The sequence below is a fragment of the Chanodichthys erythropterus genome, chromosome 14, assembly GCF_024489055.1.
Source record: "Chanodichthys erythropterus isolate Z2021 chromosome 14, ASM2448905v1, whole genome shotgun sequence".
In the NCBI taxonomy this organism is placed as follows: domain Eukaryota; kingdom Metazoa; phylum Chordata; class Actinopteri; order Cypriniformes; family Xenocyprididae; genus Chanodichthys; species Chanodichthys erythropterus.
In genome coordinates, this window is record NC_090234.1 from 8150128 (window position 1) to 8222216 (window position 72089).

The following is a 72089-nucleotide window of genomic DNA, read 5'->3' on the forward strand; positions in this document are numbered from 1 at the left end:
CTGCTAGCATCTCTAGACAGTTGATGTGCAGAAGGCTTTCCTCTTGGCTCCATGAGCCGAAGGCCGGTCTGCCGTCGCACACAGCGCCCCAACCCGAGTTGGAGGCGTCTGTTGCTAGCACCGTCCTTCGTGAGACCGCCTGTAAGGGCACTCCGCGCTTGAACCATACAGGGTTCGTCCAAGGTTTCAGGGCTAGAGGACAGGCCTGATTGACCTTGAGGCGAAGGCGGCCGTGCCGCCAAGCGCTGGGAGGAACCCGGAACTTCAACCAGTACTGAAGAGGCCGCATCCGAATAAGGCCGAGCTGTAGTACCGGAGAGGCGGAAGCCATTAGCCCTAGCAGCCTCTGAAAAAACTTCAGAGGGAGGCAGGCTCTGTTCTTGGCTGAGGCTGTGAGCTGCTGAATCGTCAGAGCGCGCTCTGGCGAGACTACTGCCGTCATATGGACTGAGTCGAAAACTGCTCCCAGAAACGATATTCGTTGAGTGGGGCACAGCAAGCTCTTGGTTGCGTTGACCCTGAGACCCAGGCATTGTAAATGGCTGAGGAGCACGGATCTGTGGTGTTCCAGCTCGACTCGCGAACGGGCTAGAATGAGCCAGTCGTCGAGATAATTCAGGACTCGGATTCCCGCCTGTCTGAGAGGGGAAAGTGCCGCGTCCATGCACTTGGTGAAAGTGCGAGGAGCCAGAGACAGCCCGAAGGGCAGGACCGTATATTGGTATGCCACTCCCTCGTATGCGAATCTCAAGAATCGTCTGTGACGAGGGGCTATCTGGATGTGAAAATACGCATCCTTCAGGTCCAGCGAGCAGAACCAGTCCTCGGGGCAGATGTGCGCGAGGATCTGTTTCAGTGTCAGCATTTTGAACTTCCGTCTCATGAGGGAATGATTCAAAAGTCTGAGATCCAGGATGGGTCTGAGACCACCATCTTTCTTGGGGACCAGAAAATAGCGGCTATAGAAGCCTGACTCGCTTTCCGCGGGGGGAACTATTTCCACAGCTCCTTTTCTTAGCAACGTCATGACTTCGGCTCGGAGGACATGGGCGTCGTCTGGATTGACCAAAGTTTGAAGCACCCCGCCGAAGCGAGGGGGCCGGCGTGCAAACTGGAGCGAGTAACCCTGAGTTACGATCCCCATGACCCAATCTGACACATCGGGGATGGCCTGCCAAGCCTCGGCCCGAGTGGCAAGGGGTTGAATGATATCGTGTGACAGACCGCCGCTGAGGGGGTTGTACACCGAGAGTAGCGGAAGAGGAAATTTGCTCTCTTTTAGATGATATAAAAATTTGTTCGCCGTGAAAACGGCGTTTGGAGTGGGCGCAACAGTTGTGGGCCCAGTTGTCACTTGAAACATGTTTCCCACGCCCGGATTTAAACGAGGCGGAGGGGAAAATGTTCGTGGGAGCTTTTGGGGTGGTCCGGTCGCGACGGGACGATTCCCCATCCTCTTCCTTCCTGGCAGATCAGGATGACTTCGGAGGCACCGGGTCCAGCACAATCTTGGGCCGGGGTCCCTGGCGTCTCGGGAAGGGATGGCGCTTGGCAGAGCGCGAGCACTGGCGTTGCTCCTTAGGTGGCGCTGACTGCGGTGCTGCAGGTGGAGCGGGCTTGTGCTGCTGAGCCGACGCAGTCCTGGGGCGGCTGGAAGCAGGGCTGGAGCGCTTGGGCAGGAAATGTCTCATGGCCTGAGACGATTTCTGTGCCGCTGTGAAGCGTTCAGTGAAGCCATCCACTGCAGGGCCGAAGAGACCAGAGGGAGAGACCGGGGCGTCTAAGAAGGCCGTCTTGTCATTGTCCTTGATCTCCGTCAAGTTAAGCCACAGGTGGCGCTCCAACACTACCAGGCTGGTCATGGAACGGCCGATGGCCTGAGCCGTAGCCTTCGTGGCTCGCAGGGCAAGGTCAGTAGCGCTGCGAAGGTCCTTGAAAGCCGGCGCGTCAATCCCAGACTCGTCCAGAGAGCGGAGGAGTTTGGCCTGGAAGACTTGGAATATGGCCATGGAGTGTAGCGCAGAAGCGGCCTGTCCTGCCGAAGTGTAAGCTCGACCAGCTAAGGTGGAAGTAGTCCGGCAGGGCTTGGAAGGGAGTGACCTCTTAGCTTTCCATCCCACAGCCGCGGGAGGGCAGAGGTGAGCAGCCACTGCTTCGTCAAGGGGTGGCAGGTGCTCGTATCCCTTTTCCTCGGCGCCGTCGACGGCAGTGAGGGCGGAGCGGTGCGTGGTATGAAGGCGGGCGGAGTACGGAGCGCACCACGACTTCGTCAGCTCCTCGTGGACCTCGGGAAAAAAGGGCGCTGCTCGCTGGCGAGGGGCTTGGCGGCGGCCAGGCAGGAACCACTCGTCAAGGCGACTGTGCGACGGCTCCTTAGGTGGGGCCCAGTCGAGGTCCAGCTCTTCTACGGCTCTGGATAGGATGCGAAAGTACTCGGCATCCATGCCCTGGCCATGTTCAATGGGCTCCAAGGGAGGCGGGGGGGCGGGATCGTCCGATTCGCCAGCCCACACTTCTGCTTCGGAAGCCGCAAGAGACATGGAGTCGTCCTGCTCGTCGTCTGTTCCACCGAATGAGACAAGGTCACTCGCTTCCGCAGAGGGACGCTGCTCAGGCCGAGAGAACAGGACGGGAGAGGGTTCCCTCGGAGGAGAGGGCGAGGCACGCGGGAGCTGGGCCGGCGTGAGCTCGCCTATCTCCTGGCGCTGGGTCGCTCTGCCCCGCTGTCTCTTCCTAGCCGGCTCGCGGGAGGAAGGAGACGGGAGGGCGCGAGCGGCGAGATCACCCTCTGTGAAGAAGGCGACCCGCGAGCGCAGGGAACTGAGACTCATGCACTCGCAGTGCGGGCATGAGTCCCCAGCGAGCGCGCCGTCTGCATGGGGCTTGCCCAGGCAAGCGACGCACTCGCTGTGACCATCACCGTCGTGCAGGGGGGCCCTGCACGTGCCACACGAGTGGCGGGGTATCTGAGAAGACGCCGTTGCCGTGAAAACGGCACTTGGGTGGCTCTTTTAGAGCGGCGAGGGCCGCGGAAGCTCTAGAAGCGGTGAAAACCGCTGAAATACGCTCTCTTAGAGCGGCGTTAAGCCGCGGTGAAGCTCTCAAGACGGCGCGCCGGATGGCGGCAGGGGACACACAGGAAGCGGCCGGAAGCGGGAGGCGGCGACTCGGCGACGGCGCTGACGCTGCAGTCGGAGAGGGCGCCGGCGCTGTCCTCAGTCCGGCGAGTCCAGGCGAGTCCGCTGCGGGAGCCTCTTCAGACGGCGGCGATACCAGTCAGGAAGGCGGCGAGCTTCTTGGCTTCAGGCGGAGATCAGCGAGGAGATGATGAGGTCGTCGCTGAAGGAGAAAACACTGAAATCCTATGGCGAAACGCCTGCTTATATAGCCCTTAACCCTGCCCATTTCGGCGGGAATATTTGCGCGCTTTGTCGCCATAGGCCGCGTAGCTATGCCGCGCCGTCATTGGTTCAACAACTTGTCTATGAGTGAACCAATGACGGTGCAGTTACACTGCGTTATTGAAAAAGGCTTCAGCAGCGGGGAAAAAGGGAGACCTTTCCCCATACGCAGTACAAGTGAAGTATCGAAAGGGAACAAGCAACAGCCGACATTTTTCCTCCTCCCCACTCGAGTGCCTCATCTTCTTAATCTCCTCACGTAAATGATTAGATTTCAATGACTTGTGTTTCTTCCCCACCGCAGAAACCACCATAATGTTCATCAATGCCATCTAAATTATTAATTTTCTGCTTTTGTTGATCACAAAGTACAAAGCAGATAAGGATAACTAGAATGTCGGGTGTATTCAAAGCGCCGCCATTACTGTTTACAGTGCATGGAAAGGTGTGCTGTGATTGGTTGAGAGTGGATATATTGCATTCTGTGGAGAAGCAAAACCGGCGTTTGTCGCGTTTTGGAAAGAAACGGAGAAAACATGACAGAATGTTATTGGCAACCCCTAAAAATTCTTATGAGTAAAATATCTCAGAAATATATTCCTATTCATATTTACATTTTTTTTAGCTCAGCGGGGTGATCATGAACATGAAATTGTCCAGCCATGACTTCCTGTTCCACAGGAGTACAAACATGAGTTTATAGGCCAAATTCCCTTAATCATTCATCACAATGAGTAAAACCAAAGAATATAGTTCTGATGTGCAGCAAAAGAGCTTCACAAAATAGAAAGTGGCTGTAAGAAAAAAGCTAAAGCATTGAAAATCCCAATTTCCACTAATTAAGAAGTTCCAATCAACTAAAGATGTTACAAATCTGCCTGGTAGAGGATGTGTGTCTAAATCGTCCTAATGAGGAGGAGAGTTTGAGTGGCCAAAGACTTTCCAAGTATCACAGCTGGAGAATTGCAGAGATTAGTTGAGTCTTGAGTCTCAGAAAGCCTAAAAAAATTATAAAACAGCACCTACATTCCCACAAGTTGTTCCGGAGGGTTTCAAGAAAAAATCCTCTGCTCTCATCCAGAAACATTCTCCAGCATATTCAGTTGTCAGACATGACTGTATCTTCAAACGGGACGAGCTTCTATGTTCAGATGAAACTGAAAAAAGAGCTTTTTGGCAGCAAACCCACCAGATGGATTTGGTGCACACATGGATAAAAAGTACCCCATGCCCACGGTTAAATATACTGCTGGATCTTTAATGTTGTGGGCCTATTTTTCTGCTGGAGGTCCTGGACATCTTGTTTAGATACATGGTATCATGGATTCTATCAAATACCAACAGATAAAAAATCAAAACCTGACCGCTTCTGCTAGAAATCCAATAATGGGCCATGGATCTTCCATCAGGACAATCCGAAACCAGCACAAAAATGTGTCACTGAGCACAAAATGAACTTCTGCCACGGCCATCCCAGTCCCCTGACCTGAACCCTAAAGAAAATGAGTGGAGTGAACTGAAGAGAAGAAGCACCAACATGGAGCTGGAATCTGAAGGATCTGGAGAGATTCAGCATGAAGGAATGATCTCTGATCTCTTGTCAGGTGTTCTCCAAACTCATCAGGCATTATAGAAGAAGACTCAGCTGTTATCTTGGCAAAAGGAGGTTGCAAAAAGTTTTGAATAAAAGGGTGCCAATAATTGTGCAGAAAAACTATGCAGATTTATTTTCACAGCCACCTTTGCTCATAATACTGTATATTAAAGGTGTTGCTGCCTCATTAAATTGATTACTTATTTTGTCTTTTGCTTTGTTGTAACTTCCCCACTGACAGAGAGCATATCCAGAGCTGTGAAATACAGCAATAAGTTAACAAAAAACAATAATTGTGTCATGTTTGCTGTTTTATATTATGGAGAATTTTAACATTACTCTTTCCTTTTTTACATCTTTGCGAAAAAAATTGCGTTTTTGACATTCGGTTATTTTGATCCTCCTCGGCACCCGTCAGACGCGCCTCCGCATCCGCGCACCCGGAAACTGAGCAGTGCAACAAAAGCAGCGCTTTCTGCAGGCAATAAACACTCTCAGGTCTGTTCATAACATGCTTTCAGATAAGACAAAACATTTCGGTAGTTTGTTTATAACACAAGTCAACTGTTTATCCTTCAGTGTGTCACTTTTAATGTGTTGGGTGTAGTCTAGCGGTAGGTTTATCTGGGGCTGCTACTGTGAATCAGTCAGATGGCAATGTATAGCATTCTTGCATACTTATATATATATATATATAAGTATGCAAGCGTGCTGTTAGACTGTATGGTTGTGCTTGTTGTCTGTGCTGTGAGAAGGCAGAAGTTAATCTCATTCAGATTAATGACAGTAGATTAATCCGTTTAAAATGGATTACAGTAAATGTTTATCTGCTCTCAGAGTCCGAGAAGTGTATACAAACTTGAAATCCATTATTCCTCTTTCATTTTGTTCTCTGTGTTTCCAGTCTGTGTAATTTGTAGTGCCTAAAAAACAACAACAACAAAATGCATATTATAATGCATATGATCCCATGAGTCGCTGAAAGATCGTTCTGTGTCTCTTCTTTCTTTTCTAAACTTGAGTGTCACTGAAAATGTTGGACTTAGGCAGTAAATCACGCTTGCAATGTATACATTTCATTATATACAAACGCATTCAAACATAGTGTGAATAAAAAGCACATTTTGCAAGCAAACTTTTCACAAAAAAGAAGTTACTTGGGTTTTAAATGACAAAAGATTAGATATAATGTCCAAAAAGTGTTGTGAGATTTTGTCAGATGTAAATGGAACATGTTCATAACTAATGTGATGAATGACACTGTGTGAACTTGAGGAGAAATGACTGAATATATGCACTTAAATTCACAAAAACATCTGTTGAAGTCATTGCGCAAGAATGAAGAAGAAAAAAATGATTCAAAAGTCAGTATTTGCTGCCACTTTAGATCACATAGGAAGTTGGTGAAAGGAGTGCTTCTCTTATGCTGAAAGTACAAAAATGATCTTGTGATGCTCTATTTTGAAAGTGTTCAGTTTAACAGTGGTTATATTGTGCTATGAACTCCTCCTAAGATCACGAGCTGTGGTGTGAATGATGTTGCTGTATCTGGACTCATGCAGATGGCAGTGCTGGAGTTAATAATGATAATCTGTTCTGTAATCTTCAGTGTAAATTGGCCAGGTTACTGGGCTAATCTAGTCTGTTTCCACTTAGTTTTTTCAAGTGCATGTTTTAATTTGCTCATTAAGAGCTGTAGAGAGTCTTTCTTCTGTAGTGTCGAGAAAGTCAGGTGCTGAGCGCGCACAAAAGACAGATTAGAGCAGTGTGCTGAGACACAAAACAAATGCGACTCTTGAACTGATCCTGTTAATCTGTCTGAAGAGCCTGAGACGGGTGAAGACTAGGGTTATGCTTCTCTAGATATGTTTTACTGTTTGCTGAGGATGTAAATAGAAAAAAGACACTCAAGGTTGTGTGTTACAGTAATTAAACAGTTAATTTTTTTAAAGCTTACTATATATCATGTTTGATACACACATTTATAATTACTCTAAATTATCATATATAGCTGATAATTTTAAAATAATTTTTTTTAATCAAGTAAAAGGCCTTTCAGTATGTGTGTGTATATATATATATATATATATATATATATATATATATATATATATATATATATATATATATATATATATATATAAAAACCATCCCCCTCCAGGTTGTGTCTTTGCTGTGAAATCTTAATTGATTTTAAGTAAACATAAGAATAACTTTGTATTGCTAGTAATATTTCAAAATGAACATTTACTGAACTGATGCGAGGTTTACTTGATTATTCATACATACATTTTTATTTTAGAAAAATAAATCATGTTAAAATGTGAGTATCACATATGGTACATCAGGCTTTTGTTCATCTCTCAATCATCATTGTATTGCTTTGCATTATATGCCCCCCCTCCCATAATAAATTTAATATTTAGAGCTTTGATAATAAAACTAAGCATTTAAATATCTTACTAAGACATATTATTGGTACTGATATTTATATGCTTTTTATGTAAGTAGTCTGTTACACTGTTATAAAGATCTCATTGATTTGCATTACAATCAGAATTTTACTTTTTGGCCATATAAATATCAGTAACTGCACCAAATTTCACATTTTTGCTCAGTTTGGGCCCCTGAATAAAATGTAAGTGTTTTTCCTCCTCAAGAATGAGCTTCATATTCTCACTATATTAAACTATATGAGCCATAAAAGCTCATGTATCAAATATGATACTCAACAAAAAACACACATGCAACTTTTTTAGAGTTTTTTTTTTCTTAAACTGTAAAAAGGTTAAAAAAAAAATATTTTTTTTTAATGTCAGGCTTTACATAGAGCTGTTTATTGAAGGGACTGGCTGTTTTTCCTGACCTTTTGACATTGTCTCTCTAAATAATTTGTATGCAAAAATATTGTAAAATAATGTATATTATACAGAAAAACACTGCATGACATTACACATATTCTGGCTTCCTGACACTAACTTTTCTGTGTGTTTGTGTTTTGTGAAGCATCATGTCGGATAAAAGTGAGCTGAAAGCTGAGCTTGAGCGAAAGAAACAGCGCTTGGCTCAGATTAGAGAAGAGAAGAAGAGAAAGGAAGAGGAACGCAAAAAAAAAGAGGTGCAGACTTTTTACTTGCATTAATGCACCAGCATGAGTTCCACTTTTTGCGCACTCATTCACATGCAAGAATGACACTCAATACTGCCAAACATGCCAGAGGTCTGCTGCTTTGAGATTTGTCTGTAAAATATACAGCTTGTCTTTAGTGTACATTAAAGGGGTATAGTTAAATAAGGAATATTTATTTATAATATATATATATATATATATTTTGGGATCTGTAAGATTTTTAATGTTTTTAAAAGAAGTTTTGTCTGCTCACCAAGGGTGCATTTACTTAATTAAAAATACAGTAAAAAACAGTAATATTGTGAAATATTATTACAATTTAAAATGACTGTTTTCTATTTGAAAATATTTTAAAATGTAATTTTATTCTTGTGTTGGCAGGGCTGAATTTTCAGCATCGTTAATCCAGTCTTCAGTGTCACATGATCCTTCAGATATCATTCTAATATGTCAATTTGCTGCTCAAGAAACATTTATTGTTTACAATTGTACAAAATATTTGTGTACAATATATTTTTTTCAGGATTCTTTGATGAATAGAAAGTTAAAAAGAACACTTTTGATTGATTTAATGCATCCTTGCTGAATAAAAGTATTCATTTCTTTAATTTCTTTTCCAAAAAAAAAAAAAAAAATCTTACTGACCCCAAATTTTTGACCCCAAACTATTCATCAAGGAATCCTGAAAAAAAGTACACAACTGTTTTCAACACTTGTTAATAATAACAAATATTTCTTGAGGAACTAATCATCATTTTAGAATGATTTCTGAAGGATCATGTGACATTGAAGACTGGAGTAATGATGCTGAAAATTCAGCTTTGATCACAGGAACAAATTACTTTGTAAAATATATTCAAACAGAAAACAGTTATTTTAAATTGTAATAATTTTTCACAATATTACTGTTTTTACTGTATTTTTAATTAAATAAATTAAGCCTTGGTGAGCAGACAAAACTTCTTTTAAAAACATTAAAAATCTTACCGATCCCAAACTTTTGAGCGGTAGTGTCTATATATATATATATATATATATATATATAAGAAGATATTTTGAAGAATATGTGTAACCAAACAGTTGATGGACCCTATTGACGTCCATAGTATGGGGGGGAGGAAATTACTAAGTCAATGGGGTCCATCAACTGTTTGGTTACACATATTCTTCAAAATATCTTCTTCTGTGTTCAGCAGAAGAAAGAAACTCATACAGGTTTGGAACAACTTGAGGGTGAATAAATGATGACACAATTTAAATTTTTGGGTGAACTATCCCTTTAAAAAATAAAGTCATTCTATATGCGTGATTTCAGTTGGAAAAATGCTAACTTTATTTGCAAATGTTTAGGGGTGGACAAATTTTAATTTATATCAAATTATTCACAATTAACACAATTAAATGAATTAAAAATAATACTTTTACATCACTTTTTTGAAAAAAAAAAAAAATATTTGGTTGGTAACATCATGTATCATAATATACTAATTTTTATGGAAACATAATTAAAAAGTACTGACGAAATAATGGTCTTTATGACAATAAGTAATTTAAAACCCATCAATTTATTTTATTTTGATTATAGATTTTTTTTTTAAATTAAAATAATGGAGTAAAACAGCTTTTAAATAAATAAATAAATACTATACTGTTTTATACAGAATACTATGCTGTTGTTATACTATAGTATACTGTGCATAACTGCGATACTCAAACATTTACACTGGTTATGTCATAGTAATATGAAGCAATGTTGTTTAAGCGATGAATCCACCAGAATCTCAGGCACATTACATGAGTAGAGTAAAAAATCAAGCAGATTTCTCAGTTTGAGACTGCTGAGAGTATTTGCAGTTATTGATAAATTTCTCGTAAATTAAAAATATATATATTATTTTATTAATTGAAGGTATATTAATATAATTTGATCATTTTTCTTACAAAAACTTTAACAGGGTTGAGTGGTTGAGCTTGACGAATGCAGGCAACACTACAATTTGTGTAAAAATTGAGTAAGTGCTGTAGGAGGGTTCCTGTGGAAGCAAACGGAGTCAGATTGCTGTTTTTGTTCTTTGGGAACAATAGAAAGTTAGTTTTTTATGAAGTGTTTGGTTCACTCTGTTTCGTTTGTGTCAGGCTGAGCTGAAGAAGGAGACCGTCCCACAGCAGGATGATTCAGACCTGGAGAAGAAGCGCAGAGAGGCCGATGCTCTGCTGCAGAGTATGGGCATCACATCAGACACACCTGCGGGTAGGTCGCCTACACACCTGAGTCACACACACGGTCGTGTCAGTCTCAGACAGCATGTCCTTGGATTGATCGGAGTTACCTGCCCTAAGATAACAAACTCTGATCGCTTTACGTATCTACCTGCCAATAATATATTCAATAATATTCTATGTAGGCCACAATTTATCCTAAACACGCAGTCACACTAGTGAAAATCCATTGTCAATAGTGTAGCAATGCATGAAGCACCACTTACTCATCCAAACTAGGCAGCTTTATATTGTTTATCATTAACAAACTTGAATCCAATGTGAAATCCATGTGAGGAAATGTTTCATCTCATGCATCCGTCATGTGATTCCTCCAAAGATGACTGCATTGCTCCCCCTGAATTTTTCTGTACAAAGGTAAATGTGACTGCATTTGTCTGTCTCTGCAAGACTATGTGCAAGTAATATGTTCTTGTGAGTGGTTCCAACAAATGAAGAAACCCAGTGTAGTTTACTTCTTTGATTGAACACAAGGGGGCAGAAGTGCACCACAGTAGATTTGATGTTACAATTTCAGCAAGCACTTAGCTTAGATATTTATTTACATTTTCTATATCTGAACTTTTTAATTAAGAATATTGTTAATAATCTGTCTGTCTATCTGTGTGACTAGATAGATAGATATCTATATGTATCATTATCTTTGTAAATTGTTATTTATTATTATTTTTGTATAGCATTACATACTTACATCTACTAAAAATCACCGAAACACCAGTTCATTAAAAGACATTGAGCAAAAATCTCTATGAAAAGTGACGTTAGAGAAGAGCTCTAGTAGTTCTAGTAGCATTTGAGTGCAGAAAACACTTGCATGTAGAGCAGAAACATTCAAACATTTGGATGTATGCAGATGAAAGTATGTTTATAGCTTTTTCTCGTTCTTTAGTTCCTGCACCCATGTCTCCCACGGCCAAATCTGTGGGTACTCCAAGTGAGGCAGGGAGCCAAGACTCAGGAGACTGTGCCACCGGACCAAGGTATTATATCTCTCTCTATCTCTCTCTATCATGCATGTGGCGCTGGAGAGGTTTGTGGCTTTAACATTGCATCAAGGACAAACACAGGGAAAGGGTTGTTGTATTTTGTGTCTGTGTGCAGGTCTGAGCAGGTAGGGAAAGGTTCTGCTGCTTAAATCTCTGTCATTAGCTGTTTTTCAGCTGTAACTTAAAAAAAAATTACCGCTGGAAAACCCCTGAGAAGAAAGAAGGAAAACATGAAAACATTAGCACTGTTCTGACACCTAGTGTGCTGCCCATCGTAGATGTGAGAAGAGCAAAGGCTCTTCCAGAATGATGATGATGGGGCCTTCTAAGCCACAATCTAATCGCATCTACAGAGAAGTCTATCCCAGAATGCACTGCAAAAAGCTCCAATCAATGATAATTGTATCCACCTTTTTCTGAACGCGGAAGTCTTGCCCAACTCGTACTGGAATGATGCTTTACGTTTGCGGTCTCCGGTGTTTCTAGTCAAATTAGCATATTTTCCGAGCTGATAATGTAATGATAAACCTATGAAAATTGCACTTTACACTTTACAGTGTAGCAAAGACTGTCTTTTGTCAACGCCGCAGTAATCAAAATTTAATGAGTGTGCAGATGACACGAAGCTGTCCGAAGTTACTGAAAACATATGAGCGCTCATATCCTACATGCAGCTTCCGATCCGGATGACGATTGTGGGATTATGTCCTCAAAATGATTAGAGTGCACACATTATATGGTATTTGGGGAATATTTTAACTTAAGTGCTGCAAGCCGTACTTGTTTTCTCTTTCAAGTCTAGCATAAAATGCGAGGCATACGGCGTTGTATACAGACATTCACTTCAGATTCGCTGACGCTCAAATTTTTTTGTTTATTGCTGTTATGTAGCAGCACAGATTAATCCTGCGCACAATTTAATTTTAAGTAATGTTCAAAAAGTTTCTGTTGTCAATGTGTTCCTATGGAGACCGGAACATGACAGCATCCGAAAGGAACTTGGAATTCCTTATGGCGGCGCTCATCTTTTAGTCAGGAAAAAGGTGGATAGAGAACTGCAATGATAATTTATTTTTGTAGGCCAATTTGAAATTTTGGCAAAAAGATTTTTTTGGCTTTTGGATTATTGTAGAAAATAAGTTCTGTTACCAAGAAAAGTTTTGTTCTTCATGTTTTGTTTATCATGATAATCTTCAGAATTGTACTTTTATGGATTTTGAAGCCTAAATAAAAAACAGCAGAAGTAAAAGGCTAAATGTTCACTAAAAACGAACTACACCACAATCACATGACTTCAACAGCGGCACCATTAAGCTTCAGACGACGATTTCAGTCTTTATTAAAAAAAAAAAAACATTTTCCCTGAAGGTTTGAGTTAGAATATTTTTCAAGAGCGTGATCATAAACACAATGAGGCTGTGAAAGCAACTAGTGAGTAGATGAGTTTATCTGTTCAGTGTGACGTTTAATGTCCCCGACAAACTCTCTGGAGTCCCATTTAGATACTTGTTAGCAACTGTCTTTTTCAAGACATGTAAAAGTTTTAAAAAATCACAAGGGAGTATTACTGATGTATTTTATGTCGTACAATAAAACTTGAAAATATCCTGAGCTTGTGTGAACCAAAGACCTTATTTAACCAGAAACCCATTTAAAAACAAACAAACATTGACTTAGAAATGCTAAAATACAACCCGTTTTATTAATTTTTTTTAACCATTTGCCTATAATGTTGCTCAGCTTTACATTATATCTGTTAGGTGACAGCTGTGAATTATCAGTATGAGATTCTAGTTTAGAGTTAAAAAATCTGATAGTAAAACAATCTTGCCACACTGTAAACCCGAATAAGTTGGCAAAACTAAAAAAAATTGAGGCAATCAGTTACATCAAAATTTTTAAATTAAGAAATCCAAAGTTTAAGTAAGCAGAACTGGCAGATTTTTATTTTGTACTCATTTGAATTGTTATTAAATTGAAATCTTGGAGTAAATTAGTTCATACATTTAACTTAAAATTACCACGTAATCTCAACAAACAGTGGAAACTTTAACAAGCTAATTCAGAAAATGATAACTTGTTAATTTGCTAGCATGTTAGCAATAGCATGATATAACACTTGCTGAATGAGTTCAGGAATATAAAACATTTTAAACACCTGTTCTCAAAGCAAGCCGTATGCTCCACTTGTCACCATGATGGTAACTCTCCAAAAACCCACATTAAGAGAAACCCTTTTGAATTAGCACAACAAATTATTAATTGCTACTAAATCTCCCTCTTAACATTAATCTTGCACAAAAAAACATTATATAATACATAATTTTAGCATTTACTCTCCCTTTCGAGTGCCATGAGCAAAGCATTCTGGGAAATAAAAATCCCAGCCCAGTTTCAGGTAAACTTAAAGGTGCAATATGTAATATTTTCTGTCCGCTAGAAGTTGCTAGAGTCCTATTCAAAACAAAGATGTAGCTTGATGACGGCAAGTTTGAGCACAGAATCTTGGGACATGTGGTCTTCACCTATCAGCCGGTGGAAAATAATCGGGAAAGCACTCGGGAAGAAATCATGTTCATGGATGCGATTATTAACGTTACTGTAGTATGAAGCAGAGCAGGAGCGAGTGTTGTGGGAGCTGAACGAGGAGCTGGAGCTTTTATTATGACACAGTCGCCGACGCCGCTTCCGCTTTTCCGGTCATGAGTATGAGGTAACACAGCTCTGTTTATCATATTAGATACATCTGAGTGTGTTGAAAATGATGTTATAACGTTACTCTGTGTGTTCGCTCGGCGGCTGCTGTGAGACACTGTTACACACTGCAGTAAGATAGATCGATTTTACAATATCATATGCTGGATGTCTTTGTGTTGATAAATGGCATGCAATTAATTTTAAAACGTATTGTATGATGGAGAAAATGCTGTATTACTGTCACTAAAAATAAAGCAAAATTGTGTTTTTCTCTGAGGCATGGTAAAGCATGGTACTCGCTAAAAATAAAAAAAATTAGATTTAAACAATTAGATTAACCGTGTTGAGCTATATAACAATAATTAGTTTTCTGTCTATAAATGTAACCAAACAGTTGTTCCCTTGTCTGATAAAACATGTAATATATTAAAGTGTCTTTGGTGTTTCCATGGTTTCTACAAAATAAAACTGGAAACCGAGGGTAACTCGGGTATACATATATGTTAAAACTGCAATTTTCTCACAATTTAAAAAAAAATTGGAAACATTTAGGATATTGTAAGTACTCAAGTGAACAAAATATATAACACTGGCCTAGTGGTTTTTGGATATTTCACTGCAAAATTCTTACATATTGCACCTTTAAGTTCATCTAAATTTAAAGAAATAAGTTCATAAAACTTAAAACAATGAAACAGTTTACATAAAATGTATCAGTTTTGTTAATTCTAAAGAAAAAGTTGAGCTAAACGCTCATAAAAGACTGAACGAATTTGTTTAAGTTTGTCCCACTCAAACCAGTTAATTATTTTGAGTGTTAGGGTTTACAGTGCACTCTATTATTGATAAAATTATTATTATTGTCAAAATAGAGGGGAAACTGGAAAATATTCTGGAGCGGGAAAATTGGATCTGTATTCCCTGGTTAGAATAGGCTAGAATCGAAATGTGGCATTTCCCACATGAGCCCAAAGGCTCAACTTTTCTGAGGCACATGAGCTAAGCACTAGCCATGGCTCCAGCTAGTATACAATATGAATATAGAAATGTTATGGATTTTTAGGCTAGAAAAAGACCTGTGGGTGCAGTGTAGAGCTGCTGTGGAGAGTGTTTAACCCCTGATTACAGCAGAAACGCTCACACACGCACAGATGCCCCTGGGGCTCCGTGTCCACTCATATCCCACACCGCTTCACCACTTCCTACACACATGCAGGTCATGTTACACACTGCGCACACATTCTCCCTCATCACTTAATGCACTCATGACCACACACAGCCTCAGTTTGTGCTTCCGCTGATGTGGGTCGGTTTAGTGTCATGATCTGTAAGGTTTTAATTGCCTTGTTAAAGTCAGAATGAAATAAAACTGAACCCTATCTATTTTCTAAATGCAAATGATAGATCTTATTGTGAACCATTGTGATGCATAGGTTTTTTTTATTTGATTTTATTTTTTTATGTTTTAACCTCATAATGTTTAATCAGAACCTTACAGTAAAAACAACAGACTTCTCTCTGGTGAATTATGCAGGATTTCTCCAATCATTTAGACCATTTCCACCTGGTATTAAAGGATTAGTCCACTTTCAAATACAATTTTCCTGGTAATTTACTCACCCTCGTGTCATCCAAGATGTTCATGTCTTTCTTTCTTCGGTTGAAAAGGAATGAAGGTTTTTGATGAAAACATTCCAGGATTATTCTCCATATAGTGGACTTCAGTGGCCTCCAGACGATTGAAGGTCAAAATGTTAGTTTCAGTGCAGCTTCAAAGGGCTTTAAACGATACCAGATGATGACTAAGAGTCTTATCTAGTGAAACGCTAAAAATACAACTGTATATGCTTTATATAAATAAATGATCGCCTTGCACGTGCTTCTGCTTTCCGTATTCTTCAAAAAGCTTACGCTGTATGTCCTACGCCTTGCCTATTCAACTTACGGAACGAACACGGCGCCAGTTCCGTTTTTTTCCGTAAGTAGAATACATATCAGGAAAATGTTATTTGAAAGTGGACTAATCCTTTAAGATGCATTTTGTTCAGTCGGATCACAAGTGAATGCTAAATACCGGTGAAAATGGGATCTAGAACATTTTGAGCCTGTCCCTTTTTGACCACTTCCAGAAGTAGTTGAAAATGCATTAGACCGGATTGCTTTTGCAGTGTAAATGCTCATGTGATCAAACATGTAAATTACATGAGCTTATTTTGTCCATTAGAAGATCAAAAGATCTTAAAAAAACATACATTTATCTACACATAGACCCTCCCCTCAAAGAAATCAGGACATAATTGGTTGAAAATGGACAAAAGAGATTAAAACACCAGGTTTAAACGAGTATGCGTCTCCCTCGTCTACTTGTGATCTGATCAACCAAAATGCATCTTAATATCAGGTGTTAGCAGGGCTTTAGTTTGGTTAAATTCGCCCCTGCATGCTCATGTTCATCTGCCTCCACTTTTGAGTGCAACGCCAACATTTCAACATCCAATCAACAACCAATTTGTAGAATCAAGTCCCCGCCCTTCATTTTTTCTTAGTCAATGATCACTTGGATGCACATTACAATACAGAAAACAGATGTCACTACTTACCAGTACTACTACCGGAAGTAATAATTTATTCAGATTGAAAATAACTGTTTACTTTCAGTTATTTTCAGTTCGAATACATGATTACTTCTGGTTTATATTAAAGTATATGCCTGAATTAAATGCATGAGTTAATTTTTTTTTTTGTAAATAAATATCAAACAGCACAGAATGGTTGTGATTGCATAGATTGCTTTCTTTCACTTCTCAGTACAATGCAAAACACATGTGTAGTTTCTGTTTACCAAAGTAGCATTTATTTGATTTTTTAAAATTGATTTTATAAGTCAAAAGTACAGTAATATTATACTATTACCATTTAAAATAATGGTATTCTATATTCATATTTAAAAATTCAATTTTTACCTGTAAAGACAATGCCCCATTTTCAGCAGTATTTTGTTCTTATCTATTCAGAAAACCACAGTGCTTTAAGGACCTTTCTTATTAGCACAGTTTAAAATGGTTAAATCAAGTCATTGTATTTATGTAGCGCTTTATACAATATTGTTTCAAAGCAACGTTTATAGTGATAAACAGGAAAATAATGATTCAGTGATGCAAACAGAGTTCATTTCGGCTGTAAAGCAGCTCTAAAAAGAAAATAGTGTCAAAGTTCAGTGTTGATTCAGTTTCATTGTAAAGATCATCAATTATGAAATGAGCTCATTCATCTGTAAAGCATTTCTGGAGAAAACAGTGATGTCAGTGCAGTCAAATCAATAATATTACAGAATATTAAGTGTTCCCATCTAAGCAAGCCAGAGGCGAAAGTGGCAAGGAGCCCAAACTCCATCGGTAACACACACACAAAAAAAAAAGAAAACCTTGGTAGAAACCAGGATTAGTCGGGGGACCAGTTCTACTCAATGAATTAATATGGTGTGGTTAAATTCCAGACTGCACTGCATCAAGTCTGATTGTGATGCTTAATAATATATTCATGGTGAAGTTTGCAGCAGTATACTGTTACTGATGCTGTACATGCTGCTTTTGGATGAATATGTAAATATGTGCTGTGCTCTTTGCTCTTAATAACAAAATAAACGCACAACAAAAATGACAGCAGTGAGTAAACAGTAGTTAAGAAAGCATCTGATCACAGCGATGTGGATTTGTTTGCACAAGCTCTGCAATTCGGCACTCCAGTATTAATTATTAAACAATAGATTGCTTTAATGCAAGCATCTTTACAGTATTAGACATTAAAGGTGCCCTAGAATTAAAAATTTAATTTATCGTGGCATAGTTAAATAACAAGAGTTCAGTATATGGAAATGACATACAGTGAGTCTCAAACACCATTGTTTCCTCCTCCTTATATAAATCTCATTTGTTTAAAAGAACTCAGAGGAATCTCAACATAACACCGACTGTTATGTTACAGTCGGGATCATTAATATGTACGCCCCCAATATTTGCATATGCCAGCTCATGTTCAAGGCATTACACAAGGGCAGCCAGTATTAACGTCTGGATCTGTGCACAGATGAATCATCAGACTCGGTAAGCAAGCAAGAACAATAGCGAAAAATGGCAGATGGAGCAATAATAACTGACATGATCCATGATAACATGATATTTTAGTGATAATTGTAAATTGTCTTTCTAAATATTTTGTTAGCATGTTGCTAATGTACTGTTAAATGTGGTTAAAGTTACCATTGTTTCTTACTGTATTCACGGAGACAAGACTGTCGTTATTTTCATTTATTAAACGCTTGCAGTCTGTATAATTCATAAACAACTTCATTCTTCATAAATCTCTCCGACAGTGTGTAATGTTAGCTTTAGCCACAGAGCACTATCAAACTCATTCAGAATCAAATGTAAACATCCAAATAAATACCTTACTTACGCGATTAGACGTTGCATGACGAACACTTTGTAAAGATCCATTTTGAGGATTATATTAGCCGTGTGAACTTTGTTTATGCTGTTTAAGGCAAGCGCGAGCTCCGTGGGCGGGGAGCACAAGCATTAAAAGGGGCCGCAGCCTGAATCGGCTCATATTTAATGATGCCCCAAAATAGGCAGTTAAAAAAATTAATTTAAAAAAATCTATGGGGTATTTTGAGCTGAAACTTCACAGACACATTCAGGGGACACCTTAGACTTGTATTACATCTTTTAAAATGACGTTCTACGGCACCTTTAAAAAGAGTGTTGGTGTCTTACAATTAGAATAACAACTTCAATTCCTGCTATACAGCATCTCTCCAGTGTGTTCATATTTTTACTCACGTTTAACCTTGACAGACTGAACAGAAGAAATGAACCGTAGAAGATTTTCATGGCAAAGAAGGTGGAGCCACAGAGCCACACCTACCTATCACGTAATTGTCATGGACCAATGGTAGTTTGAAGGTGTTTATCAAACATTTCTGTACAGTTTACTTTGGCAAGCTGTTTCAAACTTCAGAAACGAACTCCAAACTAAATTAGTTTTGGCCTGATTTTATTTGAAATGATGTCACACTAGTTTGTTTTCTGATTTCACTTGAAGTATATTGAGTGTAGAAATCACAATACAATGCTTTTTTCTATCAAAAATGGCCAAAAAGAAACTTTAGAAACACATCAATCTGTTGTTCTTTAAAGAGATGAAGGCTATTTCATGCACCACTGTCTTAATAGAAGAAAGCAAAGTGGACATCAGAATCTATAGTTTCAGAAACTGAACACATTATACACTAGCTTCATTTACAACACTGCGGAGAATTTTCATGAATAGCTATGGAATGTTTTTGAGGGTTTTTTTTTTTTTTTTTTTTTAATCTTTCATCATAATGTAAAAACTTCTTGTGCTGCTTTCCTTTTTGGCTGGTGTCACTCCCCCATTTTAACTGCAATATAGAGAGGATATCCTGTTTAATTCAGAGGGAAAATGGTGGCAGATTTCATTTCATGTTGACTTTAAAACAAACCATACTCAGAGCTCCTGAAATGGTATAAGTTTCTCTGTAGAGAGGTCTCAGACCCCTAAAACTAACCAATTGTGACAAAACCCTAAATCTGCACACGTTGTAACTTTAGCTCTGTGGCATTTTTTTTAAACTGCTGTGTAAACCTTACTTAAGACAATTATTTATGTGACAGACAGCTTTTTGGTTGAACATTTCAGCAATTTACTAGCCAAATAATATGCACTACTGTCTCTGGTTACATATAAAACATGCTTTTTTCATGGCATTTATAGTATTTACTTAAAGGGTTAGTTCACCCAAAAATATCCTAATTTGTGTTCCGAAAATTACTTACGGGTGTGGAACATGAGGGTGAGTCATTAATGACAGAAATTAAATTTTTTGGGTGAACTAACCCTTTAAAATTCTCAAATAATTGTGATCAGGTGATTATATAATAACTGACATGTCTGGCAATGGAGAAGTGTGGTTTGTTTTATCAGATCAGTTGATTTTCTTTAGAAACATAGCACTACATTGACATCTGCTTCTGTTTCTGTGTTTGTGTTGCGTTTGTGTTTGTGTTGTGTGTGTATAGAAGCTTTTCTAATTGTGTCTCTTAACTGCTCTGAAGTACTGTAACATTGTGTGTTTAACCACCTTTTATATAACAACCTCTCTCTTTCTGTCTGTAACCCTGTCTCATTGCTGTGACACTAACAGGACTCTGCACTGGGACTGTGACCCCTCTACACTTCTGCTTCACTCTGAGCTGGGGTACTGCACACTTTCTGCTCATTCTCTTTCACTCTGTCAAACCTCTAGAGGAGTCAGTCAGGAGTGGTTGTTGGTGGCATATGATCATGAGCGGAGATTCATACTGCAGCATCACAGACTCACTCCATTACAATACTGTAGATCATTGGAGGAGAGTGAGCCACATGGGTTCAGATGCCACACAGATGTGGATGTAAATGTAACCAGTTTGCAAGACTTGTAAAGTGAGCACAGTGATTTCCAGAGGATATTTAGGGACTGTTTACTCTTGGTATGAACATCTGAGATGGATCCTGTGGTGCATGTATACACTACCACTCAATAGTTTGGACACACTTATTCATTAGTGTTAATATTTTTTTAGAATAATAGTAAAGTCATCGAAATGATGAAATGACACAGTATGGGAATTATTTAATGACCAAAACTATCTGTATTCTAAAGCAAGCTTTTGAACAGTATTGAAGGAGTGCAATGTTGGCAATTTTTCCTTCACAATGCCGGTCAAACTCATACATTAAAATAAATAAATAAATTATAAAAATGTAATGTAGTTTTTGCTTTTGTTTGAAATTAATTTATAGACGGATTATATTTATGTACAAAGGTAATTTAAGGGATTGAACTAAAAGCCTTTTAAGATTAAAAGATTTTTAAGATCTTTTAAGAGTCAAGTTTGTCCATCTTTTTTTTTGTTTTTTTTTCATGTCAGAATGTTAAATGCATTTCTGATCAGCTATGAATGCGGTAGGGGTGATTGGATCACAATGCTTTCTAAAGCCCCTTTCACACAGAGCGCTGATCGCAGAAAATTGCCATAAAATTGCTAGAGTGCCTTCTATGTGAACGCAAACACGTCCCGGGACATTGCCGGGATCAGTCCCGGAATGCACCCTGTGTGAACAAAAGGCAGCATCGATGCTATAAGAGGTGTGTCGTAGTGACAACGCTGAAGCTAAGATCATTCCCCAGTTTAGTGGAACGGTACGTGATGTGCTAGTTCATGATCGAATCAGAAAAAATACACAAGCGAGGTTTCTCGAGAGAAATCGCAGATCATAAGCAAACTCAAGACGCTGTGGAGGCATTCCTCACATCCTGATGTCACGTGTCTTTACGGGATCTGTAAGGGGTGTGTGTGAAAGCACGCAGATTCCAGAAAGTCACTGGCAGTGTGAATGAACCTCAATTAAACGATACCGGGACACATTATCAGTGTATTTTCCAGAATCTCTGTGTGAAAGGGGCTTAAGACTCATTGGACCCCATTAACACTGGAACTGTGTTTAGTGCTGTTCACAGATCAGCTGAGAGGGCTAGTACTAGGTGTACATGAGGCTTTAAAGGATAAATTTGCTGAATTTCAACAATTTTTGTATTGTTACATTGTCGGTAGTTGTAAAAATACAACTGGAGTTTTTGTTAAAACTACAGATTGAACTTCCGCATTAATATACTCCTGTGCATGGACAATTGGATCAAAGGAGGGGCGGCGCCAAAATCAAAGTGCATTATGAGTATTTTTGGCAAAAGGGAACGCCGCAGGCCTTTTACAATGTTTTCTTTAAGTTTAAAAAAAAAAAAAAAAACATTTCTACTGCATAGACAGCCACATTTTATTAAAAGCAAACCCTTTAATTTGTCATCCACTTGTGAATTTAGATGTTTGAGCAGTGTGGTCACACTTTCTCCTTATTTGTGTGTTTGTGCGCTCTCCTAGACGTGGTACTCTGAAGTTGGCAATGGCGAAGACGACCCATGTGGATTTCCCACCCAAAGAGGTGGTGTCCTACACCAAGGAGACACAGACGCCCACCATGACAGAGCAGAAAGAGGGTAAGTTGTGATCATGCACATGTAGGAAACCTGACTAATACCATTCAAAACATTATTTTCATATTGTAGCCAGTAAACAAAGCAATTTCTGATATTGTTATATATTTAAAAACACTCTAACATCCTGCAGAGTGTTACATGCTGCAGAGTGAATTCAGGCATCATGATATATTTGTGATCGTATCAGTTATGGCCAATGTTAGTGTTTTATTTTTTTAATCATCTGCATCAGTCAGTGATCGCAAATGAGTTTCAAACTTTTACTGAAATAAAAAGAAAACTTATTTTACAAAATACAAAGTTGGATTTAAGGCGTATTCACATAAGAAGAAAGTTTTAATAATCACTATTTACACTAGAATTAGAATTAGAATGAAGTCCACACTACAACTATAGTATGGTTCGGTCCCTCTAAACCCGGTCTTTCTGAGAGCTTTCTCTGCTCTGATTGGTCAGATGGCCCAGTCTGTTGGGATTGGTTGATTGCTTACAGTGTCTGTCAGAAACGAAACACCCATTTCCATATCTGAATTTCAGCTCCGGGTCTTCCTTGGCGCTTGATACACAGTGATACGAACAGTAACAATGGTGTCGGGTTTTAACGTATTAATTTTAGAGCAAGTCCTCATCCTTTGGAAATTCATCAAAGTGGATTTGCTTTGGTAGCTCAGAAAACATTGTCTTCTCGACATGTTGACAACACGAACCAAACACTTCCAGGCCTCAGCTACAACTGCATGTTGTACACAGTCAGAGTTGGAGGGGCAAAGTAGATGTTGTTTGCCATCAGCCAATGAAGACCATAGGCTGGCATTATCCGAATTTGTTACAAACAAGAACATAAGAAGTAAGACTGGAATGACTGACGACATGTTTTGGGCAGTTCAGAATCGGTTCTTTCTTTTCGGAGACAAAGCACTTTGATCCTTACAAATCTTTTTACATTCACATACAGCTACATTGCAACAGCTGTATTCCTCTCTTTTACCCAGAATTATTTTTGGTTACTAATGAAACAAGTAGAAACTGATTATGCAGGATGCAGATCAGGGTAAAAACAAGCAACCCACAGCATCACACAGCATGACTGACACATGTCACTCATAGGAGGAGGCTGGTGAGTGGCACTGCATTTTCACCCACAGTTAGAGCACAAGCCTCTGATCTGAGAGCTATTCAGATGTGTGTGTGACTGTGTGTGTGTATGTGTGTGTGAGAGAGAGAGAGAAGGAGAGAAGTGTGTGACCCTTTTTGGAAATGATCTGACCATAGTGAACATGGAGATGAAAGCTGAAGGAAAATTGCAGAGACTCGAGAAACATAAGACATCAAGGCAAGATTAAACACACACAGACACACACACACGCGCACACACACACACATCCGTTTACAGAGGGGGCACAGGAAATGAGCAGTAGAGGAGATATGAGAGTGTGTGTCCAAAGGCAGGTCAGGATTTGTGTAATTGCAGTTGTGCCCTTTTATGTGGCAGTTCGTGCATGTCTGTGACCGCCCCACTCTCATGTCAAATACACAAGATCACTACTTTGCAGTGTGTGTGTGTGTGTGTGTCTTTGAGATGTTTATTCTGTTGATGTTTGTGCAGGAGATAATGAAAGAACATTTTAATGAAAGCCTTTTTAGGGCTCTATTTTTAGGGCTATCGTTACTATATCATTATTGGACAATTAAATTGCCATTGGTCTGATTAGGCTGATAATTGATGCAGATATTATCAGGGCCTTTTTTTTTTTTTTTTTTTTTTTTTACACAATTCTTACAGTAAACTTACTTTTTATTCCAGAACACTTTATAAGTTAAATAAGTTTAAGTTGATTCACTAAAAGTATTAACTTTAAATAAATAAAAATGAGTAAAGCAAACTCAAACTGAAATAAAAATAAATTAAACCTAAATAGCAATATTTAATCCATGTAATGAAATGACTAAAATGGAAATGGAAAATTTACATAAAAACTGAAAATATAAAAATAAAAGCTAATGCAATATATATGTGTATATATATATATATATATGTTTCTTTTTTTTTTTTCTTTTTTTTGTTTATTCAGCCAGGACACATTAATTTGATAATAGTTTTCACAAACATATGAAGCAGCACAACTGTTTTCAACATTGATAATAATCAGAAATGTTTCTTGAGCAGCAAATCATCATATTAGAATGATTTCTGAAGGATCATGTGACCCTGAAGACTGGAGTAATAATGCTGAATATTCAGCTTTATCATCACAGAAATAACATTTTTAAAAATATATTAAAATAGACAACAGTTATTTTAAATTGTAATAATATTTCATTAAATTAATGTGCATTTATTTGATCAAAAATAGTCTTAGAGAGCATAAGATACTTCTTTCAAAAAAAAAAAATCTTGCCAACCCTAAACTTTTGAACAGTATGTATAAATATTGCTGTTTATTACTTGTTATCGTTATGTATAAGTATTCCTCCTGTCTCTTTAGTGAGACCTTTTTTTATGTTTTTGCTGTATTTTACTTCTTTCATTAAACATTTTGAATGTACTTAAGTATATTTGGCTACAATGTCTATTTAGATGAAAGGATGCTTCCTCAAATTGGGAAAAATCATATATTTTTAAGCTATTTCATAGCAAATACATAAAGATCATATCACGATACATATCAAATATCACCAAAAGTCACCCTTTTTTTCACCCTTCTGTATCGCTCCACCTCATCCCACTGCGTTTTAAAAGTGTTAACTAAGACTTATCTGCAGACTGTACCAAAGCTCTCTCCTCAACACACACAGACACAGACACACACACACACACACACACACACACACACACACACACACACACACACACACACACACACACACATGTTTGTTTTTGTGAATTGTGGGGACTTTCCATAGACTTCAATGCATTTTACACTGAACAAACTGTACATTCTATCCCCCTACCCTGCCCCTACCCCTAAACCTAACCCTCACAGGAAACTGTGCAAACTTTTACTTTTTCACAAAAACTCATTCTATATGATTTATAAACCCATTTACATTGTGGGGACCGCTGGCTGGTCCCCACGATGTAGGTGAACTCAGGTTTATATTACATCATGGGGACATTTGGTCCCCACAATGTAATATAAACAAAAGCACACACACACACACACACACACACACACACACACACACACACACACACACACACACACACACACACACACACACACACACACACACACACACACACACACACACACACACACACACACACACACACACACACACACACACACACACACACACACACAAAACATCTCTCCTGGCATTCCTGCCACTGTATAATCATTTCATCAACTCTCACACTCTCTTCTGTCTCTCCTCCAGCACATAACAAATCACTCTGGGTGACATTGTGAGGTTTTCCCATCCCTCTCTCTCTCTCTTTCTCTGATGGAGTGGTTTGAGGTAAAGAGGCATGTGGGGTTGTTGAAGGCTCAGCTCTGTGTAGGTCAGGAGGTGTGTGGCCGTTACTGTTCCCAGCGGGACATAAGGGTGTCAGTGCTGTGTTAGAGTGCTGGATATGGTTACATTCACACACAGTCAGTGCATTCTGTGAATGATCTGACTTCTGAATGTCTTACATTTTCAAGACTCACACCTGCATTATGAGAGTGAGTTGCTAAATTAGTGGTGTGTGAATGGAACCACGCTGGGAAAAACCAGTTGTCTGTCACATCTTACAGTAAGATAGCTGTTGTGCGCTGCTTGCATTGTGTTGCATTTGTTTATGTTCTGACCTGATATGACTGATGTCTGAAGGTTTTAGATCTAGATGCTGTTTTCCAGTGGTGCTTCCTCCATCTGTTTTGTGGTCTTGGTATGCATTAAATAAGCTGTAAAAGCTGAAGACTGTAGATGTGTGGACAGAAATTACTTTCATTACTGCCTGATCCACAGCTCTGCTTGATACAGCACCAGGGGTTGTGAGAGTATGAAATTGAATTAAAAGTGATTGTTTTAATTGCCCTTGTGCTCATGGGAGGGTCAATATCCCGTGCTAATCACAAGGAGCCTCTCATATGGAGAGCATGTCTCTTAAAGTGAGGAACCCTCAGCCTAGCTCTCAACAGATCCCAGCATCTCCAAATGAATACTATTGTCCATCATCTCCAAAACACACTTAGTTCATAATTTATCAGCTATCAGTCAGTGACACATGAGTTGTGACATTGATTATAGGGATAATAAAGCCCCCACATTGCTCATTTTCTTTTTAGTTTGTGCTTTGCACAAACTTTTTGAGGCAGAACTAATTTGGTAATGAGCTTTCTGTTGGTCAACACTGAAAATCTGCATGACCAAATTTAACCCATTGCGAAATCTTACGACAGAATTTTTGGGCATTCGAGGTGTATTCATTTATAATGTCTTCAACCACCAAATTAATGAAATGCAAGTTGTGAAAATTTGGCCAAATTTTGTGGGCAAAAAAGTTTTTTGCTAGTTTCCAACACAGTTATCATTTTCACTTCCTATGCCACGTTGTTTAAATAGTAAATGCACTCGTGCCCATCTGTTCGCTCATGGGCATGCTGGTCTGAAAATGAGGTGTGTTCAGGCGCATTGCTGACGTGTTGCTATTTTGTGGCAATTGAAAACGACTGTGTCATTGACCAACAAAAACCTGGTCTAAAGTCAATGACCAATCAGAATCTCGTCTCCCATTCACTTTAAATGCCAGGTGCGCTTGCACCATGGCGGATTGCTATTTACATGGCTGAATATAGACACCCTCAACCTGATTTAGTCATTTTAAATATATGTGTGTATTGCCACGATTGGTCAAATAAATAGCCATGAAGAGTTTGAAGGGGGATTTCCGAGACATAATTTTGGGCCCCCTTCTTCCAGTTGAATGTTTATTTTTTTTTTTTAACGTTTAATAAGAAATTGAAATAATTTATGTTAACATTTATATTATTTCAAGTAACATCCCCCCCTCCACCCCCGAAACACTTTACAATTACACCGGTGTGATTAGAATGTTCAGCTCGTCACTGATAATTGAGCCAGAGATGGACGTGCTTAGTGGTTTTCATATATCACAACCATTCAGTTTTCAAACACAATGTTTATTTGAGGTTTCAGACTTTGGGCCCTATAATACACCCGGCGCAATGCGACACAAGGCGCAGCACAAGTGTGTTTGCTAGTTTGCGTCCGGCGCGTTTTCCCGTTCAGCGCTACGTCCTTAAATTAGTAAATGCATTTGCGCCAGTTAGTGCGCCCATGGGCGTGCTGGTCTAAAAAAGAGGTGTGTTCAGGTGCATTGCCGGCGCATTGCTATTTTAAGGAGCTGGAAATAGACTGCGCCATAGACCAACTCAAACCTGGTCTAAAGTCTAAAGTCAGTGGCGCAATATTTTTTTGTTAGAGCGCGTTGGTAGAAACTGCACCTCTGGGCGCGTCCACAGTGTGCGTCGACTTTGCTTATTACACACAGGGATACGCATCACACAAATATGCCAAATATTAAAAACAAAAGGATTACAGTGTAAAAGAATATTATTGTGTAGGCTACATAAATATAAAAATGTAATGATGAATAGTCATTGTGTGTATTAGAATTAGGATACCTATTTTCAATTCAGCCTATTACTACTTATAATGATGAACGGAACTGGCTAATTAATTGACCAATTTTGCCAATACACACACATATTAACTGACTGATCGCGCGGAGCTATTTGAAAGCCTGCATCCAACGCAGACGACTGAAAGATTGACTGGCCACTTAACAGGTAATTTCAGCAAAACATCACTCGTTGAACTCCTCAGTTGAATCGGTGTGTTTAATAAGTCAGTGTATTTTATAATGTTATATGTTATATAATATATAATTATATAATATATATAATGTTATATCCTGCTTGTCCCTTAGATGATCTGCTCGCGCGCTTTAACTTCACGCACGAGCAGATCAGTTTCTTCGCTTGAAAAGCGTTCAGCTTTTCCGCCAACAAATTCCGCCATGTAAATAGCAATCCGCCATGGCGTGAGCGCATCTCGCTCTTAAAGGGAAGGGGAGATGACACTCTGATTGATTTATTGAACGTTACGCCCATTACTCATTAAGAGAATAGGGACAACCCATTTAAAAAATGCGCCCCAGCGCACGGACCGTTTTTCCGTCGTTAAAATAGCAAAAGTGGATTTGGACACGCCCTGAGTGCACCTGCGCCGTGTGCTTCACACTTTGCGTTTAAATCGTTAAAATAGGGCCCATAGACATTAAAATAAAATATTGTAAAAAAAAAAAAAAAAAAAAAAGACATTTTTTTTAAAATTCAAATTCCATACATGGATGCTTTTGGAAGCTGCATAGCTATCTTTTAATTAATGCATAGCTATGTTTTAATCATATTAGGTACAGATGTTTATGAAACAATAAAGTTTACTCTATTCTTCTCCCAGTTCACTGGCCACTTAACCTACTTTCATGTATTTCGGGGAAAATGGAAGAATTTACGTGATGTAAATCCGACAGATCCTCTGAATTGCGGTGCAAACTCATGGCGCATTAAAGGCTTTCAACTAACATGATCATTAAAGGTGTTTAAACGACACAACACATTCACTTCCACATAGGCCCTATTTGATAATCGGAATATATCATACAATTCATGATATAGTTAACAAGTTATACATTCAGTATTTTGAATAAAAAGGATAAATAAAATAAACATGATATATATCGATATATATGTCTGTGTGGCTGCATGACACGTCACCAAGGAATTTATACATTCTAATATAATGTTCTAAATAAATAACAGTTGCCTCAAAAAACTCACACTGGTGGCTAATATATAGAGAGCCCATATATAGAGATATCCCCAGCCAACACAACCAAATTCGGGAATAATGATTCAAAGTTTCTCTGAAGAATAATGTTTTAAAGTTTTTCAATTGCGGTTTTGCATCCACACAGAAGAACGCTTGCACTACAGACTTCTTGAATTAAGTTTTTCAACACATCCGCAACCAACAATCATCTCCAATATTTTGTTTATTCTGATTTGTAAGGGCCCATTTAGTAAGGCAAACTTCATTGTAATGTCTTCATCCCTCCTTTTTTATTTTTTACGTTTTCGCTTTTGTGCTTCTTTCCATCCATCCTGCAATTAACATGTCCTGCGCTGTATTTTGAAGTGACGAGACGGCGTGCTCACATTCAATTCTTACTTTCTATAATTCGCAGATTTAAATTGTATTTTACTACAGTACTACTAAAATTATTATTGTGTACATAAAGATAAAAATGCCTACATGTCATAATGGATAGTCATTGCATGTATCAGAATTACCTATTTGCAGTAATGATGAATGAAAATGGCTATTTATTTGACCAATCGTGGCAATACACACATATATTTAAAATGACTCATCAGGTTGAGGGTGTCTATATTCAGCCATGTAAATAGCAATCCGCGCACCTGGCATTTAAAGTGAATTGGAGACGAGACTCTGATTGGTTTATTGCACGTTACGCCCAAAATACAACCATGACTCATTAAGAGAGTACGCACAACCCATTTTGGACCATGCGCCTGGCACGCCGACCATTTTTTCTGTTGTTAAACTAGCAAAAGTGGATTCGGACATGCCCTAAGTGCACCTGCGCCATACGCTTCAGACCATGAGCTTACATCCTTAAAATAAGGACCTAATTGTCTATTGTCAATAGTGTAGCAATGTATGTAATATGTATGTATGATGTATGAGTCACTTTTATTCCAACAAGCTTTCTGTTGGTCAACATGAAAAATCTGCATGGCCAAATATACAAGATCTTGACCAAAAATTGATGCACCTCAACATCACAACATTTATTTCCATCAAGAGGTGCATCAATTTTTGCTCAAGATCTTGTACTGACAATGCAATAGGTGAGCACTCTGTAAAGTGTCCTCCAGAACATCCCAAAGACTTTTAATGAATTTAAGGTCTGGTGCCAATTCATGTGTGAAAATGATTCTTCATGCTCCTCCCAACCATTCTTTCACAGTTTGAGCCTGATGAATCTTGACATTGTCATCCTGGAATATGGCCATGATGTGTCTTCATATATGGTTGTTTAAGAAATGAAAAGCTACACACTCCATCAATTAGGGTTAAAAGAACTACTCCCAAACATAAAACATGCTAGAAACATAATAATCACTGCAATAATGATCCAGTCATGGACTCTTAAGCATGTGACTGTTTAAATCAAAACAGCAACTTATTTTTGGCCGGGCAATATATTTCACCCATAGGTGAAATTCCAATACTCGTGGATTCCTATTGAAATAACTGGATTTCGCCCACAAACATTTTCTGAACAAGGGTAAATGTGTCCATACCTCATTCAAATCCAGCATCCAAACAGGCCCGTGATGCCCAGAATCTGCATTGAACATTGATCTTTGTTGATCTGTTCAGATGAACTTCTTGTGTGAGCTCTCTGTGCACATCTTTTTTTTTTTTTTTTTTACCAGGGGTAAAGCCCATCACAAACAACAAGTTGCGCAGAAGTCCTGTAGTCTTATTCACAGAGCTAAGGTTTGCTCGGTCCTCTTTCACAAGCACAAACAAGGAAGTCAGCGTTTGGAGGTCTCTCTGTGTCTCCTTTTCTGCGGGCGTCCGATGGAGTCCGTGCACCTGCAGAGGACATCAAAGAGCATTAGTCGTGTTCTTGAACAACCTCTGACCCCATGGGGCGCTTGCATTAATACATTGTCCTTTGACAAAGCCTGCCGATTACTGGCCGCTCTCTTTCTCTCTCTGCTTACGCCCTCCCCCCACAAAAAAAGCTTTTATTTCTTGAGGGATACAAAAGCTATAATTGCTGCAGCTTTGAGATGAGGTGTCGATGGGAAGGGGATCTGCCATCAGGGTGAATTCTGTTAAATGTTTTTCTCTCTCTTTCTCTCTCTCTCCTCCCCTCTGTGGGGTCACCCGGATCACTTGCTTTTCTCCAAATGGGCATTTTTGCTGGCAGGTGCATTACACCCCTTATTTTCAGATTGTCTTTCCGCTGCTAATGCCTGGCAGGTTGATTGCTCGGGTCTGGCTGGCAGAGAAAGGGCCGCGCTGCGTTCGGGCCCCGGACTGAAAGACACTGATTACTGTTTTCCTCCTAGCCTGATTGAGGCCCTTGAAAGGAAAGATTTTAACCTTCTCTCCTCTCTCCTTCCTGAGTACGGGCCCGGCACGGCGAGATGGCCCGTGTCATCAGAACGACTCCATAAACTCATCAGAGTGAAACCCCCTCCCCCCTCTCTCTTCAAATCCGGCCTTTCCAGAGAGAGCTGTGGACACGTTTCTGATGTAAAATCTGACAGATGACATTATCATTTTGATTATTGGAGGAAAGGGCGATTTCACTCTCTATTGAAACAGGTTTTTCTGGTCATGCAAAACAGCATGCCATTAACATGGGCGTAACACAAAACCAACATTTTGATTATCGAATATGACTTGATGTTTGTGGGCAAATTAAGGAATAATTTGCCCAAAAATAAAAATTCTTTCATTATTTTGTCATAAGGTGAGAATCCATTTTTTCTATAAAATGGAAAACAAAAGCAGTCCATATGACTTTAGCTCTTTAGTGTTCTAAGGTCAAAGCTTTGTGTGAGGAATACATTGAAAGTCATTATTAACTGATAATATTCCCAGTTATGGACTACAGAAGTCATTTTGACTAGAAAAATGGCACCAGTGGCTCTCTTGTCGTATCCAAATGGCATTTGCTGCCTCATTTTATTTGAGCGCTGTGGCAGATGGGAGTATTTTCAGTGAATAATGACTTATATTTCATTCTGTTTTCGCACAGACAAGCTTGCCTTATGGCTTACTATAGAGTAGGGCTGCACGGTTAATAGAAATAAAAAATGATCAAATTGCAAAGGTGTTTTACATGTGAGGAGCTCATGACCTATTGTAGTTAGTAGCAAAGTTATTATTATAATATTATTATTTTATAAATATTAAAACAAACAAAAAACAAAACAAAAAAAACCCTCCAAACATTGGGTTTAAAAAAGAAAACCTATTTTAAATTGCAGTCACAATATTTATCAGAATAATACAGAAGAGGATTAGGGCCAAGCAATAATAAAAAAATAAATAAATAAAGATTGAAATTAAAAATTGAGATTAAATCATTATAATGTGAGATTAAACAGTTTTTTTGAGAAAAATCTTTAAATGCAATGTTGAGAATAAACTACATTTAGAGAATGAAGTCATTGTGTTTCGAGAAAAAAACTCATTAGTCTAAATAAAATGTTGAGAATAAACTCATTCAATTTTGAGAATGCAGATGTTTAAATAAAATGTGAATAAACATTACATTTCGAAAATGAAGTCATTGTGTTTTGAAAAAACTGATTAAATTTAAAAAGAAAAAAGTACAAATAAAATGTTGAGAATAAACTCATATTTAGAGAAAAATGTTGAAATAAAATGTTGAGAATAAACTCATTAAATTTTGAGAACAAAGTCATTGTGTTTCAAGAACAAAATAGTTCTAAATAAAATGTCACGCATAAAATGTCACGCATTTAATGTGTGAAGCTCAAGATTCAGTAGGAATGAATTGAAAAGGCTAGCTCTGCCCCACGCTAGTGGATATGCACCACAAGCAATTAAGTGTTTTTCACGTTAAGAGTTTTAGAATGTCTCGTTTTTCTTGTCCACTGGTTGTTATTTTATGTTGGACAAAAGCGAGTACATCGTGCAAATCGGGCAGTTTTTTTAATAAAAAGTCCTAGCCGCTTGCAAATTCTCTCTGAAGTTTGTATGCTAATTATTATTCAGTTATAACTAGCTAAAGCTGATAGTATTTCTATGTTATTGAAAGAAAGCTTGAAATATATCTTGATGTCCTCTATCATTAGGCAATGAACATGACACTGATCAAATGTGTTTATTCTCGACATTTTATTTTGACTTTTCTTTCAAAATTTAAAAAGTTTTCTCAACACAACTTTATTCTCAAAATTTATTCTCAACATTTTATTTCAACATTTTTTTTTTTAAATGTAACTAGTTTTTTTCTCGAAACAACGACTTTGCTCTCAAAAGTTTACTTTATTCTAAACTTTCTTTTAAATTTTAACAAGTTTTTTTCTTAAAGCAATGGCTTAAATTTATTGAGTTTATTCTCAAAATTTTATTTCAACATTTTCAAAGTTGAACTACTTTTTGTCGAAACAACTTCTCAAAATGTAATGGGTTTATTTTCAACATTTAATTGACTTTTTTTCACAAAATGTAACGATTTTTTTCTCAACAACATTTTATTTTTAAAATTTAATGAGTTTATTCTCAACATTGTGTGTCTACTTTTTTCTCAAAAAACTGAGTTTAATCTCACATTATAATGACTTCAATCTCGAGATGGGTTTTTTTTTATTGCTTGGCCCAATTCCGATTCAGTAGAAGTTTTTTTTATTTATTTTTTTATGCAGCCTACTATGGTATTTTTATGGTGGTTATATTTGTGCATTTCAGAGCTTGACAGACCTGGCCCCTTTCCTTTTTTATTTTATTGAAAATGTAATGGGGCTGTAATATTCTTCAGATATTCTCCTTTTCTGTTCCATGGAGGAAAGAAAGTTACGAGTTTGGAATGGCATGAAGGCGAATAAATGAAGACATTTAATTTTGGGAACTATTCCTTTAACGTCTTTTTAACATGTTCTTTTTTTCCTGAGCTTTGCATTTGTTCAGTCATCAGTGGTGAGTATTGTAGGAGATGAGCTGTGTGTGTGGCTTACAGCTGGTCAGGCAGCAGCTTCATTTAGCTGCTCATGTTTGGGGGTGAATAGCGGTCCCTGGACCCCCTGCTGACTCTCTAATTGCATGAACTTGTGTATCCGGAGAGAGTCTTGACTAAGAGCAGTCAGGCAGAAACCCCTGTGCCATCCCCGTGCCACCACACACACAATTGCAGCAAAACCATCTGCCTAATACACACACACAGCCGTCAGCTGTCTCAGCCACTGGCACCTGCTGCCCTGCGTATGTGTGTGGGATGCGCTGCTCAATAGTCCCTGTCTCAGTTACGCCGGGAGTCTGTTGGCCGGGCTGTAGGTTAAGACCTCTGTGATGCGAAGACCCCTGCAGATTAGAGAGAGGACAGACTCTAGGAGTAGATACGATGTTCACACACACACTCACACTCCAGGTTGTTCTTGAGCATTTGAGCAGACAAACGGTCTGTCAGCAGTCCTGGACTTGGAATTTGTTGGCTGATTCACTTTGGTTTTCCCACTTATTCAATTGATATTAATCAGAACCAGTGAAATGAAGCAAATCCTTCCACAGTCCTGGTTATTTTATGTTACTGGGCATTCAGGGAGAAATTAACATCTACCACCTGCTAAAATGCTGGTGCTCGAAATACAGTGGTTTCATCGGTGTCCCAAAAATGTCTTTACAAGTGCTTTCTTAAAGGTTGAACATTGTAATTTTAGATTTTAATAACATTTATTGGTAGCGCTTTACTACAGTCTGATTTGTTACCATTAATGCATTAACTTAAATGAACAAACAATGAACAATATAATTTTACAGCATTTATTATCCTTTGTTAATGATTGCTAATAAAAATATTTGCGTTAGTTCACAGTGCATTAACAGATACAACCTTTGATATTTGTTGAATTGTATTAGGAAATGTTGAAATTAATATTAACCAAGATTAATAAATTGTGGAAGTATTATACATTGTTAGTCCATGTTAACTAAAGTAGTTAACTAATGCCAATAACAAATGAAACCTTATTGTAAAGTGTTACCCATTTAGCACACTCTCCGACCCAAAGAATTAAAAAGGTGACTGTTGCTTTTAAGAGGTAATTTGCATATGTTAATGGCCTCTGTTAAGATTGGCTGACTTGAGAACATGCAACAGTCTATATTATCCTTAGGACAAGTCGTTGAACACTGAATAGATTGATATGTAAATGTGGGTGTGCTGAATTGTGGTGTCAAAATTATACAGTTTAAAAGAATGTAGTTCTACATTGAGTTGTTTAATACCAATCAGAAACTTCCCCAATTCTAACCTTATATATATAAAACCTCATAAATATCCACATAAGAACTTTAATCAACGGTTTACAAATGTAATGTACTTAACCCAGGGTAAACTATGAACAGCATGAAACATGCGTCCTTTAATAACAGCACAGTATCTCTGGTGTAAATTATCCTGATGTTTGTGATCTTACTATTGCAGAGGAAGATGAGGAAGAAGAGGCACCACAACCACAGCCAGAGGTCGAGGCAGAGAAAGAGAAACCAGTAGAGAAAAAAGAAGAGGAAGGTAAAGTATTGAATACACCTCATGTTCATTGTTCTACCAGCTCCACTGTAATGCATTACAGATCATTTGGTGTGTTTGAATGTTTTATGTTTCCATGTTTCACTAATATATCTAAACACTGATATTTGTTGATATTACATTATTCATGATTAGGGCTGGAAATAACATTTTGTTTTTCTATCGATTATTTATTTATTTTTCCGATTAATCAAATCTTACGATTATTTCAGTTTTAAGCATTTATAGAAGCAATTGCTTACAAGTGTAAATTCTGAAATGTTTTGTTCATTCAGGAAAGTAGCTGCTTGAATATGTTCATTCAGTTGTATGATTAATAATAACTGAAGTCACATCCAACTAACTAACTAACCATAGAGGCAAGCATAGCAACAGTATCAAACATGGCGGTGTCCATAAAACCTTGAAGTTCTACTACGATTGATGATGATTAGCCATTCAGTCGTATCTGATTCTTGGCGATCCGATGGGCCAGCTCTCGCCATACTTTGCGGTCTTCCGCTGTCTTTTTCAGCTGTTCTGTGCCTAGGCCAGTGTCACTTTTGATGGTGTTGAGCCAACATGTTTTTGGCGGCCTCTTTTCCTTTTTCCACTAACCATACATCATTGCATTTTCTAGTGAAGCCGTTCTCATCACATGGTCAGAGTAGGTGAGCTGTAGTTTGGTAATTTTTCCCTCAAGTGACATCTCTGGTTTTTTACTATGATTGACAGCACGTAATTATCGAGGCACAAGTTCATTCTTTTAGAATAAACAGCAACAGCATTAAAGTCCCCCTGTAGTCAATAGTTTTATCCCTTGAAACTCATCTTTGTTCACCAAATTTACATATTTAAATGTTTTTTCCTTGAAAAAAAATTCTTCTTTCCTTAAAATAGCTTGAATGTAACTCTATACCCTTGACTCATTTAGTGTACGTGGGTCTATGAATATGCAAATTAGCCCCGTCTCCACTCACTCACACCAATTCAGCTCAGAGATCCACTTGTTGATGATCACATGTTGATGTGATTGGTTACAAGGTAGTTTGTGAAGTCACATACACCAATGACTTTTTTTTTTGACTCACTGCAAATTAAAGGAGAACATATTCAGCAATGGTGTTAACATGAATTTGTACATGGTTTGCTTTATAGGACATTAAAAACACCACATAGGTGTATAAACAACATTAAAACTTGATTTTCACCACAGGGGACTGTGGATACTTTGTAATACATGGCAGTTTGAAAAAAACAGAATGCTGTCTGAACACAGCCACATTAAGCACAAAATATAGGACTGACAACCATATTCTAGAGCTGTGTAAAAATTCACTATAATAGTCCAAATATTTACACTGCCGTCTCCTCATGTTAAGGTAGGAGAGCCCTGGGATGTTTTCTTTTTAGATGCTCTTACATAAAAGTTGTGCTGCTGTTGTTTGCTATTTCAGTTTTACACCATTTTATTCGGTCTCTGTTTAAAAAAAATGTCCACACTTTTTGTAATAAAGGCTGATTTTCCTCATGCCCTGGAGGCTTCATTGTGGAACATAAAAAGCACAACGAATCAACGCATTTCATGCAAAACGACTCAATTATGTAATTGACGTAATCGATTAAACTGACAAACATCATCCAGCCCTATTCGTTATTGTAGAACAATTCATATATGTTCTGTCTTTGCCTATGAAAATGTGCAGTGGTTGTTCAAAATTCACAACAGACCACTGAATATTTCCACCTAGAGTGTGTGCAGTTACCCTTGTGATATATACTTGTGTTTAGACATTTAGACAACAATTAAAGGGTTAGTTCACCCAAAAATAAAAATTCTGTCACTTATTACTCACCCTCATGTCGTTCCACACCCGTAAGACCTTCGTTAATCTTCAGAACACAAATTAAGATATTTTAGTTGAAATCCGATGGCTCAGTGAGGCCTGCATAGGGAGCAATGACATTTCCTCTCTCAAGATCCATTAATGTACTAAAAACATATTTAAATCAGTTCATGTGAGTACAGTGGTTCAATATTATTATAATAAAGCGACGAGAATATTTTTGGTGTGCCAAAAAAACAAAATAACGACTTATTTAGTGATGGCCGATTTCAAAACACTGCTTCAGGAAGCTTCGGAGCGTTATGAATCAATGTACCGAATCTGCTGTTCAGAGCGCCAAAGTCACGTGATTTCAGCCGTTGACACGCGATCCGAATCATGATTCGACACACTGATTCATTTATGCTCCGATGCTTCCTGAAGCAGTGTTTTGAAATCGGCCATAACTAAATAAGACATTATTTAGATTTTTTTTTGGCACACCAAAAATATTCTCGTCGCTTTATAATATTAATATTGAACCACTGTACTCGCATGAACTGATTTAAATATGTTTTTAGTACATTAATGGATCTTGAGCGAGGAAATGTCATTGCTCCCTATGCAGGCCTCACTGAGCCATCGGATTTCAACTAAAATATCTTAATTTGCGTTTTTAAGATTAACAAAGGACTTACGGATGTAGAACGACATGAGGGTGAGTAATAAATGACAGAATTTTCATTTTTGGGTGAACTAACCCTTTAAGTATCTTGCATGGCTCACAACTGGAATAACAAGAACGAACCTGCAACTACTTGTGGAACAATTGTCAACCGTTAGAATCAAGAATTCAACTATTTTGATGTATAAATGAATTAATTTAATCCAATTACACACCTGCCATTGTCTCCTGTCTGTTGGTGAGTGTAGCGCCCCCTCATGAGCTAACCGAGGAGGAGAAGTTACAAATTCTGCACTCAGAGGAGTTCATGGAGTTTTTCGATCACAGCACACGCATCATTGAGCGCGCTCTGTCCGAACACGTGGATGTTTTCTTCGACTACAGTGGCCGTGACATGGAGGAGAAGGAGGGGTAACAATCAGCTCTACACACCTAAAACCACAAACTAACTCAATATGCACTGTTTAATGCAAGATGTTTGACTATGTGTGTGTATCTAGTGAGATGCAGGCTGGGGCGAAACTGTCTCTAAACAGGCAGTTTGTTGATGATCGCTGGTCCAAACAGCGAGTGGTAACCTGTCTGGATTGGTCCCCACAGGTGCGTGACCTCCTAAACCTCATATCAAAAATGACCTGTATAAATCTTGATATATAAATCAATCAAGCATGCATGCATACATTACATACAATAATAACATTAAATTAGGTGTTGATCAAGTTTTATGATTTATCAAAACATTGACAACTGTTATTCATGGGAACATACAGCTGATTGGATATAATATGCATTATAGGTCATTATGGTATAATTGATATCTATTATAATACAGTACCAGTTAAAAAAGAAATGTGTATAAGTGGGTGGTTCTTGGCAAGAATAAGCTGTAATGTGGAACAGACTTAATGCCAGCAGTCAAAAGTTTTGTTTTCCTCATCTGTACATGTGTTCACAGTATCCAGAGTTGCTGGTTGCATCTTACAACAACAATGAGGAAGCCCCACATGAGCCTGATGGAGTGGCTTTGGTCTGGAACATGAAATACAAGAAGACCACACCGGAGTATGTCTTCCACTGTCAGGTACACACACACACACACACGCACCTCCTGAAAACCATCCCGCGTGAACATGCTTGTCATATACAAACACCTACACACAGGCCTGAGATCTCACAGGTGGGCTGCAGCTGGACTTCCTTCCATCCTCTTCTTCTCTCTGTACCTTTCTCTCTCAGTCTCATTCCCCTGCACAGCTTCTACACACTGTGATGCATTCAAACACACACGTGCACACACACACACACACACACACACAGGTTTGTTTTGCTATCTTAGTGAGGACATTGCATAAGCGTAATGGTTTTTATACTGTACAAACTGTACATTATACCCCCCTACACTACCCCACCCCTATACCTACCCATCACAGAAAACTGTCTGCACTTTCACATTTTTAATAAAACATTGTTTAGTATGTTTTAAAGCTATTTTAAATATGAGGAACCATGAAATGTCCTTTATGTTGTAATACCAATGTAATACCCATGTCATTATACAAATTTGTGTCCTTATAAATCACACACACACACACACACACACTTAATACCTTAAGGGAACAGTTCACCCTAAAATGAAAAATCTTGTCATCACAAACCCATGACTTTTTCTTCCATGGAACAAAAATGACGAGATTTTGAAGATAGTTCAGTAATCCATTTCATACAACAAAAGCATATCTGTAAATGTGTGTTTTTAAGTCAATTTAAGCCAATTTAAATATTTTAATTATTTGAAGACATTTAGGCGCAAGAAAACACAAAAGAGAACTCGATTTTGTACTCATGCATTGTCTGACAAGCAGTTTTCTGTGCTATAATGTTAATGTTAATCAAACAACAGAAGAAAAAGAGAAAACCAGTCACTTGATTGATTAACTTTTGTAGCCTTGATAAGGTTTAATCTTTATTTCTATTTTTATGCATTATTTATACATTAAAGAGTATGCAGTATTATTTTTTTATATATATATATTTTATTACATTTAATTTCTGTAGTATTTTTGCACCTGAATACTACTGTTAGACCTACATGAAAAACATAAAACATTATTTATTTAATTCCTTTTGTGCTTTTGATTGTAATTTGTATATTTCTTGTTTTATTACTGACAGTTTACTTGTCTTTAATGTTGGAACTTAATATTTGTTTTGCTGTGGTATCAAAAGTGGCTTAGACAATTGTGAAATTTCACAAATTTGTAACAGACATATTTATTAGAATAAAAGTAACTTGGATCAAAAGCAACAAATCATTTGAAAATTTTATCAGGGTAAGTAGAAAAACTCAAATTTAAACAGTTCATTGACAATCTTGACCTCTGCTGTAGACAGTTCTGCGTAATCAAACTGCCATGTTGGGTTTTTCGTGCACACAAGAACTAGTGGTGTTTGCCATCCACTGCGTCAGCCTGGTGCAGCATGTCATGTTTAAATTCAACACAAGTAAGAACTGCAGTGAAGGGGAAGACTTTACGTGAATATAGACTTATTTTGAGTCTATTCCGCAGGCAAAGCTATTGTATGACTTCAGAAGACTTAAAATATAGTACTTTTATGTCCCTTTTGGAGCTTGACAGTTCTAGACACTATCAACTGTCATTGTGTGGAAAAACGCAGCATGTTAACATTCTCCATGACATCTCCTTTTGTGTTCCATGTAAGAAAGTCATACCAGCTTAGAGCAACATGGGTGAGCTGGAATTTTCATTTATGAATGAACTATTATTTTAAACTCTCTGCAAACACATGCGCATTCATGCACAAACTCAGGTTCAAGTTGTTAGCAGAGGTCTGTAAGCATAGAGTCAGTAACACTTCTTACAGTCAGTATTCTGCTTATTGAATGTTACAAAACCCTCCAAATACTTTCGAAATCTGCATACACCTTTTGCATTCCTCAGTTTTGATCTTAAGCTTATGAAACATTCATAGCTTAATTTTCAACTAAAGCCATAATGTATCTAATGAATAATTCTTAGCAACATGTGAATGTGCAAAGAGGTAAACGTTTTAGTTGCTGTTAATAACCATGTTATTACTACTGCCATTTACTACGTTCAAGAATTTAGAAATTCTTTGAAAATTCAAATTATGCATGAACTAGAGCAAACTAGTGTGATGCAAGATTTTTTTAGAACTTTAGAACTTTTCAGACACTTTGAACATTTCATTCATTAGTACAGTTTATTCACTACAGTTTAAAAAATGGTAATACAATATGACAAGATCTCAGAGTTAAACTGTGTCAGAAAAAATAATCTTAATTATGTCAGATAACACTTAAGCAAGACTTAAGGTCAAAGTGTCTGAATCCTTTTTGGTTTCAAATGTTTATCAATTTTACTGGTAGTCCACTGTATGAAGAATTTTTGGGTATGTCCTCACTTACATAAATGAACTATAGTGCACCCACTAGTTATATATATATATATATATATATATATATATATATATATATATATATATATATATATATATAGTGTGTGAATAATTTTTGGTTTGACGGTATATAATTTCTGTATATGAAATTTGTAAGAACTTATAAAATGAGAATTACCAGTGTGAACTCTATTGACTTCCGTTGATCTAAAATACACAAACATTCAACCTCGCGGATTTGAATCATTCTGGCCATTATGCTGCATTACAAACAATACAGAAGCAGATGGTGGCATTTCTTTTGGAAGGTTTTATCACTGTGCGGTTGTGTATTTGTTGAGTGTTACTGTATGTTCAGTGTTAGTTGTGTGTTTGACCTGAGGTGATCCGCTGTGGATAGCCTGAGTAGAACCACATGTGCTGCCCACAGGAACGGATACACAGCGCTCTCTCTCTCACACACACACACACAGAAATGCGGAAACACTGCACAAGTATTCACAAACACTCACAGAAGTTTGAACTTTTTTCATCTTCTTAGCTGAGTGTGTTGGGGCTGGTAAACTCCCAGAGGGGAGAGTGATAAACATTGATCAACACATACATGGAGCACATCAAATATGGTAAATAAAGGCTCATTTGCTTGCTTGACATGTGAGTTTTGTTTTCACATCACTCCAGTAAGTTTGAGCTTCCGCAATAACCAATAAAGTTTGTTTTTGCATGGCAAGCAAGCACAGTTGAGCTGGCTTTGACTATATTTGATCAATTTTTAAATGAATAAAAAGCCTCAATTAAATGTGTTCATCATAATAAAGCAGTAGTGTCTCTTCAGAAGACCTGAATTAAGCTGCTTGATTCATATGGATTACTTTTATGATGTCTTTATGAACTTTTTAAAATTTTGTAACTCTCTCTCTCGTAGTCTGCAGTCATGTCTGCAGCATTTGCAAAGTTTCATCCTAACCTGGTTGTCGGAGGCACTTATTCAGGACAGATCGTCCTGTGGGACAACAGAAGTAACAGACGCACTCCTGTCCAGAGGACACCTCTCTCTGCTGCGGCCCACACGGTACATGGCGTTGCACGCCACACAGAAAATGAGGCGAAGCAGTAGCTGCAGCCCAACAACTTTGAGATATTAATACTGTGATGTCCTGCTTATTGTTCAAATTTGTTTTATTATTGTTTTTCACGCTAACCTTACTTTTCTGTTTCTCTTTCAGCACCCAGTGTACTGTGTTAATGTGGTTGGCACACAGAACGCTCATAACCTCATTAGCATCTCTACCGATGGAAAGATGTGCTCCTGGAGTCTGGACATGCTGTCTCAACCACAGGTACCCACAATTCTCTGTGCTCTCACATGCCATTTAAAAATTCTCAGTTCATTGTTTCAGAGTTTGAATATCATACTCAAAGAAAGCGACTTGCTTACTCAACCAGTAAAAATAGTGAATGTTTTGTACAATTCTTAGTGACAAGTGCCAAGGGAAGTGATTTGTTGGCTTCAGAAGTACTATAAAAGGCCCACTGAGAGCCACAACCTCTTCCCTGCTGCCTTACGCACACAGCATTTGGAGTTAGTATACCATTAACTCATCCTTGAGTTTCCAAAAACATTTGCCAAACCACAGTGTCAGATGTTAATGATTGGTAAAGCGCTAGCTGAATTTAAATTGCGCATTCTAATCTGTGAGGGAGGCTATTGGCTGTGTTATTGATGTGTGTGTGTGTGTGTGTGTGTGTGTGTGTGTGTGTGTGTGTGTGTGTGTGTGTGTGTGTGTGTGTGTGTGTGTGTGTGTGTGTGTGTCAACAGGACAGTATGGAGCTGGTGTTTAAGCAGTCTAAATCCGTTGCGGTCACCTCCATGTCTTTCCCTCTGGGTGATGTTAATAACTTTGTGGTGGGAAGTGAGGATGGATCAGTCTACACAGCCTGTCGTCATGGCAGGTAATACACACACTTACACACAATGTTCACTGCAGGAGATCTCTGGATCTGTGCATGTAATCTGCTTATGCAGACCAACCACTTTTCTTTCTCACAAAATGGCACATTTTTCTAAGTCCCTGTATTAACATGTCTCAGGTAATCCCAGTATAATATGATTATATGATTTTTAACAATTTCCAACATATTTTTGAAAGTGGAAATTTGTGGAAAGGCATGCTTTGATGTTTCTTTTGTGGAATGATCAACATGCTTGTTTAGTTCACAAAAGATGTTTTATATATTAATGTAACACTTATAACATGTGACCCGTGCTGTCAAAATGAGTGGGAATGCATACATGTTTATTTCCAGCTACAGGCAAAACAAGTGAAAAATGTAAATTTTGATCAAAATTGAAGTTTTCACAAAAATGAGTTCATTAAGCCCTAGTTTAGTGATCCCAATGCTCCAAATAGCAATTAAACATCTAAAAGTATCTTTATTTGTACGTTTTCTGAGAGGAGTACCTTTCCTTTGACCATGAAAAATGACGTCTTTCTCAACGACTGGCACAGCATTCCAAATTTTGAATATTCATAGTGAACTCTCGATGTCATGAGTCTGAACCAATGAAATGTGATTTTCAAACTCATGATGATGCAAATAAAACGATCTTGCTCGTGCTGACTAACAGATCCGAAGCGCGCACAAAGACGCCTCAGACAGCGCTCGATCCCGATATACCCAGAATTACAGTATTTAAAAAAATCTGTCTTTGCAAGTATTTACGCAAACATTATCTGTTATGTCTTAAGGCAGGAACACACCAAGCCAACGGTCGCAGTCGGGCAGTTTTTGTTTTTTCTTGTTTTTTTTGTTTCGTCTGCTGAAGTTGGTCCTCGTCGGCTTTTTTTCCGGCTGATTCGATATGTTGAATCAGCGTCGGAGCTCGTCGGTCCGTCGGGCCATTTGATCATTCTGATTGGCTTTTCAGCTACTGCCACCTGCTGGTACGGAAAGGCATTTCATCTTATCCAGGCGCAGAACGGACGTGCTACTTGGCTGTCGGCTGTTGAGCGTTGGTTTGGTGTGTCAGGCCAACTTTAGACCCAGACGCTGCTGACATGAGCCAACCCCGCAGTCTGCTTATGTCGCCACTAGTTCGTCGGCATCGGTTTGATGTGTTCCTGCTTTTAAGTGAACGTTTGGTTAACTGTTGGGGAAAAACATCTGATGTGTAACACTGTATTTAGATTAATTTGGTACAGTAGGTCTTAATATATAGGCTGTCTGTTTCATTATTGTTAAACAATAGTGGAATCATGGGGGGAAGAAAAGTTGAACATATATATATATATATATATATATATATATATATATATATATATATATATATATATATATATATATATATATATATATATATATATTATAATAGAATATATATATATAATATTTTTTATTTTTTTCTTTCCTGTAGATATGGGTTTTTGACTTGGTTTATGTCAAATTTTGTGGCATTACCAGGGATTTTAAGGTTTGGTTGTTGGTGATTTTGTTTTGGAACCTTCAGAAAACTTTAACTCGATTTTTCTCAAAATTGACTTTGCTGACTCTATAGACTTCAAACAGGTGCTCAGTCATTTTTTGTCAGATTCCAACAAATCATACATTATTAGGGGCCAAGCACCGAAGGTGCTTAGGCACCTATTGTTATTGTTGGCGTTCCGTACGCTTATTATTATTCTTCTTCTTCTTCCGCTCTTGAAGTCTATGGCAGCCCATAGAACCGCTGGCGGGAAAGTTGTGAAATTTGGCACACAGTCAGAGGACAGTCTGACCTTTGTCCATAGCAAATTTGGAGTCTCTAACTCAATCCCTCTAGCGCCACCAGCTGTCCAAAGTTGCACTTATGTTTATGTTAATAACTTTTGAACCATAAGGGCTAGAAACACAATTCTTTTTTCCTCTTATTCCTTGGCTCAAGACGAATCGAACGCACCATATGACGTCATTTTCCGTCATGAAAATTTTTCCGCCATTTTGAATTTTCTGAAAAACTTACTTTTCGAACTCCTCCTAGGCCGTTACTCCGATTTTCATGAAAATTGAATCAGATCATCTTCAGACCATGCTGACAAAAAGTTATGGAATTCAAGTTGATTCCTCAAACCGTTTTCGAAAAACTAACGAACGAATTGTACGTAGTGCTTGCGAAAACAGAAGTAAGGCTGTATCTCCGCAACGCTTTATCGTATTCAGACCAAACTTGGTACATGTCATCACAAGCATGACCTGAGGTACCATGCAGTGTTTCGGCGCAGCGCCACCTACTGGTGCGGAGATATGAAAAATGGGTATTTTTGCTTATAACTTCTGATGGGTTTGTCCAAAAATCATAAATTTGGTCTCGTTGGATTCGGGGAATCATGCCGAGTCGAATGATATCCAATTTTCCCAATTCGGCCATTTTGGCCGTCGGCCATTTTGAATTTTGTGCTAAAATGCTGTATTTTACGAACGCATTAACGTATCTTTACAAAACTTGGTATGGGTCATCAGCACAATGCCCTGAAGGAGACTGAGAAGTTTCGGCACAGCGCCATCTTGTGGTCAAAAGTTAAAACAAAATGTTACAAAAATGCTAATAACCTTTGACTGTATTCACCTATTGTAATGTCACTGGTCACAGTGGATTCCTTGGGTCATGCTGAGAACATAGATATCAAATTTTCCATAGTCAGCTGAACGTCCTGTCCGCCATATTGTTTTTCTTTAAAAACCTACTTTTTCGAACTCCTCCTAGACCGTTGCTCCGATTGTCACCAAAATTGAACCGTATCATCGTCAGACCATGCTGACAAAAAGTTATGGATTTCAAGTCGATACGTCAAATCGTTTTCATATACTGGAGCAACGAATTTGAGTCATGATGCAAAACCCACTCCTGAAGCTGTATCTCTGCACTGCTTTATCATATTTAGACCAAACTTGGTACATGTCATCACAAGCATGACCTGAGGCATCATGCAGTGTTTCGGCGCAGTGCCACCTACTGGAGTGGAGATATGAAAAATGGCTATTTTTGCTTTTAACTTCTAATGGGTTTGACAAAAATTCATAAATTTGGTCTCTTTAGATTCGAGGCATCATGCCGAGTCGAATGATATCCAATTTTCTCATATGGGCCATTTTGTTCTTCGGCCATTTTGAAATTTGTGCTAAAATGCTGTATTTTGTGAATGCATTTGTGTATCGTTACGAAACTCGGTATGGGTCATCAGGACAATGCCCTGAAAGTGCTTGAGAAGTTTCAGACCAGCACCACCTTGTGGCCAAAAGTTATAACAAAATGTACAAAAATGTTAATAACTTTTGACTGCATTCACCAATTGAAATGAAACTGGTCTCAGTAGATTCTTTGGGTCATGCTGAGAACATAGATATCAAATTTGCCATAGTCAGCTAAACTTCCTTTCCCCCATATTGTTTTTCTTTAAAAACCTACTTTTTCGAACTCCTCCTAGACCGTTGCTCCGATTTTCACCAAAATTGAACCGTGTCATCTTCAGACGATGCCGACAAAAAGTTATGGATTTCAAGTCGATATGTCAAACCGTTTTTGTATAAATCTTCAGTGCTTTGACATATTGACACCGAACTTTGCAAGTGTCATTGTCACCTCACTCTGACCATACCACAACAATTTGGACACAGCGCCACCTATTGGTCGAAAGTGATGAAGCAGTAAATCCTCATTTTTGATCATTTTTCAGCTCTTTCACATAAAATGATCTTAATAGGTCTTTAATTGTTCACTGCTGCAGTTAGCCTGATGCTCCCAGTCGTGTTGGCTTGCTTCTTGTGCCGTTTTTGTGCTTGGCCCCGTAATTGCTGCTTGCAGCTATATTTTTTATTTTTATTTTTTTTTATATATATATATATATAGAGAGAGAGAGAATGTGCTATATAGAGAATAACTCATTTTTGAAAATTTGCTAATTGTGACTCATTTTGCCAGCACGGTTCACTTATATACTTAAAATTATTAGTGTTTCTAATAATTAGTGTTTGTCTCAAAGATATGAAGCAGCACAGCTGTTCTCAACATTGATAATCAGAAATGCTTCTTGAGCAGCAACTCAACATATTAGAATGATTAGATGATGAGTAATAATGCTGAATTCATCTTTGATCACTGGAATATTTAAATAGTTTAAAATATAATCGAATAGAAAATTTAAAGTTATTTTTCTTTTTTTTCAAATAAATGCAGCCTTGTGAGCATAAGAGCCTTCTTCCAAAAATATTTTAAAAATCTTACAGACCACAAACTTTTAGTGTAAATATACAATTAATTTTAAGTAAATAGTTAATAAATGTGTATAAGTAAATTATATTCATTTATATTAATAATACATTTATGGTGTCTACTGTAAACACAGACTGTAGAGCTTTATTGAAGCAGAAATCATGTCATGATTGTTATCTGTTATCTCCCAAATCTTTATTGCCCTTTTATATCAGAAATATGAAAATCAGCTGGTGTTTATGAATGGGATATAGTAGATGTGTTTGTGTGTGCTGTAATGAGCTGAGAGAGCGAATGTTTCCTCTTCATTTGTGATGCTGTGATTATCTCATCCTCTACACACACTCTCAGCATCTCACACGGCTGTTTACCTCTCACAGTAATGAGCTCACACACACAACACACACTCAGCGGTGTGTGTTAGTAATGTGAAGTGTTACCTGATAGATGGAAACATGCTGAGATGCTGATCATTAACCCTCTGTCATTCTCTCTGTGTGTGTGTGAGCAGTCGGGCAGGTATCAGTGAGATGTTTGAGGGACATCATGGTCCAATCACAGGCATTCACTGTCACACTGCGACCGGGCTGGTAGATTTCTCTCATCTCTTCCTGACCTCCTCTTTTGATTGGACCATCAAACTCTGGAGCAACAAGGTAACAGATCATTCATGCACACTCATTGCACTGTCATTCATGAATCTCTCAGCTGACTGCGTTTCTCTCTCTCTGCTGTAGAATAACAAGCCGCTGTACTCGTTTGAGGATAACTCGGATTATGTTTATGATGTCATGTGGTCTCCGGTACATCCCGCCCTCTTTGCGTGTGTGGACGGACTCGGACGCATCGACCTGTGGAACCTCAACAATGACACAGAGGTTAAACTGCATACGTTTCTTGAAACATTATTGATACATAAACACACACATCTGCAGAACAATATTTATCCACCACATAGGCTTCTACACTGAGAGACAAAACTTATTTCTTTCAGCAGTCAACTATATCCAAAACATTTTCAGCCTGTTGACAATATTTAGTATATGTTGATATTTAAGGATTTCTTTTTAGTTAGAGGATTTCAGTCAAACAGTGTTGCTAATTGGATTTAAATATTTAATGTTTGAAGTACTACAGTAAAATCATTTTGTTTTTTTTGTTTTTTTCATAATATGAGCCATTATAATGATACATAGTATTGAAGAGCAATATTTACATTCATATAGTTTAACAAAAACATAATATATGGCAGATGCCACATTGAAACATTGCATGAACGTTCTTGCATGATGACACACATGACTTGTTGAATCAGAGTTTTGAATTGATTCAGTGAAATGGACATTTTGATCTGATTCATGAAATGATTCAAACTCTAATGGCATTTTTGCTACTTAAATCAAAGATGTTTTTAACCCTTAAATGCTGTCCTTTTGTCTTTAGTGACTGGGGCTTCATTCAACCTCCTTTTGTTGTAATGACTCTTGTATTTAGTATTCATAAACCTTTCTGTTCTGCAACATATTAAAAAAGTATGAAAGCTTGTTTCCGCCACGAAATAAAATAATTTAAAAGATAATTGCGACTTTTTATCACAATTGTGAGTTTATCTTGCAATGCTGACTTTTTTCCTCACAATTCTGACTTTATATCTCGCAATTCTGACTTTATATCTCACAATTCTGACTTTATATCTCGCAATTCTGACTTTATATCTCACAATTCTGACTTTATATCTCGCAATTCTGACTTTATATCTCACAATTCTGACTTTATATCTCGCAATTCTGACTTTATATCTCGCAATTCTGACTTTATATCATGCAATTCTGACTTTATATCTCCTAATTCTGACTTTATATCACACAATTCTGACTTTATATCTCACAATTCTGACTTTATATCTCCTAATTCTGACTTTATATCACACAATTCTGACTTTATATCTCACAATTCTGACTTTATATCTCGCAATTCTGACTTTATATCATGCAATTCTGACTTTATATCTCCTAATTCTGACTTTATATCTCCTAATTCTGACTTTATATCACACAATTCTGACTTTATATCTCACAATTCTGACTTTATATCACACAATTCTGACTTTATATCTCACAATTCTGACTTTATATCTCGCAATTCTGACTTTATATCTCACAATTCTGACTTTATATCTCCTAATTCTGACTTTTTTCTCACAATTCTGACTTTTTTCTCACAATTCTGACTTTATATCTCACAATTCTGACTTTATATCTCCTAATTCTGACTTTTTTCTCACAATTCTGACTTTATATCTCACAATTCTGACTTTATATCTCGCAATTCTGACTTTATATCTCACAATTCTGACTTTATATCTCGCAATTCTGACTTTATATCTCACAATTCTGACTTTATATCTCGCAATTCTGACTTTATATCTCACAATTCTGACTTTATATCTCGCAATTCTGACTTTATATCTCGCAATTCTGACTTTATATCATGCAATTCTGACTTTATATCTCCTAATTCTGACTTTATATCACACAATTCTGACTTTATATCTCACAATTCTGACTTTATATCTCCTAATTCTGACTTTATATCACACAATTCTGACTTTATATCTCACAATTCTGACTTTATATCTCGCAATTCTGACTTTATATCATGCAATTCTGACTTTATATCTCCTAATTCTGACTTTATATCTCCTAATTCTGACTTTATATCACACAATTCTGACTTTATATCTCACAATTCTGACTTTATATCACACAATTCTGACTTTATATCTCACAATTCTGACTTTATATCTCGCAATTCTGACTTTATATCTCACAATTCTGACTTTATATCTCCTAATTCTGACTTTTTTCTCACAATTCTGACTTTATATCTCACAATTCTGACTTTATATCTCCTAATTCTGACTTTTTTCTCACAATTCTGACTTTATATCTCACAATTCTGACTTTATATCTCGCAATTCTGACTTTATATCTCGCAATTCTGACTTTATATCATGCAATTCTGACTTTATATCTCCTAATTCTGACTGTATATCACACAATTCTGACTTTATATCATGCAATTCTGACTTTATATCTCCTAATTCTGACTTTATATCTCACAATTCTGACTTTATATCTCGCAATTCTGACTTTATATCATGCAATTCTGACTTTATATCTCCTAATTCTGACTTTTTTCTCACAATTCTGACTTTATATCTCACAATTCTGACTTTATATCTCCTAATTCTGACTTTATATCACACAATTCTGACTTTATATCTCACAATTCTGACTTTATATCTCGCAATTCTGACTTTATATCTCCTAATTCTGACTTTATATCTCCTAATTCTGACTTTATATCACACAATTCTGACTTTATATCACACAATTCTGACTTTATATCTCACAATTCTGACTTTATATCTCGCAATTCTGACTTTATATCTCACAATTCTGACTTTATATCTCCTAATTCTGACTTTTTTCTCACAATTCTGACTTTATATCTCACAATTCTGACTTTATATCTCCTAATTGACTTTTTTCTCACAATTCTGACTTTATATCTCCTAATTCTGACTTTTTTTCACAATTCTGACTTTATATCTCACAATTCTGACTTTATATCTCACAATTCTGACTTTATATCTTGCAATTCTGACTTTATATCTCGCAATTCTGACTTTAAATCTCGCAATTCTAACTTTATATCTCACAATTCTGACTTTATAATTCGCAATTCTGACTTTATATCTCGCAATTCTGACTTTATATCTCGCAATTCTGACTTTATATCTCGCAATTCTGACTTTATATCTCGCAATTCTGACTTTATAACTCGCAATTCTGACTTTATATCACGCAATTCTGACTTTATATCTCGCAATTCTGACTTTATAACTCGCAATTCTGACTTTATAACTCGCAATTCTGACTTTATAACTCGCAATTCTGACTTTATATCTCGCAATTCTGACTTTATATCTCGCAATTCTGACTTTATATCTCGCAATTCTGACTTTATATAATGCAATTCTGACTTTATATCTCGCAATTCTGACTTTATATCTCGCAATTCTGACTATATCTCGCAATTCTGACTTTATATCTCGCAATTCTGACTTTATATCATGCAATTCTGACTTTATATCTCCCAATTCTGACTTTATATCTCGCAATTCTGACTTTATATCTCACAATTCTGACTTTATATCTCCCAATTCTGACTTTATATCTCCCAATTCTGACTTTATATCACACAATTCTGACTTTATATCTCCCAATTCTGACTTTATATCTCCCAATTCTGACTTTATATCACACAATTCTGACTTTATATCTCACAATTCTGACTTTATATCTCCCAATTCTGACTTTATATCTCACAATTCTGACTTTATATCTCACAATTCTGACTTTATATCTCCCAATTCTGACTTTATATCACACAATTCTGACTTTATATCTCACAATTCTGACTTTATATCTCCCAATTCTGACTTTATATCTCACAATTCTGACTTTATATCTCCCAATTCTGACTTTATATCTCCCAATTCTGACTTTATATCACACAATTCTGACTTTATATCACACAATTCTGACTTTATATCTCACAATTCTGACTTTATATCTCACAATTCTGACTTTTTTCTTGCAATTCTGACTTTATATCTCGCAATTCTTTTTTCACGCAATTCTGACTTTGCTCATAATTCTGACTATATCTCGCAACTTTTTTCTCACAATTCTGACTTTTCTTGCATTTCTGACTTAGCTCACAATTCAGATTTTTTTCACGCAATTCTGAGTCAAATCTCGCAATTCTGACTTTCTCGCGGTTCTGACTTTTTTCTTGCGGTTCTGACTTTTTTCTCGCAATTCTGACTTTGCTCGCATTTTTGACTATCTTGCAATTCTTACTTTTTTCTTGCAATTCTGACTTTAAATCTCGCAATTCTGACTTTAAATCTCGCAATTCTGACTTTAAATCTCGCAATTCTGACTTTTTTCACGCAATTCTGACTTTTTTCACGCAATTCTGACTTTTTTCGCGCAATTCTGGCTTTATATCTCGCAATTCTGACTTTATATCTCGCAATTCTGACTTTATATCTCGTAATTCTGACTTTATATCACGCAATTCTGACTTTTTTCACGCAATTCTGACTTTTTTCGCGCAATTCTGGCTTTATATCTCGCAATTCTGACTTTATATCTCGCAATTCTGACTTTATATCTCGCAATTATGACTTTATATCACGCAATTCTGACTTTTTTCTTGCATTTCTGACTTTTTTCTTGTAATTGTGAGTTTAAAAAAAGTCTGAGTTGTGATATAAAAAGTTGCAATAACCTTTTTTATTTGTTATTTATTATTCAGTGGTGGAAACAAGCTTCCATATAAAGCATATATACACTACTGTTCAAAAGTTTGGACTTTTTGGAATATTTGTTAAGAAATAAGAAATATTATTCAACAAGGATGCATTCAATTGATCAAAAGCAACAGTAAAGATATTTGTAATGTTACAAAAGATTTCTATAAATAAATGTTCTTTTGAATGTTCTATTTGAAAAAGAATCCTGACAAAATGTATCACAGTTTCACATTAAGCAGCACAGCTGTTTTCAACATTGATAATAATCATAAATGTTTTTTGAGCAGCAAATCAGCATATCAGAATGATTTCTCAAGGATCATGTGACACTGAAGACTGGAGTAATGATGCTAAAATTCAGCTTTAACTTCACAAGAACAGTTGTACTTGAGAAGCCAGTTACTTATCAAATATCAGCATGGAAGTAATGCTTCTCGTTCTGTTACGTGTTGCATGACCTCTTTGATTAATAATGAGGATGTATCAGATACCGAGTGAAAAAACGGCATTATTAAAAAAGTTTAATACACAACAAGCTCAACTAATGTGTGTATGTGTGTGTGTGTGTGTTCAGGTACCCACTGCCAGCATGGCTGTGGAAGGAAGTCCTGCTCTAAACAGACTGCGCTGGTCTCAGTCAGGCAGAGAAATCGCTGTCGGCGACTCAGAGGGACAGATCCACATTTACGACGTCGGCGAGGTGAGAGAGTTTACTTAAGACACATCACAGACTGACTACACAGCAACACCTTCAGCTCCTGGGCGGGACGTTGAGCGGCTTTCTCCCTCTCGCTCCCGTTCTGTCACTGAAACAGTCGTGTAAAAAGCCCATGCGGAGCCTCTAAAGATGACACACACTACAATTAGACGTCTGTCAGAGAGGGGCCCTAACAGCACGGCCCTTCAGGGGCCACAGAGGGCCTCTGTCACTCACGAGATGGGATGAAAGCAGATAGAGTAGAAGAATGAGATGGAGGATTGTTAGCCAGGGGTCAGTTCGCTCTCAGAATAGCCTGCTGGTCCACTGTGCCGCTTTACACCTCTTTACAAAACACTCACATATTACACACAATGTTTTTCAATCCTCTCCATAGCAAATCGCAGTCCCGCGAAACGACGAATGGACCCGATTTGTGCGGACGCTGGTGGAGATCAACGAGAACCGCGACGATGCGGAGGAGCTGGCCGCCCAACGCCTTTCTGCTTGATCGTCATGGAAACCAGCACTATTCCAGAGATCTCCGAAAGCTGTAATCATCTCTCTCTTTGGAAATGAAATGATTTCTGTCTGCAAACCTTTGATTCTGCCTTTTGTTTGGAATGAAAATATGAAACATTGACTGTAGGTGCGATTCATAGTGCGAGAGCTGAAGGCCTCCCAGTCACCCCACAACCAGAAGCCTTAACATTCGCATGCAAAAAAAAAAAAAAAACTAAACAAAACCATAATGAATGTTTCTGTTTCTATCCAGGTATTTCTAAGAGTGCTAAACTCTCAGCTCATTATGCACAGCCAAATATGAACCATTTACACCAATGAATCTCATTAAACCTGTGTCTGGCTCATAGTTCAGCCCCAAAATTAAAATTTACATACATAAAAAGCTTTTTTTTTATAGATTATTTTCTTGATTGTTAAGCACATTTTCCCCTCCAAGTCTCAGTTTAAAGGAAAACAAAATGTTTTAAGTATTAGATTTACTGCCTGAAATTTACACAGATTTGAGTAAAGCAAATTCTGTATTACAGGTTTTATATTGTAATACAGTAAAAATGGGGTGAGAGAGTGTGCTTAAATGGTAGATTTGTCATTTAGTTACAAATGTCCTCGTTTTCTATTGATTTTGGGGTTGAAATATGAAAAATGAAATATCTTTGAGAGGTTTTGTAAGATTCACCCTAACATCTTTACTGTTCTCACTACTTGTAAATGTTGTATTCTTTGGAACTAGATGACAGACCTAGAGAAATCTAGAGCTCTAGTTGATCGTTTCAGTGGTTCAGCATCACGTATTAAGTTTGCTGGAGATTACTGCTGTCTAGCTGTGGACCAAATGCTGGAGTATTTTGTGACTTTCAAGCTCTTATGTTTTGTTTTTGCTCCTGTTAAAGATTGATCTTGTTCCTCTCCACCTCAGCAGAGGCATAATCATGTATTTATTATACATATCAATATACTGGGTTCATTTTCTGAATTACTCTTTTAGAGATCAAGGTCTTCCTCTTCCAGTGCTCTACGTCTGTTTGAAACGCTAACAGTACCTTTTGCAGAACCTCTTTGAATGTCTTTGTATATCTGAATACTTTTTCTAAGCCAAAACTTTGGTAAAAATCTCCTGATTTACCTCAATCAGTTTGAAGTCATCAGTCTTTCCTGTAGTATTCTCGAGCAGAAAGTAGTTTTATGAGGATTTCAAAACGTTTCTTCCAACAGGTTTCCTCATGTTTAAGTGAATGTCCAATAATTTCTGCATTTGAAAAGAACAATTGTGATTTATTTCAGTAAATGACGATACAATAATAAAATGCATTTAAACAAACTCCTGAAGTTTATGCCTTTTTTGTGTGTGAAATAAAAAATGTAAATACATATATACATATACAATATGATTACACAGCCATTATTTAAGTTTTTGCTCACAAAAGGTCTGATTAACCATTCATATGAAAACAATGTCCATGCTTATTTACTGTCAACCAAGAAGTATATGATATTAGTACATGTCCAAATATTTTTTATATTTAGTTTATAAATGATTCAAATATTATAAAATTATAATATGATGTTTCATATAATATGAAAGCTTTTAAACCAGAGGCAGGATTCTTCTTCCCACACAACGACATAAAATATGTACAGTAATGATTGTGGAAGCCACAGTGTAATGATGATCCTCCACAGCAGAGAATAAACAGAAGTACACTTCATAAAATACACTACCGTTCAAACGTTTGGGGTCAGCAAGTTGTTTTTATTGTTTACTTAATTTATTTTATTCAGCAAGGATGCATTATATCAATCAAAAGTGACAGTAAAAACATTTATAATGTGACAAAAGATTTGTATTTCACATAACTATTCATCAAAGAATCCTAGGGGGAAAACATATCATGGTTTCCACAAAAGTATGAAGCTGCACAACTGTTTTCAACATAAATAATAATCAGAAATGTTTCTTGAGCATCAAATCATCATATTAGAATGATTTCTGAAGGATCATGTGACACTGAAGACTGGAGTAATGATGCTGAAAATTCAGCTTTGATCACAGGAATACATTACATTTTAACATGTATTCACATAGAAAACAGTTCTTTTAAATTGTAATATTTTACACATTTACTGTTTTTACAGTATTTATGATCAAATCCATGCAGCCTTTGTGAGCAGAAGAGATCCTTTCAAAGACATTCAACAAATCTGATAGACACCAAACATTTGAATGGTCTTTTTCACAGCAATGAGCACAGTGAAAAGAGGAACAGTCGAAATGGATATATAACTCTACTACGCATTAATGTTAAAACAGGTGGTTTTTGTGATGTAAAAAATGAAACATATCTGAACTTTTACAATGTCACTAAAAACCAAAATGACACAAAAATTAAAACTTAATTTAAATGCATAACTTTATAATTGGGTGTTTTATAATTAATAAGAAGACAATGAGAAAAGTGGTCAGAGAGACTGTAAAGACGAGGCCTACAATAACATTAAAGGAGCTGCAGCTCTTTCGGGCAGATACTGGTTGCTCCCTACATGTGCAGGGTGGCAAGACACAATCCTTTTCTGACTAAAAGCAAATATCCAGACTACCAAAACCATGTGGATAAATGTGTTATGATCGGATAAAACCAAGATTGAACTTTTTAGACAAAATTGTAAAAGGTATGTTTGGCGCATGAACAACACAACACACCACCCAAACAACACCATACCCACAGTGAAGCCTGGTGGTGCAGCATCAAGCTTTTGGGCAGCTTTTCTTCAGCTGGAACTGGGGCTTTATGCTGCCTGGAAATGTGATAATTCCCACTTCTGAAGTCGTGATTACGAGCTCATCGCATTCAAGTTTCGAAATGGGGCGTTCATGTGCAATTTTTACCTAGGAAACTCATATTTACGACAATTCCGGGGGCATGTGAAGGTGGAGGGAATCATGAATAGCTCCAAGTACAGTCGATTTTGGCACAGAACGTGGACAGAATGCACGGCTGATTTTGAATGTCCACTATCTGGACTATCTGGCCCAGGCTAACCAGTCAAACCTCGATTAGAGAGACACAGTCCTCAACAAAACAAACAAAACAATATCTGCGCAGAAGGTCACTGGAGTTACAGCAGACTGTGGAGATGATCTGAGTGAAGAAACAAGAGCAGGGATTGTGTCCAAATGCAATCTCTCACACATCTTTCAGACCGCAATTAGAGGAATCCTGGAAGGCTTTTTCTACAACTGTGAAACCTCTAATTTTACCATAGCGAGACATAGCAGGTGTGTGTTTGTAGCTCCTGGCCCCTCCGCAGAACTCTGAAGCTCCTCTGTCACCATTTTCCTGAAGCAGTCAATCACACCGCTGTATGCTGTCCGGCCCGATCGGACGGCCACCTGCATGCACGTTTTGATGACATCAGCAGGGGTCACAGGCGAGGCAGCAGGAACAACTATACAACAAATGTATTACAATGCAAAAAAGCTCCATCATAAGGCCTGCAGAAGAATTTCCGTCCCATCCTGCTATGCGAGATTCAGAAAGAATGTAAAGCATCTACATAACACTGACAGCAATTTAAAAAAGGTGAGCTGCAATCCAAAAGTCCTTTTCCTCGAACCAGAGGGCATCATGACTGATGCATTCATGTTCAGATGTTGTCTAGGCTTCATCTGGAATGGAATATCTATGAGACATTATCCAACACAGTGATATTTATGGTTGTATGTAATCCATATGTAGGCGTGGGTCATTCCCAGGTGCCTCATTTATGTCCCCATGACTCATGATTTTATTAAAAGATTATTGAAAGGAATCACATTTGATAGACTTGATTATGGCTGCTGAAAATTCAGCTTTGTTATCACAGGAATAAACTACATGTTCACTGTATTTTTGATCAAATTCACCCATGGTGAGCAAGAGATTTTTTTCATAAAAATTAAAATCTTACTGACCCCAAAAGTTTCAATAGTAATGTATATTCTGCTTTTATTTAAATGTACTATGTGTATATTTTATTTCTGAAATGCTTTGTATTTGTACCTGTACTTTCTGTTCAAATCATATCCATTTTGAATCCATCAGGCTTTGCACAAACCTTGTTTATACATACCTTATGCTTCATGTAAATCTATCCATCCATTTGAATCAATTATATTTTACCAGCAAAAAAAATTCTAAGAAATATATATAAATATATAACAATGTAAACGCATATAGTATATTAATTTTATAATAAGTTTATAAAATAATTAACACTAATTATGACCAGCTAAGTAATGACATTTTAATAAAGTTTAATGCATTGCCATGGCAACAGTGTTTAAGATATCAATAATCCTTTCACAGGTGCAGTCTTTTGATATTATACTGATGAATTTTGAAGCAAATCAGGTCAAAATAAGAGGGCGATTTCAAAGCGACATGTTCCTGTTGCCAGCTGGTTGCACTGTGACTTTGACTCACAACAGTCACATCCATGTGATCGGACTCCTACAACGAACATGCAGCTGAAGTTTCATCTTAAACAGTCAATGTATTCAGAAGTTATAACACATTTCCTGTTTCCCTTTTTTGCCATAAATTCATTTCAACGACAGGGCCAAAACATAAGGTATCAAAAATCCACTCGCAATTTAGCATCCTCAATGCCTTGATTCATGCTGACCGTGTTTGTTGATGATTGGATGAATGCCCAATATCAAATTCCAGAGCATGCGTTTTCCAAACAACCCTGAATATATAATTTATTTGTAATAATTTAATATAATTTATTTATTTAAACTATTTCTGATTTGGCTGAGGCTGAGATTTAGCAGGTTTGAATTGAAAGAATTTGATGAACGTATACTATGTGCGGAGAGCATTCTCTCAGTATCATTATCTCCTTTTTGACCAAGATGGCTATATACCATATATACCATATATATATATATATATATATATATATATATTATATATATATATATATATATATATATATTATATATATGCATTTACTCATTTAAATTGATGGCTTATTTTCGTAGGCCAGCCCATAATTTTTCATCACAATCTTCAAGCTAGTTTTCCAACAACTCTTTTAGTCTTTATAAGAAAAGAAAACATTTTCCCTGAAAGTTTAAGTTAGAATAGTTTGCAAGAGCGTGATTATAAACTCAATGAGGCTGCGAAAGTGGACTTCTGAGTAGGTGAGTTTACCTGTTCGGCTGATGTCGTTTAATTTAGCCGCTTGTTAGCAACTGCCTTTTTCAAGCCAAGTAAAAGCTTTAAAAATCAGAAGGGTGTATTACTGATGTATTTCATGTTGTAGAATAAAACATACAAATATCTTGAGATAATGTTAGCCACAGACATATTTCACCAAAAACCCACTGACTTCAGGACGGTTGCACCAGAAACCCAAAAGCAGTTGAGATCCACTGTATAATCTAACCTTTTTGGAGTGCTAAATGTTTGTTTAAAACATTCCTTATTCAAACGCTGAGCATTTTTCCACTATAGTCTAAAAAGAGGGACTAATGTACTACTAATACACACCTGTTGAAATTAACTCAGTTTCTGTGTCTTTATTCTCACAGGGAAACTCCAGACTCGCTTTGGAAATCCCTTTAATGATCTTTGTCGAGAAGTTCCCATATGGTTTCAGTTCTGCTGAATTCTCCTTTACGAATACATTAATATCAGAAACCTCAAGTCTGGTCATCTGCGAATCCTAATGAAACCAGCCCACTGATTCAGAGAAAGACAACAACCGAAACAGACACCAGATCCATGGTGCTTAACTAGAATCAGACTGCTCCATTTCAACTGTTTTTAAACCTTTGTGTTTCAGACAGCACAACTGATCTGGGAACAGCACTGTGAGGTTTTATGAGCGTGATTGTATAACGGCAGTGGAATAAGTCTGTGGTTAGACTCAAAATGAATCCAAACCACGGCAGTATAATTCAAGCAGAGAGAGAAAGACCACTGGCCACAAACACATACATGCACACACTGAAAAATAATACTGATACCACAAACACACACATAACTGTACTTCTCTTACTAAGCTATAGACTCAAAATACAAACATCATGATGTGTCTAGAGGTACATATCTTGTTCTAGAGGGGATTTTAACATGGGCATTTTTTTACAATAGTTAAAAAGAAGTGTGCTTAATTGTACTGAATGTGCACTTCAAATTATTATTTAAAAAAAAAAATTGTACTTGCAGATATGATATTAATGAAAAAGATCACATAAGTATAGCACACTTAGATACACTTAGTAAAAAAAGTGCAGTTAAATTAAGTTTTACTTAGAGTAAATTCTCAATGATTATGTTTTAATAATCTTGTCATGCTTTAAAGAAGTACACTTATTTTGATGTGTTGTCTTAACATACCAAAGCACAAATACTACTTTATATAAATTCTATATATACTTTTTAGAAATTACATTCAAGTATATTTTAGTTTATCATAAATGCTTGTAAGTACATTAAGCAGTACACTTTAATCATATTCCAAAGACAATACATGTCAAAATAGAGGTGAAATTACATCTAAAGATGTACTTAAGTCCTTCTTAAGTGGGTGAAAAAACACTCTAAATTTCAGCTAATTGCATTTAATATAAATTGAAACTATAAAACATTTTCATTTAATTGCAATTCATGAAATTAAGTGCACAAAAATATAACATTCAGTTCATGCCTAAGTATGTTCTTTTAAAATATATTACTTTTCATAATAAGTACTCTTATTAAAAGTGTCTACACCCATATCCAAAAAAATGTGGCTCTATACTTAAAGCCAGAATGATAAAAAAGGACATGTGTCAGTTTTTTACTGTTTTGCACTATGAAAATCATTGCAGTAACAATTAAACAACATTTATTCAAAAGCATCTGTATTTTCTTTGAATATTTATAGATACTGTAACTCATCTAATTGTCTTCTTTATGAAAACTGAGCAAAACCAAAAATATTTAGGGTCCTTTAAAGACTGAATTTGCAGTGATGTATGGGGTTGTTTGGGGTAATCAGATAGGAGGGGGCATTTGAGGTAGACAATTTGGCCCCTAATTTTTGTCACATCAGGATTGTGCACCCCAGTAAGTGTTTCTAAATCAGCTACATAAACCCTAAAACAAAGGTCTCTTTAAGGCGTGATGTCACTGTGTCAGAGTGACAGAGCGGGCGGAACAAGCGTCCATTCAGAGCAGAAACACAAAGGTCATCCAGGATCAGGGTTGGTGTGAGACGGAGTCTGGCGGGTCCTGACCTCCAGCAACACCCCCTTTTCTCTTCACGTCTTCCCCTTCAGGGCTTCGCCTCACTGGGCCTGTGAGCCCACCTCGCCCCCTCCTTTCCCCAGAGAGAGCATCCCCTCCGAGTCCCGCCTGGGGCGTCTCGGCCTCTGACTCGGGAGCATCTATCACTGCTCCGGGACCCTAATCAGGGCCAAAGAGGGGCGGGCGTGACACACGGGGTCGAGTTCTACTTTGTAAACATCCGAACGGTTTCCTTAAAAAGGCTGTAAGACTGTCCGTCAAGAGCCGAGAGGTAAAGCGGGATATCCGCTACTCTAAAAAAAGATCCTATCCGTCATTTGATTCATTAATTACTCCTCTTAACTACCCTAGTGATCTATCAATAGCTCTAATTAGCCTGTTAGCTTAACTGTGGTGGATGGCTAGAGCACAAGGCGGTGCAACAAAACATTGAACTGATGCTGCCTTTTGAACAGTAATATTATAGTTTTTGTTAATATTTGAATTTGATTTTATTTTTGGTCATACTTTATTCGATGGTCTGCTTTATTATTTAAAGCATTATTTTACATTATACTGACTATAAGTAACTTTGTAACTACATGTCAGCTAACTCTCATTGGTGTATTAGTAGACTGTTAGGTGTTAAGTTTGGGTTAGTAAAATAAGTTAAATGTAAGTTGAATAAGTTCAATGTAAAACCAAACTCTGACATTAATTAAATTAAGTAAATGAATTGGTTTCACTCAAATAATAATAATCAAAGTTATTGTACTTAATAGAAAAAAGTTGAGTGAACTCAAAATTTCATTGTAGTAAGCTGAATTTAATATGATTGAGTTCAGTTGCAGCAGATTTCTAATTCCCAGCATGCTTTGTGTCAGATTGTATAAATAAATGTTGAAATTAAGTGTTAACATCCCATTCAATCCCATTCATTTTCTCCATAAGGGAGAGATTTTTAACAATATTGACTTTTAATAATAAATTATAGTCATCGAGAGAATCGAGAATAATTATAGAGAATCGAAGCAAGCAAATGGCACCAACAAACTCTTTAGCACCTGCCCACTCCCATGAAACACCACAAATGATGTAATAGAGAGTCAGACTACAGTCCAATTCACATACTATCTGTTGTAAGTAGTATTCCAAATTTGTGTGTCCCAAATCGTAGTATGTTGGAATGAGTATCCCAAAGTTACCCGGATGGTCTACTATTTCCTGTGGCAATTCGAAGTGCAGATCCATACAGACTCTAATGGCTAATATTGCCCAAAAAGATTTGATCCAGTGATCCAACCCTAACCCTAACTACAAAAATTAATAAAAGGTGAATAAAAAAAAGTTATGATGTGGTCATATTTGGGTAAATATAAGCATAAATGTAAAATGATTTCTATAGTTTATATATGCACAATCAACAACTTTAAAGTTGAATAACAAGAGTTCAGGACATGGAAAAGACATACGTTAAGTTTCAAACTCCATTGTTTCCTCCTTATTTAAATCTCATTTGTTTAAAAGACCTCCGGAAAACAGGCGAATCTCAACATAACACTGTCTGTTACGTTACAGTCGGGATCATTAATATGTACGCCCCCAATATTTGCATATGCCAGCTCATGTTCAAGGCATTACACAAGGGCAGCCAGTATTAATGTCTGGATCTGTGTACAGCTGAATCAACAGACTAGGTAAGCAAGAAAGAACAATAGCGAAAAATGGCAGATGGAGCAATAATAACTATGGAAGTAAAATAATGCCAAATGTTTTTGAAATAAAAAGCTTGTTGAATTGCACTATTTGAAAAAAAATATGCATTACATTAGCTGTACTTGCATTTAGATGCACTATATTTTTAAGGCTTGCATTTTTATGGGCTGCAATTCAACATGGTCGTATATTTAGGCTGTGAATATTTCAATTAAAAATATTTCACACACATTTTCATTATTAAAAATTCAATAATTCATATTCACCTTTTAGATTTCACTTCCAAAATATTCATTCTGTTTAAAAATACAACCTATAAAATTCAACTAGCAATTTTCAGTCCATTTTATTTCGCTTTACAAATTCGCTTCCACAAATTCAGTGGCTCAAATTCGGCAGAAAATTCAACATTTCACATCCGGGAACTGCAGGAAGAGCAGTAGAGTGCCGATGCATCATCTCTATCTGCTGTTGGTCTTCTTCACCAGCAGGTGCCGCTAGCGGCTGTTTAAGACGAGATCACGGCTAGTAAGTCATCATTCATTCATAAAAACAGATTTACAGAAATGGAGCAAGCGGTAAGTGAATGTGTGATGATTATCAGGGCCAGTATAAATGCAGAAAAGCTGATAAAGACACAAAAGCTGCATTTATGTTTAATTCAGTGTATTTACGCTTACTTTCCCAGTGTAGCTACAGCTTTCTCTCCAGTGAACAAGATAACGTTATTGCCCGATGCTGGTGTACAGATCAAACGTTAAATCTGAGATAGACATATATTTTTCTCTGTTGTTTAGTTTCCTTAACTTTGTATCGCAGCGCTGTGTTGTAATACTAGGGCTTCCCTCATCCGTCATAGCTGCCATCAGGACATATAAACTCTTAACACAGCTTAATGGACTCGTACAGTGATATAAAAGACCAAACTCGCACCTCATTTGTGATGTAGGTTAGACTATATAGGCTCCAAGAAAGCAGATACTGGCATTAAGTTGATTTGACGCTGAACGTTTGATTATGATATTCGCAAATTTAGGGACTGTCTCTAAAGTTACAACATTATGTATTCACGTTTCTACCTTCAATAGCATTTAAAGAGAATGACTTAGTCACAAAACAAACTGTAAATTGTTCATCTAGGTGTCAGGTATAATGCAAACCTTTTAGATTTTTGATGTTTATTAAAATAAAAGGTAACACTTTATATTAAATAGTTGATATGAACGAACAATGAACTGCACTTCTACAGCACTTACTAATCTTTGTTAATGTTAATTCCAGCATTTACTAATACATTATTAAAATCAAGAGTTGTATTTGTCAACTTTAGTTAATGCACAGTGAAGTAACATGAACAATGAACTGCTGTATTTTTATTAACGTTAACAAAGATTAACAAATACAACAACAAATGTGTTGCTCATGGATAGTTCACATTAGTTAATACATTATGAACCTTACTGTAAAGTGTTTCCAAATAAACTGTCAAGTAATATGTAAAGATTGCTATGTATTTCACTACTGTATTGGATCATACAAAAAAATGCCATAATTTAAAGCTCAATAGCATTTGATGAGAATGATTTACAATCACCAAAACTACCTGTGAAGTGTTCATCTATAGGTGCCAGGTCGAAGAGTGATGCACCCTTCTCTCTCTCTCTCTCTCTCTCACACACACACACACACACACACACACACACACACACACACACACACACACACATATTCAAACACACTCAACTCAAAGTACATGCACATATACTTTTTCTTTTTTTTACACATTCATCACACAATTAGTTCTACTTAGTTAATTTTATTTCTAAATTTAATTTAAAATTTGTATAAGCAGGATAATCTATGATCAGGTAAAATAAAAAATGAACAAAGTAAAAAAAAAATTGTGTGATGAACGTGTAAAAAAAAAAAAAAAAAGAAATAGTATATATGCATGTACTTTGAGTGGGGTGTGTTTGAATATGTATATGTGCATGTGTGTCTACAAGAGTTTGGTTGAAGGTAGAAACGTGAATACAGAATGTCGTAACTTTAGAGACGGTCCCTAAATTTGCGAATATCATAATCAAACGTTCAGCGTCAAATCAACTTTATGCCAGTATCTGCTTTCTTGGAGCCTATATAGTCTAACCTACATCACAAATGAGGTGCGAGTTTGGTCTTTTATATCACTGTACGAGTCCATTAAGCTGTGTTAAGAGTTTATATGTCCTGATGGCAGCTATGACGGATGAGGGAAGCCCTAGTATTACAACACAGCGAAACAACAGAGAGAAATATATGTCTATCTCAGATTTAACGTTTGATCTATACACCAGCATCGGGCAATAACGTTATCTTCACTGTAGAGAAAGCTGTAGCTACACTGGGAAAGTAAGCGTAAATACACTGAATTAAACATAAATGCAGCTTTTGTGTCTTTATCAGCTTTTCTGCATTTATACTGGCCCTGATAATCATCACACATTCACTTACCGCTTGCTCTAATTCTGTAAATCCGTTTTTATGAATGAATGACTTACTAGCGTTGCTTTGGTCTTCCTAAACAGCCGCTAGCGGCACCTGCTGGTGAAGAAGACTAACAGCAGATAGAGATGATGCATCGGCACTCTACTGCTCTTCCTGCAGTTCCCGGATGTGAAATGTTGAATTTTCTGCCGAATTTGAGCCACTGAATTTGTGGAAGCGAATTTGTAAAGTGAAATAAAATGGACTGAAAATTGCTAGTCGAATTTTATAGGTTGTATTTTTAAACAGAATAAATATCTTGGAAGTGAAATTTGAAATGTGAATATGAATTATTTAATTTTTAATAATGAAAATGTGTGTGAAATATTTTTAATTGAAATATTCACAGCTTAAATATACGACTGTGTTGAATTTCATCCCATAAAAATGCAAGCCTTAAAAATACAGTGCATCTAAATGCAAGTACAGCTAATGTAATGCATATTTTTTTTTCAGTTAGAGCAATTCAACAAGCTTTTTATTTCAAAAACATTTGGCATTATTTTACTTCCATACTAGAACCAAGGCCGCTGAAAAAGTGAATGGGCACTTCCGTTGGGTGAAAATTGTAAAAAGTAACATACATTTTCAAGTCTATAGAACCAACTGTGTGTGACGAGTGCTGAATATTTAGGGTAATTAGAGTTTGTTCAAATCACTAACCCTTAAGTATGGTCAAAATTAATAGTGATGAAAAATGACTGGCCATTATATTCGACAGAAGCACGTTTAATGGTCATGGCAAAAGCGGTCTTGAGCATGCTGCGCTTGTAAGTGTGTTGGCGGTTTCTACATGCCATAACAGTGGAGGCCGCAGGTATACACACTGCTGTCAAACTCAATAGAATCACACTACAGCCAGTTAGCTGCAGTGCTGCAGGGCATCTTGCCCCAATTATGCCCTGACAGAGGTCACAGCCCCACAGACATGACCCTCTGAATTCAGCCCTCCTCTCTCTCGCTCTCTCTGCATTATCTGACACACCTTCCAGCCTACATATACACAATTAGCATTTGATAAAAATAGTCTTTAGTTATGCAACATTCTTGAAAACTGCTGTGAATTAGAAGGTGAGCTCAAATGTGAGCATGAGCATAAAGAAGTCACCAAAACAAGTAGTGTTTGACTGATAAGTGTTTTTCAATAGCTGATGGCCCTAACAGTATTGAGAAAGCAGGGTGGCTGATATTATAATTATAAGAAATGGAACAAACAAAATTGTGGAAGTTAACTTAATTTCTAATATATTTTAAAATGTAATTTATTCCAGTGATGGCAAAACTGAATTTTTTTAGCATTATTACTCCTGACTTCAGTGTCACATGATCCTTGAGAAATCATTCTAATATGATGATTTGAAGCTCAAGAAATATTTTTGATTATTATCAATGTTGAAAATGTTAAATTTGTGGTGAAACCGTGATACTTTTTACCAGAATTCTTTGATGAATAGAAAGCTCAAAAGAATATTTGTAATTAATGCCCCTACTTCAGTGTTAATATATCTGTAACACGGTTAGTAGATATGGGAAGAAGGAGGCGGGAACCGGCGAACGTTCAACAAAACTTTAATGTAAAATAAACAAAGAACAAAACGAAAGTAATGCCGGCAGACCCTCGCGGACGTCTGCCGGCCACACAAACATAATAAAACATAAAATAAAGTCCAGGCCTGGTCCTCTCTCGTCCTCCACGGTAGTCGCTCCTCCTTTTATGCTCCCGGAGCTCCTCCGTGAGGGACTCAAGGCCGGTGCGCCTCCCAGGTGAAGCTCATTAACACTCGCGCCACCGGCCTCGCGCCGTTCCCTCACGGCTCTCGCCCGCCCTGGTCGCCACAATATCTTTGTCTGTTTTATTATCCACTAGGTAAAAATCTCATGTTGAATCACTAATCACAAAAGTAAGCACACCTCTCCTCAACAAACTACATGATTTGAGGTACGATTCATGGCATGAAGTTTAATAAGGGTTAGAAAACAAGACTAATACATCAATGCACACTCTATTAACAAATAAACACAGAGAGAGAGAGAGACAGAATGACTTTTTTGCCGGTAGCTGGATGACATTGTCTCCAATAGTGAATTTATATCTCAAAAATCATTCATGTGCATGAATAGCGTCTCACCTCTCACACAATAGCTGCAATAACACCCAACTGAACGTGACGATTTTGACTCTTCTAAATTAAGCCTTTTTAGAGTGAGAAATCAGAGGTCTAGATATTTGTGTTGCAAAAGTGAAGTGAAACTGGGCAAATCTTTTTAGCATTCAAAAGCACTATAGAAGAAGGACCAAAGTGGTCCATACTTACATTTGCTATATTCCAAGTCTTTGGATTGGTCATCTTCCCCTCTAGTGGCCTGTCAATCGTTGTGACCGGATCATTGAGTCAGTGAGTTGAACTTGAGAACCAGATCAGTCTTATTTTTTTATTGAATAATGACTTAAAGGGTTAGTTCACCCAAAAATGAAACTTCTGTCATTAATTACTCACACTAATGTTGTTCCACACCCATAAGATCTTCGTTCATCTTCAGAACACAAGTTAAGAGATTTTTTGATGAAATCCGAGAGGTGTATGACTCCTCCATAGACAGCAATATGATCAACACTTTTAAGGTCCAGAAAGGTACTAAAGACATTGTTAAACACTTGACGTGACTGCTGTGGTTCAACCTTAATGTTATGAAGTGGCGAGAATACTTTTTGTGCGAAAAAACTAAACAAAAATAATGACTTTATTCAACTATCTCTTCTCTTCCCTGTCATTATCCTTAAGCAGTTGACGCAGAAAGCACAGTGAAGGCTTCCGTGTTTTCATCTGAATGCTGGCTCAAAGCTGATCACGTGAGCAGCACGACGCATGCGTGTGATGAACCTGGAAGCACTGAACGTAAACAGCGTAGGAGAATGACATAGAAGAGAAGATTTGTTGAATAAAGTCATTATTTTTGTTTTGTTTTTAAGGTTGAACCACTGCAATCACGTCAAGTGTTTAACAATGTCTTTAGTACCTTTCTGGACCTTGAAAGTGTTGATTATATTGCGGTCTATGGGCGAGAATATACCTCTCTGATTCATCAAAAATATCTTAATTTGTGTTCTGAAGATGAACAGAGGTCTTACGGGTGTGGAACGACATGAGATTGAGTAATTAATGACAGAATTTTCATTTTTGACTTTGATGTAGCATAGTCAAATGGTTTCGTATGGTTATGGTGCAACTTCACAAAATCAACAAGCTGCGCAGATAAGAACAAAGGTGTTTTTTAAGGCAATATCAGCAACACTTATAGAGTGCAGAAATGAAATGATCAGAAAGTGGAACTGAGGAAAATTATACTTTTTTGTCACACAGGCCTTCATCAGGCCTAAAAAGACTGCAAATAGAGGAAACTTCTTTAAATACAAACACAGACAAAATTCAGACTTACAACTGACCAATGAGAAAGTTGAAACAGATGGTATAATATCCACCAATCGCATAACATATCAGAAAATGCAAAGACTTGATTCAAACTTACAGTTAACCAATATAGTCATGGGTGGTTGTGAAACTTTTATGATGTATATGCGTTTTGATGCTTTAAAGTCTTAATTTTGTGCATTCCATAGAAGAATATTTTAAAAGAAAGGTTGGAATATTTGCTAAACTGCACTGTTGGAATTGCTGACCTCTATTTAAACAGAGGGCAAGAGAGTGACAGTTGTTTAACCAGAGCAAAGTATGAAGGAGATAAAGAGAGTGAGAAATAATTGAGAGAGAGCAACACTAAGACAGAAAGAGGAGTATGAAACACCAAAGGAAGCAGTAGATGGCAGTATTGATCTCCATCATGTTTCTAAAAAAGATTCTCTGTCTCTCTCTGTGAGTGTGTGTGTGGATTAGCAGAGTGTAAGGAGGCACTCTCTCTCTGGTTTATCTCTGTGCTGTTGACATCTTAAGAGAAAAGAGTAACACTAACCACTGGCCCATAATCCCCTGGGAGGCAGACTGCTTTCTAAAAACACAGGTCTGTCTTTCAGCAGCGTGTGTACAATACTGTGAGAACATCACACTCTGTGGCTGGTGCATAATCTTCAGATTTGTAAAATAACTTATAATTTGTAAAATAACACAAATTCACTGTGGTCCCTCTTATTGTTTGCAAATCAGTAAGTACCATATAAACCTCAGAACCGAATCTCAGAATATTTGTGTCTGTATAAACTGAACTGACTCCACAAACAGGTTCCTTCTGCATTTTCACCTCAGCTCTAATCACATCAGTCATTCAGCTCAGTTCTATCATTAAACTCCAACAAAACAATTTGACTTTAGTGAACCATGATGGCGGATTCAGAAACACCATGTTTGTCTTTAAGGCATCAAATTACACTAACAGAGCTGACATAATGCTGATAGTAACAGATTTAAAAGTAACAGACCTGTTAGCAACAAATCTCATGGTACCAGAGCTGGCATGCTTCAAGCTCTCCTGGGATGCTCCTACTTACTGTACAAGTTCAAAAAAGAAGAAAAATAAATAAAGGTAAAAAGTAGTAAAAAAAGTAGTAAAAAAAAAAAAAAAAAAAAAAAAAAAAACATGAGGTAACAGAGGTGAAAGTAACATAACTGGTTTTAAAAGATTTGAAAGCAACAAAGCTGATAGTAACAGAGCTAACAGTATCATAACTGACAGTAACAGAGTTAACAGAAACAGAGATGACAGTAACAGAGGTGACATCAACTACCCTGAATATGACAGACAAAGCTGAATTTAAGAGACCCGACAGTAACAGATTTGACAGTAACATCTGATGGTATAACTGATAATAACAGAGCTGATAGTAAAAGGGCTGACAGTAACATTCTTTATCTAATTTAGCTGACAGTAACAGACATGACAGTAACAGGCATTACAGATACTTAGTGAAAAGGAGGTAACAGAGCTGATCTTAACAGAGAGGACAGTAACGGAACTGATGTTAAAAGATCTGATAGCAACAAATCTGATGGTAAAAGACAATTGCAAAGCAAACACTGATATTAAAAGAGCTTACAGTAACAGCGCTGATAGTAACAGAGGTAACAGTAACAGACCTGAACATAACAGACATGATAGTAACAATGCTGATTTTAACAGAACTGATGGCAACAGTGATGACAGTAACAGCCTATAGAATAGCTGACAGTAACAGAGCTGTCAGTAACATCTGATATTATAACAGATATTAAGCTGATTTTAACATAGCTGATGCTAACAGGGGTGAATGGGAGAGCCTAAAGTCTAACTGAAAGTAAAAGAGTTAACAGTTATAGAGTTGATAGTAACAGAGTTGACAGTAACGAACCTAAATATAACAGGCAGGATAGTGACAGCTGATTTTAACTGACATGACAGTAACAGAGCTAACAGAGTTGACAGTAGCAGAATGATTTATAATAGAAAGGATAGTAACAAAACTGAGAGTGACAGTTGTGACAGTAACAAACCTAGATATGACATAATCGTAAAAGAGCTGATGGTAACAGAGCTGTAAATTACAGTTGATAGTATAACTGATATTAACAGAGCTGACAGTAACAGCTGATATTATACAGTAACTGAGTAGCAGTGCTAACAGTCACTGAGTTGATAGTAATAAAGATGACAGTAAAAACCTAAATATGACAGAGGATAGTGACAAAGTTTTAATAGACATGACAGTAACAGAGCTGACTGTAACTGATAGTTACAGAGCTGACAGCTACAAAGACGATAGTAGCAGAGGTGACAGTAACAAACCTTAATATATCAGACATGATAGTAACATAGATGATTTTAAGAGAGCTGATAGTAACAAACTGACAATAACAGCTATAATAACAGTTCAGATGTTAACTCTGTAGAAGCCAAAGAGGCCTTCATAACGGAGTAATTTCTTTATGCAGTCAAAGCTATTTTTTTGTACATGAGCTCACCTTCAAAGAATCCATTGGACCTTTTTTTCTGTATGCAGTTCTTCACTAGGTCAATGGTGTACACAGCTGTCGCTCCTGTTGCTTCTCAAGACAACCGAGTAAATGTGTCAATCAAATCCTGTGCACTCTCCATCAGTATTCAGACACATGCACACATACACTCATAGTCAAAATATGAACTCTGAACTACACACTCACACAGAGACAGAACCACACACACTCAGAGCAGATGTCAATCAAAATATGAACTTCCTGCT

General features: G+C 37.2%; 1 protein-coding gene across 1 annotated transcript; it reads left to right on the forward strand.

Moving 5' to 3' along the window:
* The first annotated feature begins 5412 nt into the window (after positions 1-5412).
* dync1i2a (dynein, cytoplasmic 1, intermediate chain 2a) lies at positions 5413-54607 on the forward strand. Its single transcript, XM_067409207.1, has 16 exons — positions 5413-5493; positions 8002-8113; positions 10262-10376; positions 11295-11385; positions 22089-22204; positions 35496-35582; positions 38339-38501; positions 38591-38690; positions 39046-39171; positions 42454-42600; positions 42755-42868; positions 43348-43481; positions 48287-48431; positions 48513-48653; positions 53739-53864; positions 54259-54607. The coding sequence occupies exons 2-16, from the start codon at positions 8006-8008 to the stop codon at positions 54370-54372; spliced, it is 1827 nt and encodes a 608-aa protein (XP_067265308.1). The 5' UTR covers positions 5413-5493; positions 8002-8005; the 3' UTR covers positions 54373-54607.
* The last annotated feature ends 17482 nt before the right edge of the window (positions 54608-72089 follow it).

Bases quoted from the DNA above. Each gene is read 5' to 3' on its own strand.
- dync1i2a (XM_067409207.1), top strand. From the start codon at position 8,006: ATGTCGGATAAAAGTGAGCTGAAAGCTGAGCTTGAGCGAAAGAAACAG. The intron at 10,377-11,294 runs GTAGGTCGCCTA...CTCGTTCTTTAG, and splicing joins CACATCAGACACACCTGCGG to TTCCTGCACCCATGTCTCCC. The intron at 38,691-39,045 runs GTGCGTGACCTC...ATGTGTTCACAG, and splicing joins GTCTGGATTGGTCCCCACAG to TATCCAGAGTTGCTGGTTGC.